Source organism: Schistocerca cancellata, chromosome 7 (genome assembly GCF_023864275.1).
Source record: "Schistocerca cancellata isolate TAMUIC-IGC-003103 chromosome 7, iqSchCanc2.1, whole genome shotgun sequence".
Lineage (NCBI taxonomy): Eukaryota > Metazoa > Arthropoda > Insecta > Orthoptera > Acrididae > Schistocerca > Schistocerca cancellata.
This window is the reverse complement of record NC_064632.1, coordinates 535,140,814-535,212,902: the sequence shown is the minus strand read 5'-3', so window position 1 is coordinate 535,212,902 and position 72,089 is coordinate 535,140,814.

Genomic DNA, 72,089 nt, shown 5'->3' with positions numbered 1-72,089 from the left:
TCATGGGGTATTTTCAAACAAAGTGAAAAATGGTTCAAATGGCTCTCAGCGCTAAAGGACTTAACTTCTGAGGTCATTAGTCCCCTAGTCCCCCTACCAAACTAACCTAAGGGCATCACATACATCTATGCCCGAGGCAGGATTCGAACCTGCGACCGTAACAGTCGCGTATTCCAGGCTGAAGCGCCTAGAACCTCTCGGCCACCGTGGCCGGCCAAACAAAGTGAGTCGAGTTCTTGTCCTCTGAGTTTATCAACAAACATTACTCGTTTATGCTTTTTGGTGTTCACCACAGACATTTCAAGATCGTCTCTGCAGAATTCCCGCTTAGAATTGTTGCATAAAAAAATTCTACTCAGAGTATAACTGCAAAGTTTATGTGCAGCGACAATTATTCACGCTTTCACGCGGTGTTTATTTACTGACGAGGCGGGTTTTTACACGCCCATTACCTCGTCAGTGCAATAATATCTTTTATAAGTTCACTAAGTCACTTTTGTGTGTGGATACATTTATCAACGTGCCTGTACACATTGAAGACAAGTCATGTGCACAGGACTCATCACTTCACTGGATGACTTGCGGTCCATAATGATGAGTTTGACATACAAACTGTTCACATAACAATTACTTATTTATGCATTTTGGATTCACAACGTCACTCGATCGTGTGTCATATTGCAACCATTGTCCACTATTTCACATTGCCATCTTCATTTATAAAAACACTCACCAAAAAATGAGTCCCATTTCTTTATCTTCACAGGTTTGTTAGTTTCTTGGATTTCATTTACTTCTTGTACAAATTAATTGACAGTTTTTACAATTATCTTTCTCACAAATGGCGCACTTTACATGAATAATGCGTCGTTCGTGTGTTTTTGGTATGTTAGCCGGATTTGTTACAATGCATTGGTATGATGTTCTTTGTTTCCCTCTTTTTATATTTCACAGATTGAGTATCATTACCTAGGTTATCGTCGTGTTACCTTGTACCCATGAAATAATCCTATTCTAGATATGGATCAGCAAAGAGCAAATCACAAACAACATACAAAAAACACAGACCGTGCTCACGAAATTAACACATGCCTCCGAAATCGCATGTGACAAAAATACAAACTCCTGCTCCACATAAACACACAAAACTCATGGTATCACTACATTTAACATATAATGGATCATGCTGATGAAATTGTGACAGCATACCTTTGCATAGCAATTATCTTATTCAAAATAGAATTCATTTTAACTCAAATGAAATAGATAAGTAAGAGTTTGGCATATGCATAAATATTCACATACAAAATAAAATATCAGTCCAGTAGCACCTTCTGGTAGCTTCTGCTTGACTTATCAACTACCAATGGTATCTTTCATGCTGCTAACTTACTAATATTTACAGTCCAATTATATGTATTGCGTGGCCTGTACATCTTCCTTTCAATATATTATCCGCTCAATTTAGTGTCACCCTGTATACAGGGTGTTACAAAAAGGTACGGCCAAACTTTCAGGAAACATTCCTCATACACAAAGAAAGAAAATATGTTATGTGGACATGTGTCCGGAAACGCTTACTTTCCATGTTAGAGCTCATTTTATTACTTCTCTTCAAATCACATTAATCATGGAATGGAAACACACAGCAACAGCGTGACTTCAAACACTTTCTTACAGGAAATGTTCAAAATGTTCTCCGTTAGCGAGGATACATGCATCCACCCTCGGTCGCATGGAATCCCGGATGCGCTGATGCAGCCCTGGAGAATGGGGTATTGTATCACAGCCGTCCACAATACGAGCACTAAGAGTCTCTACATTTGGTACCGGAGTTGCGTAGACAAGAGCTTTCAAATGCCCCCATAAATGAAAGTCAAGAGGTTGAGGTCAGGAGAGCGTGGAGGCCATGGAAATGGAATACAAATCCATCGGTCACCGAATCTGTTGTTGAGAAGCGTACGAACACTTCGACTGAAATGTGCAGGAGCTCCATCGTGCACGAACCACATGTTGTGTCGTACTTGTAAAGGCACATGTTGTAGCAGCACAGGTAGAGTATCCTGTAATAAATCATGATAACGTGCTCCATTGAGCGTAGGTGGACGAAACTAAAATGAGCTCTAACATGGAAATTAAGCGTTTCCGGACACATGTCCACATAACATCTTTTCTTTATTTGCGTGTGAGGAATGTTTCCTGAATGTTTGGCCGTACCTTTTTGTAACACCCTGTAGTACAAGTGTGACCAGTTCACTGTCAGGTTGAACTAATTGTTCTGTACCTGCTAATATTCAGTGTATATGTATATCACATGTTTGTCCCATATGAATAAAAATTAAAAATTAAAATGCTTAATACAAGATCAGTATTTACGCTGAATATTACTGTCTCTTCCTCAATATAAACTTCTCTGTAACAGTTAATCTGTTTGTGTTTGTACTAGGCACCAAATTATAAAACCATAAATTTATTTCTCATTTGGCTTTTGTTCTTCACGTTCTCTTATTCTATAACCGAGCGAGGTGGCGCAGTGGTTAGCACACTCGACTCGCATTCGGGAGGACGACGGTTCAATCCCGCTTCCGGCCATCTTGATTTAGGTTTTCCCTGATTTCCCTAAATCACTCCAGGCAAATTCCGGGATTGTTCCCTTCAAAGGGAACGGCTGATTTCCTTCCCTGTCCTTCCCTAATTCGATGAGACCGATGACCTCGCTGTCTGGTCTCCTTCCCCAAAAACAACCCCAACCTTATTTTATACTTTCAATTATCTATCTATACTTTAATTGATCTATATCCGATAATAAACGTGCCAAACTTCTCTTCTTCATATAACTAATGCTAAAAATAATCTTTTCATTGGCAAAATACTCAGTCCTCATTGTCATATTTCACAGTTCTAGTTTTGTAGTTGTAGAAATGTATGATGAGATAAAAGAAAGTATTCAGATAGTGAAGGGAGACTAAAATTTAATGGTCATAGGGGACTGGAATTCGGTAGTTGAAAAAGGAAGAGTAGTAGGTGAATATGGAATGGGGGTAAGGAATGAAGGAGGAAGCCGCCTGGTAGAATTTTGCACAGAGCGTAACGTAATCACAGCTAACACGTGGTTCAAGAATCATGAAAGAAGGTTGTATACGTGGAAGAGGCCTGGAGACAGGAAGGTTTCAGACAGATTACGTAGTGGTAGGACAGAGATTTAGGGAACAAGTTTTAAATTGTAAGACTTTGCCAGGGGAAGATGCGGATTCTGACCATAATCTATTGGTTATGAACTGTAGATTAAAACTGAGGAAACTGGAAAAATATGAGAATTCAGGGGGATGGGACATGGATAACCTGAAAGAACCTGTGGTTGTAGAGAGTTTCAGAGAGAGCATTGGGGAACGAGTGACAAGAACAGGGGAAAGAAATACAGTAGAAGAAGAATGGGTAGATTTGAGAGATGAAATAGTGAAGGCAGCGGATGATCAAGTAGGTAAAAAGACAAGGACTGGTAGAAATCCTTGGGTAACAGAACAGATATTGAGTTTAACTGATAAAGGAAGAAATTATAGTAATGCAGTAAATGAAGCAGTCGAAAAGGAATACAGACATCTCAAAAATGAGATCCACAGGAAGTGCAAAATGGCTAAGCAGGAATGGATAGAGGATAAATGTAAGGATGCAGAGGCATATATCACTAGGGGTAAGATAGATACTGCCTATAGGAAAATTAAAGAGAGCTTTGGAGAATAGAGAACCGCTTGTATAAATATCAAGAGCTCAGATGGAAAACCAGTTCTAACCAAAGAAGGGAAAGCGGTAAGGTGGAAGGAGTGTATAGAGAGTCAGATACAAGTGCGATGTAATTGAGGACAATGTTATGGAAATGGAAGAGGACGTAGGTGAAGATGAAATGGGAGATATGATACTGCCTGATGAATTTGACAGAGAACTGAAAGATCTAAGTCGAAAGAGGGCCACGGGAGTAGACAACATTTAAGTAGAACTGCTGATACCTTGGGAGAGCCAACCCTGACAAAACTCTACCATCTGGTGAGCAAGATGTATGGGATAGGTGAAATACCATCAGACTTCAAGAAGAATATAATAATTCCAATCCCAAAGAAAGCAGATGTGTGAAAATTACCAACCTGTCTGTGTAATAGGTCACGGGTGCAAAATACTGACACGAATTCTTCACAGACGAATGGAAAAACTGGTGTTCAGGAAAGATAGATTTGGCAGAATTGGTGGTGGAGTGTTTGTGTCTGTCAGTAGTGGTTTATCTTGTAGTGAAGTCGAAGTAGATACTTCGTGCGAATCGCTATGGATGGAGGTTATACTTAACAGCCGAACTTAATAATTGGCTCCTTCTACCGACCCCCAGACTCCGATGAAATAGTTGCTGAACAGTTCAGAGAAAATTTGAGTCTCGTAACAAATGAATACCCCACTCATACGGTTATAGTTGGTGGGGACTTCAACCTTCCCTCAATATCTTGGCAAAAATACTTGTTGAAAACCGGTGGTAGGCAGAAAACATCTTCCGAGATTGTCTTAAATGCTTTCTCCGAAAATTATTTCGAGCAGTTAGTCCACTAACCCACGCGAATTGTAAATGGTTGCGAAAACACACTTGGCCTCTTAGCCACAAACAATCCAGAGCTAATAGAGAATATCATGACTGATACAGGGATTAGTGATCACAAGGTCGTTGCACCTACGCTCAATACCGTTTCTTTCAAATCCACCAGAAGCAAACGCAAAATAATTTTATTTAAAAAAGCGGGTAACGTGTCACGAGAAGCCTTCCTAATAGACAATCTTCATTCCTTCCGAACTGACTATGCAAATGTAGACGAGATGTGGCTCAAATTCAAAGATATAGTAGTAACAGCAATTGAGAGATTCATACCTCACAAATTGGTAAGAGACGGAATTGATCCCCCATGGTACACAAATAGGTTCGAACGCTGTTGCAGAGGCAACGGAAAAAGCATGCGAAGTTCAGAAGAACGCAAAATCCCGAAGATTGGCTAAAATTTACAGATGCGCGAAATTTGGCACGAACTTCAATGCGAGATGCCTTTAATAGGTTCCACAACGAAACATTGTCTCGAAATTTGGTAGAAAATCCGAAGAAATTCTGGTCGTATGTAAAGTACACAAGCGGCAAGACGCAGTCAATACCTTCACTGCGCAGTGCCGATGGTACTGTTACCGACGACTGTGCCGCTAAAGCGGAGTTATTGAACGCAGTTTTCCAAAATTCCTTCACCAGGGAAGACGAATTGAATATTCCAGAATTTGAAACACGAACAGCTGCTAGCATGAGTTTCTTAGAAGTAGATACCTTAGGGGTTGCGAAGCAACTCAAATTGCTTGATACGGGCAAGTCTTCAGGTCCAGATTGTATACCGATTAGGTTCCTTTCAGATTACGCTGATACAATAGCTCCGTACTTAGCAATCATATACAACCGCTCGCTCACCGATAGATCTGTACCTAGAGATTGGAAAATTGCGCAGGTCGTACCAGTGTTTAAGATGGATAGTAGGAGTAATCCATCGAACTACAGACCTATATCATTGACGTCGGGCTTGCAGTAGGGTTTTGGAACATATACTGTATTCAAACATTATGAATCACCTCGAAGGGAACGATCTATTGATACGTAATCAGCATGGTTTCAGAAAACATCTATCTTGTGCAACACAGCTAGCTCTTTATTCACACGAAGTAATGGCCGCTATCGGCAGGGAATCTTAGGTTGATTCCGTATTTCTGGATTTCCGGAAAGTTTTTGACGCCGTTCCTCACAAGCGACTTTTAATCAAGCAGCGGGCCTATGGGGTATCGTCTCAGTTGTGCGACTGGATTCGTCATTTCCTGTCAGGAAGGTCACAGTTCGTAGTAATAGACGGCAAATCATCGAGTAAAACTGAAGTGATATCAGGTGTTCCCCAGGGAAGCGTCCTGGGACCTCTGCTGTTCCTGATCTACAGTCCTGGAAATTGAAAAAAGAACACCGTGAATTCATTGGCCCACGAAGGGGAAACTTTATTGACACATTCCTGGGGTCAGATACATCACATGATCACACTGACAGAACCACAGGCACATAGACACAGGCAACAGAGCATGCACAATGTCGGCACTAGTACAGTGTATATCCAACTTTCGCAGCAATGCAGGCTGCTATTCTCCCATGGAGACGATCGTAGAGATGCTGGATGTAGTCCTGTGGAACGGCTTGCCATGCCATTTCCACCTGGCGCCTCAGTTGGACCAGCGTTCGTGCTGGACGTGCAGACCGCGTGAGACGACGCTTCATCCAGTCCCAAACATGCTCAATGGGGGACAGATCTGGAGATCTTGCTGGCCAGGGTAGTTGACTTACAGCTTCTAGAGCACGTTGGGTGGCACGGGATACATGCGGACGTGCATTGTCCTGTTGGAACAGCAAGTTCCCTTGCCGGTCTAGGAATGGTAGAACGATGGGTTCGATGACGGTTTGGATGTACCGTGCACTATTCAGTGTCCCCTCGAAGATCACCAGTGGTGTACGGCCAGTGTAGGAGATCGCTCCCCACACCATGATGCCGGGTGTTGGCCCTGTGTGCCTCGGTCGTATGCCGTCCTGATTGTGGCGCTCACCTGCACGGCGCCAAACAAGCATACGACCATCATTGGCACCAAGGCAGAAGCGACTCTCATCGCTGAAGACGACACGTCTCCATTCGTCCCTCCATTCACGCCTGTCGCGACACCACTGGAGGCGGGCTGCACGATGTTGGGGCGTGAGTGGAAGACGGCCTAAAGGTGTGAGGGACCGTAGCCCAGCTTCATGGAGACGGTTGCGAATGGTCCTCGCCGATACCCCAGGAGCAACAGTGTCCCTAATTTGCTGGGAAGTGGCGGTGCGGTCCCCTACGGCACTGCGTAGGATCCTACGGTCTTGGCGTGCATCCGTGCGTCGCTGCGGTCCGGTCCCAGGTCGACGGGCACGTGCACCTTCCGCCGACCACTGGCGACAACATCGATGTACTGTGGAGACCTCACGCCCCACGTGTTGAGCAATTCGGCGGTACGTCCACCCGGCCTCCCGCATGCCTACTATACGCCCTCGCTCAAAGTCCGTCAACTGCACATACGGTTCACGTCCACGCTGTCGCGGCATGCTACCAGTGTTAAAGACTGCGATGGAGCTCCGTATGCCACGGCAAACTGGCTGACACTGACGGCGGCGGTGCACAAATGCTGCGCAGCTAGCGCCATTCGACGGCCAACACCGCAGTTCCTGGTGTGTCCGCTGTGCCGTGCGTGTGATCATTGCTTGTGCAGCCCTCTCGCAGTGTCCGGAGCAAGTATGGTGGGTCTGACACACCGGTGTCAATGTGTTCTTTTTTCCATTTCCAGGAGTGTATATAAATGACCTGGGTGACAATCTGATCAGTTCTCCTAGGTTGTTCGCAGATGATGCTGTAATTTACCGTCTAGTAAGGTCATCCGAAGACCAGTATCAGTTGCAAAGCGATTTAGAAAAGATTGCTATATGGTGTGGCAGGTGGCAGTTGACGCCAAATAACGAAAAGTGTGAGCTGTTCCACATGAGTTCCAAAAGCAACACGTTGGAATTCGATTACTCGATAAATAGTACAATTCTCAAGGCTGTCAATTCAACTAAGTACCTGGGTTTTAAAATTATGAACAACTTCAGTTGGGACGACCACACAGATAATATTGTGGGGAAGGCGAGCCAAAGGTTGCGTTTCTTCGGCAGGACACTTAGAAGAAGTCCACTAAAGAGACAGCTTACACTACACTCGTTCGTCCTCTGTTAGGATATTGCTGCGCAGTGTGGGATCCTTACCCGGTGGGAATGACGGAGGACATCGAAAGGGTGCAAAAAAGGGCAGCTCGTTTTGTATTATCACGTAATAGGGGAGAGAGTGTGGCAGATATAATACGCGAGATGGGATTGAAGTCATTAAATCAAGACTTTTTCGTCGCGGCGAGATCTATTTACGAAATTTCTGTCGCCAACTTTGTCTTCTGAATGCGAAAATATTTTGTTGAGCCCAACCTACATAGGTAGGAATGATGATCAAAATAAAATAAGAGAAATCAGAGCTCGAACAGAAAGGTTTAGGTGTTCGTTTTTCCTGCGCGCTGTTCGGGAGTGGAATGGTAGCGAGATAGTATGATTGTTGTTCGATGAACCCTCTGCCAAGCACTTAAATGTGAATTGCAGAGTAGTCATGTAGATGTAGACGTAGATGTAGAAGACGAAGTCGGAGAAGATCAGTTTGGATTCCGTAGAAATGTTGGAACATGTGAAACAATACTGACACTGCGACTGATCTTAGAAGGTAGATTAAGGAAAAGCAAACCTACGTTTCTAGCATTTGTAGACTGAGAGAAAGCTTTGGCAATGTTGACTGAAATACTCTCTTTCAAATTCTGAAGGTGACAGGGGTCAAATACAGTGGCAAAAGAAATTTACAATTTGCACAGAAACCAGATGACAGTTTAACAGTCGAGGGGCATAAAAGGGAAGCATTGGTTGGGAAGGAAGTAAGACAGAGTTGTAGCCTATCCTCGATGTTATTCAATCTATACACTGAGCAAGCAGTAAAGGAAGTAAAAGAAAACTTAGGAGTAGGAATTAAAATCCATGGAGAAGAAATGAAGACTTTGTGGTTTGCCGACGACAACGTAATTCCGTCAGAGACAGCAAAGGACCTGGAAGAGCAATTGAACAGAATGGACAGTGTCTTGAAAGGAGGCTATATGATGAACATCAACAAAGGCTAAACGAGGATAATGGAATGTAGTCTAAGTAAATGAGGTGCTGCTGAGCGAATTAGATTAGGAAATCAGACACTTAAAGAAGTACACCGGTTTTGCTATTTGTTGAGCGAAATAACTGATGATGGCCGGAGTAGGGAGGATATAAAATGTAGACTGGCTGTGGCAAGAAATGCGTTTCTGAAGAAGAGAAATTTGTTAACACCGAGTACAGATTTAAGTGTCAGGAAGTGTTTTCTCAAAGTATTTGTCTTGAGTGTAGCCTTGTATGGATGCGAAACGTGGACGATAAACAGTTTCGACAAGAAGAGAACAGCAGCTTTCGGAATGTGGTGCTAAAGAAGAATGTTGAAGATTAGATGGGTAGGACATGTAACTAATGAGGAGATACTGAGCGGAATTGGGGAGATGAGGAATTTGTTGCACAACTTGACGAGAAGAAGGTGTCGGTTAGTAGGACTCGTTCTGAGGCATCTACGGATCACCAATTTAGTGTTGGAGGGCAGTGTGGTGGGTAAAAATCGTAGTGGGAGTCCAAGAGATGAATAGACTAAGCAGATTCAGAAGGATGTAGGGTGCGGTAGTTACCTGGAAATGAAGAACCTTGCACAGGATAGAGTAGCATGGAGAGCTCAGTCTCTGGTCTGATGACCACAACAACAACAACAGTGGTGTAGTGATATACTTTCTCATTACATAGACTCACTTTTGACTACATAATCATACTTTCATGGAAACACAGAGAAAACTTCCTGACTACTGCTTATATACAGCAAACACTTCAAACTAAAAGGTCATTATTGCTTCTAATGTCAAACAAAAGTTTTATGCATCTTCTAGTGCTACGAATGTATCACTGGTAATTTTTATGTCCATTAGTTTTGGTACAGTAGCACACATTCTTCATTGCGCAATAGACTTTCATAGTGTGACAGGTTCAGCAAAAACTTCAAAAGTTTCTACATTCACAATACAGAGTGGTAGATAAAATACAAAAGACAAAATACCTTGGCATCTGGCCAAACATCCTTATTGAACAAAATCCTTCTTCAGATCCTTTTGGTGATAAATGTCAGGTCAGATTCTTACCGAACAATTATTTTATTGACACATCGCACATCAAGAACAAGCCCCCCCCCCCCCCCCACCCGTCTGCAGAACAGAATAGGTTACTTGGCAGTAAGTTTTATGCGGTATGACTTACGTCCGGTAAACATAATCATTAATCACTCCATGCTTTAATCAAAATACCTGCACATATTTCTCCAGTAACGCACATGATCCCATTTCCTGTTCGTCCGATAAGGATTTCGCTTCATCGGATTTGCATCGTATGAGCGAACAATCTATTTGGTTTTAGCCACTGTTCTTTAGTTCAGGAGCAAGCTTCGTGTACTGTGAATGATCTCAAATCCACAGCAACCTATTCTTAATAATTTTAACTTGTGTTCCTTCGCACATTCTGCTGCGTTTCGCTTTTGTCTTTATCAGGTTCAAAACAGACTCTTCACCTCCATGGCATATCCCATCTGGGAGGTCGATCTTTACGTCCTGCTCCCACATGAGTTCCATTCCTACGAGAAAGGACACGGTTAAATATTTCACGACGAGAAACGTGCGTTTCTCCGCTCTGTTCTCGAATTATATACCTATCTGTGACTGCACGGCAACAATCTGGCCTCCGGCACAAGTAGCACCAGATGACACGGATTTTTGAACTGGAAAAGTCGGAATCTTTACAGACAGCACCATTTTCTTAAATAAATTAGCTTCAGTGACGTTTACGCTTGCATCGGTATCTAAGATCAATACCGTGGGAACACCCAACTGCTTGAACAGCGGCTTCACTTCGTCTCTTTTCTATTTGTTTTGTTTTATTATTATTATTCGCGTAACAACTAATGTATGAGATAAAATATGTTACTACGAAAAGAGACCCGAAATACCTTTTAGTGATGCTGTGCTATGCCTTTCTTTGGATCATTAATTTTCAACAAAACAAAATATATTATGTTCTTATTGTTCTGGATCTGGATTTCTATTAAAGGAACATTTTTTCGTTACTGTAACTCGCCATAAAGTTCAACCTATCTTCCTTACTTTATAGTTATTGAAAAGGTTAATGAAAATTACTTCGTTATCTATACTGATGTTACAGTACGCAATGATTTGTTCAACATCATAATTTTGCAGTGGATTTTTGTTAACAGTAAAACAACAGTAAGTACCACGACTAACACGAGGACATGAGACTCTTATTTGAGAAAAAGATGTTTTTACTATAAGGTTGCCAGACCAGGACTACGCACAGCAAGATTTCTTTTATGTGATGAAAGTAAATTATCTTTTTGCACTGTTAGTAATATATTATCAGCAGCCCGCGTCAACCTGTAAAACACATCATAAAATCTGCTGCTCTGCTCTGTAACTTCGAAAGCTGAAAGAAATAATTTTTACTTCACTATTACCTGCCCGCTTCTTTGCGATATGATAGATTTCATTTAATGAAATTTGAATGCGCCGCGGCAACGGTTCGTTCGTTCGTAGCGCAGCTCTGCACTACGAATAATATTTAACTAACTGAAAATGTCTTAAGGGGATGGGATAAAATACCAGGCAAGCTTATCATAAATCATAATGCAAGGTTTCACTAAGTAACTCTATTCAGAACATTTAAATATATTAATTATTACACGCCTTTACAATGAGTACGTAATGGCGTACATCTCTCGATCTTGACAAAAGAATGCTACCCTAGCGTACACTATCACGTCACAGGCTATCCTACTCCCGTAACTCCAAGAAGACGACACAGAAATTAATGTTGGTTCTGTATTATTTATACTAGTCACATATTCTCATCTTTGTTTGATATTTAATAAGTATCGTCTGTGGTGGTTTCAGTACTCGCCGACAAAGATATTATCTAAGATAAATAAAAAAAAACAGTACATAATTTTATACAAGAACAAAACATGACACACAATGTTTTCTTTTTATTACATAATATGACTTTTGCTAAGAGACGTTACAGTATGTACTCCTAGGTACTTCAATATTATCGTGTACCTCATTAAACAACTCTTGACGGATGTCAGTCTCATAGTTATAGCTGAGCATATTTATCTGTTCATTCAAAGTATTGCCCCCATTCCTTCTGCGACTGGCATCAGGGAGCTCGATACAGTCGCGTTTAGTTTGACGCCTTGACGGTGTCGTCGTTGGTTCTTCAACCAGTATCAATCGTTTTCATCCTGCTTGCGCTCAGCGCAAAAGTAGCCATCTTAGTAAAGAGCTTAGCAACAACGCCTACAGCAAGTACTAAGTTGCAAACCACGCAAAATGCAGAAAATCCAAAACTGACCTTGAATTAAATGAGCTACACATTGCGGACAACAAAAGCAAAGGCAACCGATAACATGTTGATAAACATGCCTTTCTTCGTATTGCTGCTTCCGGTCTGCTTAAATTCCGTTACATCAGTTAATTTCATTTATGTTTCGTGTAGCAGTCATCAGTTTTTTCTTATCTCCAACACTACAGTTGATTCATGAAAAATAGAACAAACAAGCATCAACTGACATCGTACAACTTTTTGTTCGAGCCTCACGCTTGATGCCAATGTAATATTACTGATATTAAAAAAAAAGTATTACGTTATCACTTTTGCTGGTAGCAAAGCTCCTGAAATGATACAAAGGTGTACAGAAAATTTTTACTTGCTGATAATGAAATTATATTCCGTCAACCAGCATCAGATTCCCGGAAGACCGACCAGAATGTTGACCGACGGCATTGTTTAAGGGCCAGTGACCGATGTCAAAATTACGCATTTTGCGTGATTATATTGCCCGGTTACTGATCGAAAAGATCGGTAAAAGAGATTCAGGGACGCCGCAATGTAAGTTTGATAAAGTAAAAGGCAGCTGAACACTAGTAGCGCTCGGCTGTGGCCATCAAACAATTCGTCAGTAATTCTCCTTCGATGCAGCCTGAAAAAGCTCTAATATGCAACAAAATAAATTCAGATGTGGCATAATGGAAAAGGAAAGTGGATTCTTAATTCAAACACGGGTGTCGTAATTAAATTGCATAATTACTTAACCAAACGTTACAAATAAGAGAGCTACTCTTACATTTTGTGAAACAGAAATCGAAAACAAACGAGAGAGAGAGAGAGAGAGAGAGAGAGAAAGACAGCTCACAGTTCTTGCTTTTATATAATCCAAAAACAAATTACGGCGACTGCCTTCAACTTGTTTTACAGAGCGTAAAGTTTTAGTATGTAAACATTTTTCTGGAATATCCTTTATCGGAACAGCACAAAAATACATTTCCTACATTAAATCGTGACCTTTTCTCTTTACTTTACAGATTTATTTACAGAGAGAGAATTTATTCTTAATGTATTTTAGCTTTAATCAAACGATTGGGGTATATTGTACTAATTATTCAAAAAGCAACATTTCTTTCGCTTACCGCGCCTTCCGTTCAGCAAAGCTGGAATGTAGTGTGGGATGTACGTCATGCTTTGGTACCATTACTATTTGAATCTTACTTGGTAGTTACAGTTCAATACCGTCAGACAAGTGTTATCAGAAGAGCTTCACTTCTCCACTAACCTAAATTGTTACACAATATAATTCACACAGATACTGTTCCAGTTTCCTGGTTAGCGACGAAGTGCTGCTTCTCCTTCGTTTGACTTATTTGTTGATGAGAGCCAACAGAGACTGATAGCTGTTGGCGTTCTGGGTTAACGTTTAATTATTTCTGGATCGATGGTGGCGATACGCTCCGTACGCGTGTCTTACTGATTCTTAATGACACCGAATTTCCTGATAAAATTGTCATATTCGTAGGTTTTTTGAAGAACACCATCTTTACGTCAGTGACTGTTGTAAGTTTTTAATGAAAAAAAATGGAAATTAAGTCCCATGCTTGTTTACAGAGCGTAGGGGAACGATGCGGGAGACCCGCACCGCCTTACTAGGCAAGGTCCTAATGGAGGTGGTTTGCCGTTGCCTTCCTCCGACCGTAATGGGGATGAATGATGATAATGAAGACGACACAACAACACCCAGTCATCTCGAGGCAGAAAAAATCCCTGACCCCGCCGGGAATCGAACCCGGGACCCCGTGCTCGGGAAGCGAGATGACACTACTGTAATTTCGGCCTTAGGCCGTTATCAAGTAATATGACTTTAAGCCATGTCAAAGTAGGTGGTCTAATGCATTTGTGACTAGTGATGGTTTAACGAACATGTGCACTTACAGATTATGTTGTTTTACAATGTTTGAATACGTGTGCTCGCACTTTGTAGCAACGTCACGAGTGTATTTAACAGTATTGACAACTACATACAAACGTGTCAGCTTACTTTACGTTTACATAGCTTAAAGTCCAATATCACTTGATAATGGCCTAAGGCCGAAATCGCAATAGACTTATAACAGTCACTTGCGTAAAGATGATGTCCTTCAAAATTTTTTTTACGACTGTGAATCCCAGCTGCAACAAGTTTATTCATATTCTTAGGTGTCGGCAAAAATTATTTCTAGTTTGCTGCCTATTTCAGTCCACGGAAATGTGCAACATCCTGTAGCAACTCTTTGACATGACAAAACATTTGCAACATTATAAACGTTTTTCCTGCAGCATTCGAAAGCCAAATCATTTCCAAACCGGTATTCCGAAGGAAAGCGTGATGCAGTGTTTCGGCCACTTCAGTCTTACGACTGTGAGCATTACTGCCAAAAACAGCACAACCTAAATATTTCTTGAGTCATCAGTCTTTTGACTGGTTTTAAGCGTCCCGCCACGAATTCGTCTCCTGTGTCAACCTCTTCATCTCAGAGTAGTACTGCCGGTTGGACGCCTTCCCTCTACACCATGTCTTACCACCCTGTCACTTATTCTTGTCACTGTTTCGTATATTCCTTCCATCGTCGATACTGCAGAGAACCTCCTCTTTGCTTACCTTGCCGGTCCATGTGATTTTCAACATTCTCCTGTAGCACCAAAATGGTCCGATTCTCCTCCCTTCCGGTTTTCCCACAGTCTATATTTCTCTACCATACAGTGCAAACGTACATTCTCAGAAATTTCTTCTTCGTATGGAGGCCTGTGTTCGATAACAGTGGACGCCTGTCTGCCAGGAATGCGCTTTTTGCCAGCGTTTCTCACATACAACCAAAAGATTTCTACTTATAAATAGGTCAGTGTACAAAAGGAACTAACAATAAGGAAAAACGATAACACGAATTCACACAGCATTCCGCATACAAGCACGAGCGCCAACAGTTGCTCACTAACGTCTGGCGCACAAGAGCTGCGCTTCTGCTTTTGTGCAGTGCTTACTTACCGAGCTGGCTGGCGCAGTGGTAGGGCACTGTATATGCACTCAGAAGAGCGGCGGTGCCAGTCTTCCTCCGGCCGTCAAAGGTATTACCTGATTTCTTTGTATCGCTTAATTCTAATAACGGGCGATTTCGTTTTCACTCCTTCCCCACACATAGCTTGTAATACGTCTCTCATCACCTTATCTCCGACGTGATATTAAACAATAATCTCCCATAAAGAATTAAGTTTTCACTCTGCAGCGGAGAGTTCGCTGATATGAAACTTCCTGTCAGATTAAACCTGTGTGCCGCACGGAGACTCGAACTCGGAACCTTTGCCTTTCGCGGGCAAGTGCTCTACCATCTGAGATCCCGAAGCACGACTCACGATCTGACCCCACAACCTTAATTCCACCAGTACCTCGCCTCCTACCTTCCTTTCTTCTAGCAGTGCTAGTTCTGCAAGATTTGGAGGAGAGCTTCCGTGAAGTTGGGAAGGTAGGAGACGAGGTACTGGTGGAATTAAGGCTCAGGGGACGGGTGGTGTATCGTGCTTGGGTAGCTCAGTTCACCCGGAACAGTGGATCAGCGCGTTCCGTTGGAGGGTTAGCTGCCCTGTGTCATAAAAAGACTGAGGTAATATACCAACAATGAACTTGAACAGGTGGTGTATTGGGTAGCTCAGTTCACCCAGAACGGTAGCTCAGTGCATTCCGCTAGAGGGTTAGCTGCCCTCTGTCATAAAAACACTGAGGTAATGTACCAACAATGAACTTGAACAGGTGGTGTATTGGGGAGCTCAGTTCACCCAGAACGGAAGCTCAGTGCATTCCGCTAGAGGGTTAGCTGCCCTCTGTCATAAAAAGACTGAGGTAATGTACCAACAATCAACTTCAACGGGTGGGGTATTGGGTAGCTCAGTTAACCTGGAACGATAGTTCAGCGCGTTCCCCTAGAGGGTTAGCTGCCCTCTGTCATAAAAAGACTGAGGGAATGTACCAACAATCAACTTCAACGGGTGGGGTATTGGGTAGCTCAGTTAACCTGGAACGATAGTTCAGCGCGTTCCCCTAGAGGGTTAGCTGCCCTCTCTCATAAAAAGACTGAGGGAATGTACCAACAATGAACATCAACGGGTGGGGTATTGGGTAGCTCAGTTAACCTGGAACGATAGTTCAGCGCGTTCCCCTAGAGGGTTAGCTGCCCTCTCTCATAAAAAGACTGAGGGAATGTACCAACAATGAACTTCAACAGGTGGTGTATTGGGGAGCTCAGTTCACCCGGAACAGTAGCTCAGCACGTTCCGCTAGATGGTTAGCTCAATTCACTCAGAACTGTAGTTCAGTGCATTCCGCTAGAGGGTTAGCTGCCCTCTGTCATAAAAAGACTGAGGTAATATACCAACAATGAACTTGAACAGGTGGTGTATTGGGTAGCTCAGTTCACCCAGAACGGTAGCTCAGTGCATTCCGCTAGAGGGTTAGCTGCCCTCTGTCATAAAAACACTGAGGTAATGTACCAACAATGAACCTGAACAGGTGGTGTATTGGGGAGCTCAGTTCACCCAGAACGGAAGCTCAGTGCATTCCGCTAGAGGGTTAGCTTCCCTCTGTCATAAAAAGACTGAGGTAATGTACCAATAATGAACTTGAACAGGTGGTGTATTGGGTAGCTCAGTTCACCCAGAACGGTAGCTCAGTGCATTCCGCTAGAGGGTTAGCTGCCCTCTGTCATAAAAAGACTGAGGTAATGTACCAATAATGAACTTGAACAGGTGGTGTATTGGGGAGCTCAGTTCACCCGGAACAGTAGCTCAGCACGTTCCGCTAGAGGGTTAGCTGCCCTCTGTCATAAAAAAGACTGAGGGAATGTACCCACAATGAACTTGAACAGGTGGTGTATTGGGTAGCTCAGTTCACCCAGAACGGTAGCTCAGTGCATTCCGCTAGAGGGTTAGCTGCCCTCTGTCATAAAAAGACTGAGGTAATGTACCAACAATGAACTTGAACAGGTAGTGTATTGGGTAGCTCAGTTCACCCAGAACGGTAGCTCAGTGCATTCCGCTAGAGGGTTAGCTGCCCTCTGTCTTAAAAAAAATGAGTTAATGTACCAATAATGAACTTGAACAGGTGGTGTATTGGGTAGCTCAGTTCACCCAGAACGGTAGCTCAGTGCATTCCGCTAGAGGGTTAGCTGCCCTCTGTCATAAAAAGACTGAGGTAATGTACCAACAATGAACTTGAACAGGTGGTGTATTGGGGAGCTCAGTTCACCCAGAACAGTAGCTCAGTGCATTCCGCTAGAGGGTTAGCTGCCCTCTGTCATAAAAAGACTGAGGTAATGTACCAGTAATGAACTTGAACAGGTGGTGTATTGGGTAGCTCAGTTCACCCAGAACGGTAGCTCAGTGCATTCCGCTAGAGGGTTAGCTGCCCTCTGTCATAAAAAGACTGAGGTAATGTACCAACAATGAACTTGAACAGGTAGTGTATTGGGGAGCTCAGTTCACCCAGAACGGTAGCTCAGTGCATTCCGCTAGAGGGTTAGCTGCCCTCTGTCTTAAAAAAATGAGTTAATGTACCAATAATGAACTTGAACAGGTGGTGTTTTGGGGAGCTCAGTTCACCCAGAACGGTAGCTCAGTGCATTCCGCTAGAGGGTTAGCTGCCCTCTGTCATAAAAAGACTGAGGTAATGTACCAACAATGAACTTGAACAGGTGGTGTATTGGGTAGCTCAGTTCACCCAGAATGGTAGCTCAGTGCATTCCGCTAGAGGGTTAGCTGCCCTCTGTCATAAAAAGACTGAGGTAATGTACCAATAATGAACTTGAACAGGTGGTGTATTGGGGAGCTCAGTTCACCCGGAACAGTAGCTCAGCACGTTCCGCTAGAGGGTTAGCTGCCCTCTGTCATAAAAAGACTGAGGTAATGTACCAACAATGAACTTGAACAGGTGGTGTATTGGGGAGCTCAGTTCACCCAGAACGGTAGCTCAGTGCATTCCGCTAGAGGGTTAGCTGCCCTCTGTCATAAAAAGACTAAGGTAATGTACCAATAATGAACTTGAACAGGTGGTGTATTGGGGAGCTCAGTTCACCCGGAACAGTAGCTCAGCACGTTCCGCTAGAGGGTTAGCTGCCCTCTGTCATAAAAAAGACTGAGGGAATGTACCCACAATGAACTTGAACAGGTGGTGTATTGGGTAGCTCAGTTCACCCAGAACGGTAGCTCAGTGCATTCCGCTAGAGGGTTAGCTGCCCTCTGTCTTAAAAAAATGAGTTAATGTACCAATAATGAACTTGAACAGGTAGTGTATTGGGGAGCTCAGTTCACCCAGAACGGTAGCTCAGTGCATTCCGCTAGAGGGTTAGCTGCCCTCTGTCTTAAAAAAATGAGTTAATGTACCAATGATGAACTTGAACAGGTGGTGTATTGGGTAGCTCAGTTCACCCAGAACGGTAGCTCAGTGCATTCCGCTAGAGGGTTAGCTGCCCTCTGTCATAAAAAGACTGAGGTAATGTACCAACAATGAACTTGAACAGGTGGTGTATTGGGGAGCTCAGTTCACCCAGAACGGTAGCTCAGTGCATTCCGCTAGAGGGTTAGCTGCCCTCTGTCATAAAAAGACTGAGGTAATGTACCAACAATGAACTTGAACAGGTGGTGTATTGGGTAGCTCAGTTCACCCAGAACGGTAGCTCAGTGCATTCCGCTAGAGGGTTAGCTGCCCTCTGTCATAAAAAGACTGAGGTAATGTACCAACAATGAACTTGAACAGGTGGTGTATTGGGGAGCTCAGTTCACCCAGAACGGTAGCTCAGTGCATTCCGCTAGAGGGTTAGCTGCCCTCTGTCATAAAAAGACTGAGGTAATGTACCAACAATGAACTTGAACAGGTGGTGTATTGGGTAGCTCAGTTCACCCAGAACGGTAGCTCAGTGCATTCCGCTAGAGGGTTAGCTGCCCTCTGTCATAAAAAGACTGAGGTAATGTACCAACAATGAACTTGAACAGGTGGTGTATTGGGGAGCTCAGTTCACCCAGAACAGTAGCTCAGTGCATTCCGCTAGAGGGTTAGCTGCCCTCTGTCATAAAAAGACTGAGGTAATGTACCAGTAATGAACTTGAACAGGTGGTGTATTGGGTAGCTCAGTTCACCCAGAACGGTAGCTCAGTGCATTCCGCTAGAGGGTTAGCTGCTCTCTGTCATAAAAAGACTGAGGTAATGTACCAACAATGAACTTGAACAGGTAGTGTATTGGGGAGCTCAGTTCACCCAGAACGGTAGCTCAGTGCATTCCGCTAGAGGGTTAGCTGCCCTCTGTCTTAAAAAAACGAGTTAATGTACCAATAATGAACTTGAACAGGTGGTGTATTGGGGAGCTCAGTTCACCCAGAACGGTAGCTCAGTGCATTCCGCTAGAGGGTTAGCTGCCCTCTGTCATAAAAAGACTGAGGTAATGTACCAACAATGAACTTGAACAGGTGGTGTATTGGGTAGCTCAGTTCACCCAGAACGGTAGCTCAGTGCATTCCGCTAGAGGGTTAGCTGCCCTCTGTCATAAAAAGACTGAGGTAATGTACCAATAATGAACTTGAACAGGTGGTGTATTGGGGAGCTCAGTTCACCCGGAACAGTAGCTCAGCACGTTCCGCTAGAGGGTTAGCTGCCCTCTGTCATAAAAAGACTGAGGTAATGTACCAACAATGAACTTGAACAGGTGGTGTATTGGGGAGCTCAGTTCACCCAGAACGGTAGCTCAGTGCATTCCGCTAGAGGGTTAGCTGCCCTCTGTCATAAAAAGACTGAGGTAATGTACCAACAATGAACTTGAACAGGTAGTGTATTGGGGAGATCAGTTCACCCAGAACGGTAGCTCAGTGCATTCCGCTAGAGGGTTAGCTGCCCTCTGTCTTAAAAAAATGAGTTAATGTACCAATAATGAACTTGAACAGGTGGTGTATTGGGGAGCTCAGTTCACCCAGAACGGTAGCTCAGTGCATTCCGCTAGAGGGTTAGCTGCCCTCTGTCATAAAAAGACTGAGGTAATGTACCAATAATGAACTTGAACAGGTGGTGTATTGGGGAGCTCAGTTCACGCGGAACAGTAGCTCAGCACGTTCCGCTAGAGGGTTAGCTGCCCTCTGTCATTAAAAAGACTGAGGGAATGTACCCACAATGAACTTGAACAGGTGGTGTATTGGGTAGCTCAGTTCACCCAGAACGGTAGCTCAGTGCATTCCGCTAGCGGGTTAGCTGCCCTCTGTCTTAAAAAAATGAGTTAATGTACCAATAATGAACTTGAACAGGTAGTGTATTGGGGAGCTCAGTTCACCCAGAACGGTAGCTCAGTGCATTCCGCTAGAGGGTTAGCTGCCCTCTGTCTTAAAAAAATGAGTTAATGTACCAATGATGAACTTGAACAGGTGGTGTATTGGGTAGCTCAGTTCACCCAGAACGGTAGCTCAGTGCATTCCGCTAGAGGGTTAGCTGGCCTCTGTCATAAAAAGACTGAGGTAATGTACCAACAATGAACTTGAACAGGTGGTGTATTGGGGAGCTCAGTTCACCCAGAACGGTAGCTCAGTGCATTCCGCTAGAGGGTTAGCTTCCCTCTGTCATAAAAAGACTGAGGTAATGTACCAACAATGAACTTGAACAGGTGGTGTATTGGGGAGCTCAGTTCACCCAGAACGGTAGCTCAGTGCATTCCGCTAGAGGGTTAGCTGCCCTCTGTCATAAAAAGACTGAGGTAATGTACCAATAATGAACTTGAACAGGTGGTGTATTGGGGAGCTCAGTTCACCCGGAACAGTAGCTCAGCACGTTCCGCTAGAGGGTTAGCTGCCCTCTGTCATAAAAAAGACTGAGGAAATGTACCCACAATGATCTTGAACAGGTGGTGTATTGGGTAGCTCAGTTCACCCAGAACGGTAGCTCAGTGCATTCCGCTAGAGGGTTAGCTGCCCTCTGTCATAAAAAGACTGAGGTAATGTACCAACAATGAACTTGAACAGGTGGTGTATTGGGGAGCTCAGTTCACCCAGAACGGTAGCTCTGTGCATTCCGCTAGAGGGTTAGCTGCCCTCTGTCATAAAAAGACTGAGGTAATGTACCAGTAATGAACTTGAACAGGTGGTGTATTGGGTAGCTCAGTTCACCCAGAACGGTAGCTCAGTGCATTCCGCTAGAGGGTTAGCTGCCCTCTGTCAAAAAAAGACTAATGTACGAACAATGAACTTGAACGGGTGGTGTATTGGGGAGCTCAGTTCACCCAGAACGGTAGCTCAGTGCATTCCGCTAGAGGGTTAGCTGCCTTCTGTCATAAAAAGACTGAGGTAATGTACCAATAATGAACTTGAACAGGTGGTGTATTGGGGAGCTCAGTTCACCCGGAACAGTAGCTCAGCACGTTCCGCTAGATGGTTAGCGCCCTCTGTCATAAAAAAGACTGAGGGAATGTACCCACAATGAACTTCAACAGGTGGTGTATTGGGTAGCTCAGTTCACCCAGAACGGTAGTTCAGTGCATTCCGCTAGAGGGTTAGCTGCCCTCTGTCATAAAAAGACTGAGGTAATGTACCAACAATGAACTTGAACAGGTGGTGTATTGGGTAGCTCAGTTCACCCAGAACGGTAGCTCAGTGCATTCCGCTAGAGGGTTAGCTGCCGTCTGTCATAAAAAGACTGAGGTAATATACTAACAATGAACTTGAACAGGTGGTGTATTGGGTAGCTCAGTTCACCCAGAACGGTAGCTCAGTGCATTCCGCTAGAGGGTTAGCTGCCCTCTGTCATAAAAAGACTGAGGTAATGTACCAATAATGAACTTGAACAGGTGGTGTATTGGGTAGCTCAGTTCACCCAGAACGGTAGCTCAGTGCATTCCGCTGGAGGGTTAGCTGCCGTCTGTCATAAAAAGACTGAGGTAATATACCAACAATGAACTTCAACAGGTGGTGTATTGGGTAGCTCAGTTCACCCAGAACGGTAGCTCAGTGCATTCCGCTAGAGGGTTAGCTGCCCTCTGACATAAAAAGTCTGAGGGAATGTACCAACAATGAATTTCAACGGGTGTCAGGCGACGTCCGTCCCGAGCAAATGCAATGAACAATTTCTTACAAATTAAGATTTAAAAATAGATGCTTATTTAAGAACAAAAAAGTTGGTAGAGCACTTGTCCGCAAATGGTAAAGGTCCTGATTTCGAGTCTCGGTCCAGCACGCAGTTTTAATCTGCCAGGAAGTTTCATATCAGTGCACACTCCGCTGCAGAGAGAGAGAACGTGTCGTGAGTCTTTCTTGGATAGCTCAAGTGGTAGAGCACTTGCCCACGAAAGGCAAAGATTCCGATAATCTTCCTTCGTTTTCGATCATATTTGCAGGTGGCAGGTATTTTATGCGTGGGGAGTTTCGAGAGTTATATCGCCGGATCACAAGCAGAGAAAAAGGAAAGGTGGTGGGTTACAGTGCACCATTAGCAGAATGGATGTGTCTATAATTTAATATCAGGAAACTTTACATTACTATATGGAGACCTGAGGAAGTCAACTAGACACAATGGTTCTGACGCTGATGTTGCTGATGGTGGTGGTGGTGGTGGTGGTGGTGGTGGTGGTGGTGGTTGTTTCGATGGGAGAGCTTTATGGTTTTGGCATCTGAGTATATGGCGCCAGTAGTAAAATTCTAAGATACATATGTGGAGTCTGTATACGATGTCAAGCTTGTGAAATATCGAGTACAGTGATGTAACACTAGATAATGAGTAGCGTTCAAACTTTTCAAAAATTTATCTGACTAGCCTTGTATCGAAATCTCGAACAGATCACAAAGTCAAGGCGATGAAAGTTTTAGATTAAACATTCACTGAAGATGGGCTTATTCTCTCTTTTCCGTGCCTCTCACTGCGTATTTCTATCTTCGTTAACATCGAATATAGATTTAAGTGTTAAGAAGTCTTTTCTGAAAGTATTTGTTTGAAGTTTAGCCATGTGTGGAAGTGAATCGTTTAGAAAAAAAAAAGAGACTAGAAGCTTTTGAACCGTGGTGCTGCAGATGAATGTTGAAGACTAGATGGGTCCAGCATGTAACTAATGAGGAGGTACTAGTAAGAATTGAGGAGAAAAGAAATTCGTGGCACAACCTGATTAGATGAAGGGGTCGGCTGATAAGACACACCAGACATCACCAGTTTAGTACTGGAGGGAACTGTGGGGGGCAAAAGTCATAGATTAAGACCAAAAGACGAATACAGTAAGCAGATTCAGAAGGGTTTAAGTTGCAGTGGATGTTCGGAGTTTGTACAGGATAGAGTAGCATGAAGAGCTGCACCACATCAGTCTTCGGACGGAAGACCACAACAAGAACAGATGCACGAAGTCGACACCCATATTACACATCTCGTACTACAAACGACACCCAGGATCAACGGCGAAACTGTGGTTTTTGTCTTTTTAAAAGCGAAATGTTACTTAAATTTTAATTTATATATATATATTAACAGAGGCAACAAAGCTCTTGAAGTCACCAGTACTCCAACATGGCCTAGGAGCACTGCTGTATGGTGGTTGTAAGCATGGGGAACAAATATTCTTAAGCTTACTGTGTCCATTGCTGCAGTCGACTGCCGCGAATCACGACAGGCATACATTTTCAGTAAAACTCTACGCGTTTCTTCATTTACTTGTCTATGGTTATAAATATATTTGTTCTAATAATAAAATTGGTTTAAAATAGTAAGTGCTGATAAAAATTATAGATTAAAAGTTTAGTCTGAGCAGGAGTCGAACCGTCGTTCCATTGCCGTGCGCCGGCCGGTGTGGCAGAGCGGTTCTAGGCGCTTCAGTCCGGTCGCAGGTTCGAATCCTGCCTCGGGCATGGATGTGTGTGATGTCCTTAGGTTAGTTAGGTTTAAGTCGTTCTAAGTTCCAGGGGACTGATGACCTCAGATGTTAAGTCCCATAGTGCTCAGATCCGTTTGAACCATTTCCTTACGATCATAATCTTTCGGCGGTACACCACACCAGTCCCAGAAAAGCAGCTCCAACTTGCTCACTGATGGGCCCTTACTGGGCGATGATGAAGCCACAAATTTCCACCATTTTTGCTTTTTATCTTTGCTCCATGGTCACAGTGACATATTCAGCACTTGTCTGTGACGAGTAGACTGATAAGGAAGTCATCCTGGCTGACCTGACAGAAGCTGACGTTTTCGCTGCCGTTGTCCGGCTTGGATTATGTACTGATGTGACCAGTCGCTAAACCCACGGGCTTGGTAAATGGTTGCAAACCACCGACTGTCCCGATACGCAAGTCTGCGAGCACCAGCTCCTGCACTTGTCTTGCATTTCACCTCTCTTCGCAGAGAGACGGTCTGTCACTTCATTCTTTGTCATCGAGACTAGCTCATTGCACTGGAAGCACCTGTGTCACCCAACCATTGTTCGCATTGGATGCGGCATTATAACCCTACAGTGTGCTTTATTTAAGCTTTGTTCCTGTTCAGAAAACGAATTATGGCGTGATACTGCCCTACTTTGTTTTCGTCGCCTCCAGGACTGTGCTGAATTACTCAGACGTGGAGATTTCATTAGATTCCATGAGTGAAAGACGTCTTTAAAATTAGACAAAATAAAAATAATAATTACGTAAATATATCTCTTCGAGTTGATGATTAAAGCCCGATGACTTGACTTACAGAAGAGTTTTCCTTTATCAGGATTTACCACTGCAGTTAACAGACTTAACATCTGTTACTATTATACAGGAAGATTCCCTGTAACCCTCATTCATGAACATTTTCCACAGATGAATGAGATATAGAGAGTATTTATAATGATTTAAAAACTTATTGTTACATCACTTTTCAACCAATGGTTTCTACTGTCAAAATCCCAGTATATGGGAAATATTGAGAGTGTTGTACTGTAGTGACCTCATGAAATTAATTTGTGACATCAGATACTGGTCGCCCAACGTTGGGCGCAAAAAATGTAGTGAATTAGAGAAATTAAATGAAATCAAACACAAATGATACAAAACGAAGGGGTTTCTTTCATGAATGTTGTAAGATTGCAAGAACTATGCCCCTTACATGAAGTCATTAAAGATCACCTAACTCACATTGAGCAAACAGTAGGGCTGAACAAAATGACTGACGAGGCACAATGCATCTTGTAGAGGGTATAGTATGGACATAGTGGAATAATTAATGTCAGGTGATGGTTTTAAAGTAATTCACACGAGATGAAAACTTTGTGGAAAGGAGTCGATTTACTGGACGCTAGTTTACCCCAGGGAAGAGTTTAGAGTTGACCGTGGACGGCCGGGGGAGTGGCTAAGGGAAACGACAATAGGCAGCCATGGGCGGCTCAAGCTCTGAGAAAGCGGGAACGGTGCGCGGCCTTAAGCCGCCTTAAGATGAGTGACAGTGAGTGGGTGGTTGAACCTGACTCCATGCTGGTGTACCGGGAAACAGACAAAGAACTTGTACGCATGTTGATAAATGTCTGTCATCCCGTTTTCTGTTAAACATGCGAGAAAGCCGGGCAAAGCTACGGTGGAGCGGTCAACAGAGGTCAAAATATGCGTGTTCGTGACTATAGCAACTTCACGCTGAATTCATGGTCCGCAGAGTCTGAAGTAAATCAGGTGAAGAGAGACAGAATGAAATACGCCGGCCTTCAATGGGAACATAGGACCCAGGAATTTGAAGTACTCTCCTGGGAGTCAGAATTCCGGAAAACTTCATGTTTTTGCAGATGCTAACCTTGATGGGTGGCCTCGGTGGAGCTAAATAGAAGAAGTTGAGAGGAAGGGAAATTTTGTGGGAATTAGTTCACTTCCCAGAGCAGGCATTGGTCGATGCTGGGATGCGACACATAATTAACGCGACTTGCGCTGCAATTGGCGTAAGTGATTTTGCTGGAGGGGAAACCGAGGCGAAGAGCGGACTGGCAGAAGTCTCAGTAGTGTCTTCCGTTCCCAGCTTGCCTAGAGTGCGGACGTGGCGTTCTTTACTCAGCTTGCCTGAGAGAGAGTGAGCATCTCTGAAGTTTAGGACTTAGCAAATGGAACGATTGAGCTTGGAGATAGAAAGTTTTGGTTAAGCTATGTACTGAGCAAGATAGCTAGGAGTGAATAGACGAGCACAGCCTTGCAGCACCATGAGGTCGGCCGACGTCCACACAACGACGGCGCTCCGCCACGCTGTATTCGGTGATATTGCGCCCGCTCCTGCCACTGATTAATTTGTTAGAATTCGTTGGCAAAGTTTCCATGAGGGTTTCATGGGCCGTGTATTGACGAATTCTTTTCGCACTTCGCATTACGCCTGGGTCAGTCGATAGGAATTACTTTTGAGTTATAGCGCTTTACTCCACGCAAACGCAATTTATTACCACTGCCTGTTAGGAGAGTCTTGTAATGTGAGGATTGAAGGTCGTGCGTTACAATAAATCTGTGCTACTCGACTGCATCTGTTTTCAATCAAGTAGTTGAAATCCCAAGTCACTTCCTTAATTAATTTTATGTTCAGCATTTGCATCTGTGTTCAATAGCTGAATATAACATCAATGTGCACCCCTTTCTAATTAAAAGGGATCAATTCTGAACCAATTAATGTCAACACTGCCACCGCAGTTCAATCAGGAGTCACAGGGCCTTATTACTTTCTTTGCGTTATCCGGCATTGCGGCAGTTTTGCACTCTCTGTTGATCTGTTAGTCAATTACCTGGGATGAACACACACCAAAACCAGGTAACTGAAGGGTGGGGTGTTACAATGTAAAAGATTGCTTCCAAGATGCTACTCCAGGCAGGTGTAAAATGAATGTGCACAACGGAAAATAATAAACGCTAAATGAAGATTTGGCCCTGTTGCTACCCCCTGAAGCAGATCTTAAGGTCTCTAAATTTTGTAAATTACAATCTCAACATAAATGAATAATGAAAGCAACTAATCCTACTACATGTTACTGCTTATATATTTAATGCAGATATAAAAAAAACTTTTATATTACAAAGTTTACATTTACTAAGTAAAATTACTAATCAGTTGCCCACCTCTGCTCCTTATTATGACTACACGGTCTAATCTCAATAACTCGAAATGACTGAGATCATCTGCATACCAAACACTGGAAGACACTACATTCGAAGATGATCGACGGTGGTGTGGAACCTCAGTGGAAATAAACTAAAGTGATCACAGCTTTTTAGCTTTTATAGCCCTAAGAATCCGAAGCAATTTGCGATATAACCGTATGTACTGCTTCCGATGCATCGAAGTGATGGTTCTCGTATATGTCTGCGACGATGGAAGAGCTCCAGCCACAAATAAACTCTTTCAAATACTAGAACGACGCGGTCCTCTGACTAAGATACTCTAATGTTGTCTTCGGCTCTCTGTGTTCTACAGACGAGAAACGCGAACTCTCAGCCACAAGGACGAAGTGGAGATAACGCCTCAACGTAAGTATAGTCAGAGGAAGTTATCTCAATTACTGACCGCTGCGTACTCAATGATGACTTCCAACCCGGAGGTGAAGTCCAGAATGGTATAGGTTCGTAACAGTACAGCGCCTAACTGTTCCAGCTATAAACTCTCCTGAGATCAAAGACAGAAACTCCGACAGAACCAGCAAAGCTGATATCGAGCGACCGTCACACACGGGCGGTCACAACGGAACACCTCGTCTCTCTAGCGCTGGCTTCCCAGTATGGCTTGACTCCGTACCATCGTAATTCCGAAAACGAATCATATTCCCGAAACCACGAGAACTCTACAGATTCTTCTGAACGCCGACCAATCATATTTTAGTCTTTTGGTCGTCCGCGTGTAAAGTTTGTGAGAAAAAACCCATACTCGTACAATGGTACGCATGTGAGTAAAAATCCGTGGAAATAACCCAGCTTGAATGATTTCCGACGTGCTGCTTCTTCGTTCGTCTCACCTGCGACCAAGCGTTTCAACTTTCGGAAGTGTTATCCGGTTATCCTACTACTATAGCGGCCGGCTGTCAAACTATTGTGCTCCAGAGCTCAGATGCCACGACGTCTGTCTAGCTGCTTCCTGTGTTTAAGCAGGACCAAGACCTGTGCTGGCCTTCCACCCACAGCTTATGTTCTGCCTGCCATTTAATCTCCACTGGCGTTCCTACCTCTCCTAGTATAGACAATCATTCATTACGCCGTTTTTTTATAAAAAAGACACTCCGTCACCTTTCATGCAATAAGCGTTAACAATTATTTACAAGACGTAAGTGAAAATGTAATTCTCCTTTATATATTCATATATACAATGTACAACCTATCACATGATACCTATTTGTGTTTGTAGATCACAGCAAAGTATGTGGATCAGTTCTTGTGAGGTGCGAAATTATAGACACTTGACAATATCACCACCTAACGAACTATTTTGTACTAGGATAGGGCAATTCTTACGGTATTATCTCATCCAGTACAAAATCATACAACCATCAACTGTCAGTACAAGCTAACTAATAAGAAAACGATGGCATAGGAACACTTGAATTATGATATGTTCTTCTACAGACATTCTGCATTCATTCATGGGTTTACTGCCATAAATATCCTTATTACATGTTTATTGTTATCTGTCTACCCCTTATGTTAGGAACACTGTTCCGAGACGTGACAATTGGAATATACAACATCAAAAGAATTTAACTAACATTACAAAATTTTATTCTCTTTCAAAAATGGCAGTTCCCATCTTTCTTTAAACTTAAGGCCCACGCTCTGTGTCATTCATCCATCCCTAAGACATACACTCCTGGAAATTGAAATAAGAACACCGTGAATTCATTGTCCCAGGAAGGGGAAACTTTATTGACACATTCCTGGGGTCAGATACATCACATGATCACACTGACAGAACCACAGGCACATAGACACAGGCAACAGAGCATGCACAATGTCGGCACTAGTACAGTGTATATCCACCTTTCGCAGCAATGCAGGCTGCTATTCTCCCATGGAGACGATCGTAGAGATGCTGGATGTAGTCCTGTGGAACGGCTTGCCATGCCATTTCCACCTTGCGCCTCAGTTGGACCAGCGTTCGTGCTGGACGTGCAGACCGCGTGAGACGACGCTTCATCCAGTCCCAAACATGCTCAATGGGGGACAGATCCGGAGATCTTGCTGGCCAGGGTAGTTGACTTACACCTTCTAGAGCACGTTGGGTGGCACGGGATACATGCGGACGTGCATTGTCCTGTTGGAACAGCAAGTTCCCTTGCCGGTCTAGGAATGGTAGAACGATGGGTTCGATGACGGTTTGGATGTACCGTGCACTATTCAGTGTCCCCTCGACGATCATCAGTGGTGTACGGCCAGTGCAGGAGATCGCTCCCCACACCATGATGCCGGGTGTTGGCCCTGTGTGCCTCGGTCGTATGCAGTCCTGATTGTGGCGCTCACCTGCACGGCGCCAAACACGCATACGACCATCATTGGCACCAAGGCAGAAGCGACTCTCATCGCTGAAGACGACACGTCTCCATTCGTCCCTCCATTCACGCCTGTCGCGACACCACTGGAGGCGGGCTGCACGATGTTGGGGCGTGAGCGGAAGACGGCCTAACGGTGTGCGGGACCGTAGCCCAGCTTCATGGAGACGGTTGCGAATGGTCCTCGCCGATACCCCGGGAGCAACAGTGTCCCTAATTTGCTGGGAAGTGGCGGTGTGGTCCCCTACGGTACTGCGTACGATCCTACGGTCTTGGCGTGCATCCGTGCGTCGCTGCGGTCCGGTCCCAGGTCGACGGGCACGTGCCCCTTCCGCCGACCACTGGCGGGCGACAACATCGATGTACTGTGGAGACCACACGCCCCACGTGTTGAGCAATTCGGCGGTACGTCCACCCGGCCTCCCGCATGCCCACTATACGCCCTCGCTCAAAGTCCGTCAACTGCACATACGTTTCACGTCCACGCTGTCGCGGCATGCTACCAGTGTTAAAGACTGCGATGGAGCTCCGTATGCCACGGCAAACTGGCTGACACTGACGGCGGCGGTGCACAAATGCTGCGCAGCTAGCGCCATTCGGCGGCCAACACCGCGGTTCCTGGTGTGTCCGCTGTGCCGTGCGTGTGATCATTGCTTGTACAGCCCTCTCGCAGTGTCCGGAGCAAGTATGGTGGGTCTGACACACCGGTGTCAATGTGTTCTTTTTTCCATTTCCAGGAGTGTAGTTTGAGGCAAGAAATATTAAAGTATGCTAATCTTTCCAAAGTCGTCGTCCAATAAATTAAATGGTTCTGAGTACTATGGGAATTAACATCTAAGGTCATCAGTCCCCTAGAACTTAGAACTACTTAAACCTAACTAATCTAAGAACATCACACATATCCATGCCCCAATAAATAATATGTACTTCATTTAGCCATTGATATGCAAAACAAGCAGTTACGTCGATTATTCGAGAGGTTATCTATTGGTCATTATACAATTATATAAAATTCTGTGAAACATCATACGCAATTTCACTTGCTCATATTTATGCCCTTGGTTCACATTATAAATGAAAACATCATTTCACAAACTGATTGACCAAGGCTAGTTTTCCTCAACGTGTATACCCCTTCAAAATTTCCAAAATCTTATGTTCTGAAGCGTTCTTTGACAAATTGCATTTTCGTTTACTGTGACAATTAATAATTGTAATACGAGTTCAGATCGACCAGCAATTTTAACTAATGTGTTTGATCACAGTGTGTAAAATGTAATACATAAAACATTAAAAACCCATAGTATCATTAACAAAGAAAACGACGTACAATAATTTTACATAAATACATACACAAATAAAATTCTGGAAATACACAAATGTATAAAAACTGTGAAGGACGTCACCTCATTTTCTAAGACAATGTCAAACAATATTTCAAGTGAATACATACACAAATATTTTTTTAAGACTACCCTGAAAAATAAGTACAAAATGTTTACACAAATGATCGATATCGGAAACTGTTAGTTTGTGGGTGTAGCTGTTCAGTGTTCACGATATTATGCATCTTTTTTATCAAGAGTCACACACTGATTCGGATTTTGTCTACGGGGATGGAAGCTACAGTTTTTTTTTTTTGTGAAGTTTAGGACGCAAAGATTTATTGAGATGGGATATGTTGCCTTCACATGTCAGTCTTTGGACCCTCAGCTGATTGTTGATCTGGTCAGGTTACCAGTCTCTCGCAGAATAGATAATGTGGGTGAATCCTCGGCTTGTACAGCCAGGTAAGTGGGTGTATGAATTGAAACAGCCAAGTTTTCGTCGAATTTGCACACATTATGAGGGAGGTACAGCGAGGTAAGATCGTTATAGGTCACCTAGAATTTTTCTGTATCAGCTAAGAAAAGTGTAACTGTGCCTAGTCTTCAGTTCTTTGTGTTTCTTCCTTTATTATGTTTGTGGTCCTACTCTTCTGTTCTCCATGTCACTTATTTCACTTGGTATAACTATTGTATTTTGGATAAGGATATCGCTAATTGTGGCCTGGTAGGTTATCTGTTTGGTGACACTATACATGGAACTTAAGTCGCCGAGTGTAACTCAGATTCCTCAGAAGTCAATGCCAGGTGACTGCAGAAGACGGCGGAGGACCGCTGAAGACAGCAAACACAGTCGACCGTTCCGTATAGCTATTAGCAGCTGTTGTAGGCTTACATGACTGTATTATGTGTGCAATCGGCTTATCTCGTCTCCATCGTGTAGTACAACAGTGGAGACAAGTCATCAGTGGCCGTTTAAATACGCATGTTGCCCCAAACGAGCAGGGCTGTTGCGGCTGCCGCCTGTTCCCTGAGCCGTCATTGTCTGCCGCCCGAGATCTTCAGGTCGCCGAAGAATAGCCCAGCTGTTTGCCCATGTCCGTGACCGGGCTTTGGTTTACAGACGGCGTCCCATTAGCTTCCCGTTCCATCATGTTGTTGCCTCCAGTGTGTCTTGCAAAGTCTTTTTTTCCGCTTCCTCTGCTCACTAATGCCCACAATTAGTTTCCGATTTACAACATATACTATACAATACATAACACAATTTATTAACATTTATGAGATATAAAATTTTAAGATGCATTCATTAGTGAGGTCATTTACCTTTACATTTATTATTGTTCTATTTGTATAATTAGCCAAGACACTCATGTATTTATTATTGATAACAGTTTCATGTACCAAGTTAATGTTACTTATAAAGTAATACACTTCTACCTATGTCAATGAATTATTAAATATCTGTCAGTACCTGTATAGCTATAAAAATACATGTTCATCAGTTGTTCATACATTAAAAGAATTAATCCTCACGAGATCCCAATGACGATAGTTGCAAATACTTCTTGGTAAAGCATTTGTTAAACTACTTGTTAAACTACTGGCCAATAGGATGTTTGTACTAGTCTAACTACTACACTGTTGTGGGTATCACAAGATCGTCCCATCTCAAGGCTCTTGATTCCGTTGTGGCTGTCGTGAATATCTGTGAACAATAAAGTGCATGTCTGCACACACAAACATACACAAATGAATGATTAAGTGGGCCACTTCTTCATTTCATGCTCCTGGCGTGTTTCCTGTGGACAATCATACTACATAGCAAGTTTAGTGCAATTACTGTTCTTTTATTTTAATCACTCTTTTATGTACCTTTTCTTATTAGATTAGATTAGATTTGATTTACTTTCATTCCAATTGATCCGTAGTGAGGAGGTCCTCCTGGATGTGGAACATGTCAGAAGAACAACAATACATGACAAATATTTACAACTAAAACAAATAAGCTAATGTACCATTCCACAGGTCCCAAGTGGAATGATCGTGATTTTTAATGAACATTAAGAGTCATTTTACAAATACTAATGCACTGAATTAAAAATAAAAAAGTTTTTTATTTATTTATAAGGTAATAAACATGTAATACAACTACTGTAATACTTATTTACAACAAACACTTTACTGCACTGAAATGGTGCAGAAGTTATGTTGTACTTATATAAAAATCAGTTGGTTTTACTAAGAAATTCATCAATGGAGTAGTAGAAGGAGTTGGCCACCAATAAATCCTTTAGGCTTCTCTTAAACTGAATTTCATTGGTTGTTAAGCTTTTTATGGCTGCTGGAAAGTTATTGAAAATGTGTGTTCCTGAATAATGCACACCTTTTTGTACAAGACTAAGTGACTTTAAATCCTTGTGAAGATTATTCTTATTTCTAGTTTTACCCAGAAATACCTTCTCTTCTCTGTCCCCCTTTCTCGGATCTGCTGTTGTTACCTTTCTCATCTTAATAAAGTTACATTTTATTTTATTAGTGGTACCTGGAAACATAAAGATTGTAGTACATTATATAAAATTACTGCTATCGCCACGCCTGCCATGTCCTCATGTATTACCCTCTGTGCCCTGTGCTTCGAATGTACAGCTTCGTACTTTTCCTTTATTACATTTTACGTGTCTGTATCCCCTTATTACATTTCCATTTCATGTCCCCCTAACACTCAAATAACATTTCGGTACGCTCATACGGAATTCCGCAGAACTGGCCACCATGTACACAATTGTTCCGTCTCTTTGGACACCATAAATACAACTTTCCGAAACAAATAACAGTGCAGTCTTTCGTAGTCTATTGAACTCCGATTTCTCTGAATGGAGACAAACTATACTTGGACGACACACCTGCATGTCACCGCAAACACGATTAGCAAGTCACTCGTTTGTGATCCTATTGCTAAACATGTAAAATAGATACTCATTTCTAATTATTTTTACTGACGTTGTCTCCTAATACGTTCCACATCAATTGGTTAACAATTTTCTTTTATCTATTCAAACATTTTTACAACATTCTTGCAGTACCACACGTTTTTCCATTTCACTTTATTCCTTCATGGACAGATAGCACATCTTAAACTCTAACCCCCCCCCCCCCCCCCATGAACCGTGGACCTAGTCGTTGGTGGGGAGGCTTGCGTGCCTCAGCGATACAGATAGCCGTACCGTAGGTACAACCACAACGGAGGGGTATCTGTTGAGAGGCCAGACAAACATGTGGTTCCTGAAGAGGGGCAGCAGCCTTTTCAGTAGTTGCAAGGGCAACAGTCTGTATGATAGACTGATCTGGGCTTGTAACAATAACCAAAACGGCCTTGCTGTGCTGGTACTGCAAACGGCTGAAGGCAAGGGGAAACTACGGCCGTAATTTTTCCCGAGGTCATGCAGCTTTACTGTATGATTAAATGATGATGGCGTCCTCTTGGGTAAAATATTCCGGAGGTAAAAGAGTCCCCCATTCGGATCTCCGGGCGGGGACTACTCAAGAGGATGTCGTTATCAGGAGAAAGAAAACTGGCGTTCTATGGATCGGAGCGTGGAATGTCACATCCCTTAACCGGGCAGGTAGGTTAGAAAATTTAAAAAGGGAAATGGATAGGTTAAAGTTAGATATAGTGGGAATTAGTGAAGTTCGGTGGCAGGAGGAACGAGACTTCTGGTCACGTGACTACAGGATTATAAACACAAAGTCAAATAGGGGTAATGCAGGAGTAGGTTTAATAATGAATAGGAAAATGGTAATGCGGGTAAGCTACTACAAACAGCATAGTGAACGCATTATTGTGGCCAAGATAGATACGAAGCCCACACCTACTACAGTAGTACAAGTTTATATGCCAACTAGCTCTGCAGATGACGAAGAAATTGAAGAAATGTATGATGAAATAAAAGAAATTATTCAGATAGTGAAGGGAGACGAAAATTTAATAGTCATGGGTGACTGGAATTCGGTAGTAGGAAAAGGGAGAGAAGGAAATGTAGTAGGTGAATATGTATTGGGGCTAAGAAATGAAAGAGGAAACCGCCTGGTAGAATTTTGAACAGAGCACAACTTAATCATAGCTAACTCTTGGTTTAAGAATCATGATAGAAGGTTGTATACATCGAAGAACCCTGGAGATACTAAAAGGTATCAGATACATTATATAATGGTAAGACAAAGATTTAGGAACCAGGTTTTAAATTGTAAGACATTTCCAGGGGCAGATGTGGACTCTCACCACAATCTATTGGTTATGACGTGTAGATTAAAAGTGAAGAAACTGCAAAAAGGTGGGAATTCAAGGAGATGGGACCTGGATAAACTGAAAGAACCAGAGGTTGTACAGAGTTTCAGGGAGAGCATAAGGGAACAATTGACAGGAACAGGGGAAAGAAATACAGTAGAAGAAGAATGGGTAGCTTTGAGGGACGAAGTAGTGAAGGCAGCAGAGGATCAAGTAGGTAAAAAGACGAGGGCTAGTAGAAATCCTTGGGTAACAGAAGAAATATTGAATTTAATTGATGAAGGGAGAAAATATAAAAATGCAGTAAATGAAGCAGGCAAAAAGGAATACAAACGTCTCAAAAATGAGATCGACAGGAAGTGCAAAATGGCTAAGCAGGAAAGGCTAGAGGACAAATGTAAGGATGTAGAGGCTTATCTCACTAGGGGTAAGATAGATACTGCGTACAGGAAAATTAAAGAGACATTTGGAGATAAGAGAACAACTTGTATGAACATCAAGAGTTCAGATGGAAACCCAGTTCTAAGCAAAGAAGGGAAAGCAGAAAGATGGAAGGAGTATATAGAGCGTCTATACAAGGGCGATGTACTTGAGGACAATATTATGGAAATGGAATAGGATGTAGATGAAGATGAAATGGGAGATACGATACTGCGTGAAGAGTTTGACAGAGCACTGAAAGACCTGAGTCGAAACCAGGCCCCCGGAGTAGACAACATTCCATTGGAACTACTGACGGCCTTGGGAGAACCAGTCCTGACAAAACTCTACCATCTGGTGAGCAAGCTGTATGAAACAGGCGAAATAACCTCAAAGAAGAATATAATAATTCCAATCCCAAAGAAAGCAGGTGTTGACAGATGTGAAAATTACCGAACAATCAGTTTAATAAGCCACAGCTGCAAAATACTAACACGAATTCTTTACAGACGAATGGAAAAACTAGTAGAAGCCGACGTCGGGGAAGATCACTTTGGATTCCGTAGAAATACTGGATCACGTGAGGCAATACTGACCTTACGACTTATCTTAGAAGAAAGATTAAGGAAAGGCAAACCTACGTTTCTAGCATTTGTAGACTTAGAGAAAGCTTTTGACAATGTTGATTGGAATACTCTCTTTCAAATTCTAAAGGTGGCAGGGGTAAAATACAGGGAGCGAAAGGCTATTTGCAATTTGTATAGAAACCAGATGGCAGTTATAAGAGTCGAGGGACATGAAAGGGAAGCAGTGTTTGGGAAGGGAGTTTGGCTCTGAGCACCATGGGACTTAACATCTATGGTCATCAGTCCCCTAGAACTTAGAACTACTTGAACCTAACTAACCTAAGGACAGCACACAACACCCAGCCATCACGAGGCGGAGAAAATCCCTGACCCTGCCGGGAATCGAACCCGGGAACCCGGGCGTGGGAAGCGAGAACGCTACCGCACGACCACGAGATGCGGGCGAAAGGGAGTAAGACAGGGTTGTAGCCTCCCCCCAATGTTATTCAATCTGTATATTGAGCAAGCAGTAAAGGAAACAAAAGAAAAATTCGGAGTAGGTAATAAAATCCATGGAGAAGAAATAAAAACTTTGAGGTTCGCCGATGACATTGTAATTATGTCAGAGACAGCAAAGGACTTGGAAGAGCAGTCGAACTGAATGGATGGTGTCTTGAAGGGAGGATATAAGATGAACATCAACAAAAGCAAAACGAGGATAATGACTACAAGATTTAAGTCGAGTGATGTTGAGGGTATTAGATTAGGAAATGAGACACTTAAAGTAGTAAAGGAGTTTTGCTATTTGGGGAGCAAAATAACTAATGATGGTCGAAGTAGAGAGGATATAAAATGTAGACTGGCAATGGCAAGGAAAGCGTTTCTGAAGAAGAGAAATTTGTTAACATCGAGTATAGATTTAAGTGTCAGGAAGTCGTTTCCGAAAGTATTTGTATGGAGTGTAGCCATGTATGGAAGTGAAACATGGACGGTAAATAGTTTGGACAAGAAGAGAATAGAAGCTTTCGAAATGTGGTGCTAGAGAAGAATGCTGAAGATTAGATGGGTAGATCACATAACTAATGAGGAAGTATTGAATAGGATTGGGGAGAAGAGAAGTTTGTGGCACAACTTGACCAGAAGAAGGGATCGGTTGGTAGGACATGTTCTGAGGCATCAAGGGATCACCAATTTAGTATTGGAGGGCCGCGTGGAGGGTAAAAATCGTAGGGCGAGACCAAGAGATGAATACACTAAGCAGATTCAGAAGGATGTAGGTTGTAGTAGATACTGGGAGATGAAGAAGCTTGCACAGGATAGAGTAGCATGGAGAGCTGCATCAAACCAGTCTCAGGACTGAAGACCACAACAACAAAACTCTAAACACCTTCTAAAATTATATTCTCAGCTTGCTGTGCACATAGTTATAACATACCAAGAAACATACCCTAATTTTCTTACCCACGACATCCTGCCCTTTTATATACTAAATTATCTCTTTTTAACACGATAATATTATAGAACATTTTATAATCTTCAGATTCCTTCAGTGTAATACTTAACTTGATTGCTAACTACATACAATATACTTTTCTGTCGCCATACCAACTCACTTTAATTTTTCCCCCTTATTCTATGCTATTTTTGCCGCACTCTCCCAGGTTTGGGTGGTCTAATTTCAACTGATTGTTCGCGGTTCCTGTTGTTATTTGTTGCACCCCATTCTTGGTCCGGCCGTTGATGAGTTTCTCTATTGTTGCGCCAAGATGCGCCATTATTTTGTAGCTCCCATCTCCGGTCGTATTGTTGCCTATATTTTCTGCTTTAGTTCCTCCACTGTCCATTATTTCCACTACGATCTCTGTGGACTATGTTTTGCTGAGGCAGACGATTTACATTGTTCTGCCAATTATGGCCTCTATTATTCCCTCTGTTGTTATCCCTTCTTTCACCTTGCACGTCTCTCTGCCTGCGTTTTTCTCGCACCTGCTGCTCATTGAAAGCGTGTTCCTACTCTCTTTGGATACTTTTGAACCCTTCTGCATCACTTCCACATCTGCCGACAAGTGTTTGCTGGTTGGAAATTGACAACGTCAGGTAACATAACCCTATGATCTCAGCTGGTGTGCATGGGTCGTCTTAATACTGATTTTTCTTGGTAAAGTTTTCGAAAAACTTCACCGGACTACATAACCCTGAACTCTCCAAATCTCTGCTCATTATTATTTTCTGGTTGATCCTGTACTGTGTCTCCTTGGATCAGTTTGTTTAAAAACCCCTCACGAAACGCTTCGTATGACGTGCACATTTTTTCAATGTTCTGCATGCATTCGGCCATTGTTCCCTCGATATGTGAACATACGAAATCCCGTTTGTAGTTCACAGGCCAGGGAGGAGGTAATGATAAATCAAATTGACCAATAAAGGTTTTCGGGTGTAAAACATTACCCTCGTCTTTGTAATGCTGAAATTTTCGTACAGAGATGAAATGCTTAAAAACGAAAATTTCATTAGAGTTTCTTCCCGCTCGGCCATCACATTCTCACTTGGGCTATCGTTCCTTGTCTACCGTTACTTTGGACATCCCCTCTTCTATTCCCTGTCACGTTTTCCCCACTGGAAAAATGTTCCGTAGTGCGCATTATCGGATAACAATTATGCATATGAAATATTTCATTGCTGTTCTCCGTATCCGCAATTTGCGATCCAGTCGTGCCCTGTGTAAACGCGGGGACCATATCTCTAGCGATATTTAGTTGCTCTGCACAGACGCTTTCATTCTGTAGTTGACGAGTAACTCTTACATTTGAGCACATTCTAGTATCGTCTGGGCGTGGACATGATCGTGTAGAGTTTGAACTGGCCCTTTCTGTTTCTGTTGTTTCCAAATCGTCTATTACTTCTTTTCTGAGAGGTGATTTTTGCCTTGGTAGCGACCTGACTTCCTGAGCTAAGTGCTTAATTTCGCTCCCTATGTTCTGTTTACATTGGGAGAGCTCCTCGGTCAATGCCTTATTTGGTGCAATTTACGTCTTTTTCTGCTGTGTTATTTCTACTTTTATCACGTGCCTCTGCAACTTCGTTAATGCACTTCTACCTATCTTTGTCGTGTTTTCTGTCTTTTCTAATGTTTCAAGAGCAATTCGCTTCGCCCTCCTCGGTTGCAATAGCATCTTGTTCGCGTTTCTTATAACCTCCGCAATCTCTCGCTCTAGTTTTGTTCGGTGCATCACTACCTCATTTTTCACTTCCCTCATTTCATGTTTTATTGACTGAATTTCGACACTAACGTTTTCAATTTGACTTCCCATTTCAGCATAAAGTATTGAATTTTACTTCCCATTTTCAGCGTACTTCATCATTCCACTTTTTTAGTTGCTCTCTCAATTCAGCGCTGACCCCTTGAATTTTATTTCCTATTTCGGCACCAACATTTTGAATTTTACTTCCCACTTGTGTACAAACTTTTTGAATTTGACCTCCCATTTCTTTTAGATATGCGAGGATGTCCGGCACACTTTATCTAAATCTTCTATCCTGTCGTGACTTTCTCTTCGTCTCCTCTTAGGTGATCTTCTCCCCTTTTCCCTTTCCATTTCTTGGAATTCAAGACGGTCATCCCCGCATTCCCTTGATATGCTGCCTCGTGACGATGCCACTGACGGTGATCTACCACTATTCTTAGATGTTCTGCGTTCACTTGGACTCCCTACATTATATTCCCGTATCTTGACGATTGCCTCAGTGTGTCGCTGTGCCTCATCTTCGCTATCAGATTACCCACCATGGGCCTGACTGTGCCTATCGTCCTCAAAAAATTCTCTTGTATCTGTATCCCCCTCACCAGTGCCTTGAGCTGCTAACATAGCTAACTCTTTCTCATCCCATAGGCTCTGTTGATTACCCCGTGTATCTGCCATTTCTATATTGTTACAACTAGTGCTGTGTTGTGCTACCAAGCGCGCGTTCGCCCAAGTTAACATGAACTGGTCCCTCATAGCAGCTCTCTCTCAAACGTACACAATCTACACTACCCACATTTATTATGTAACGGGCATGTAGCATAAAATACCTACAACAAAGAACCTAAACTAATGGGAACGTCATGAAGGAGCAGCGTCGTTACAATAAAGCCAAATACAATAATAAATAATGTTACAAAAATCAGTAAATTGCAGCCTGCGAGATGAAGAGCAACGCCTCTGAAAAGAAATACGGTACATTACAATACACAAATATTATGTTTAATGTTATCGCGTGACTTTACCACTGCAAACTATACATACTAGCTGGTGATCACTATCAATAACACTTAAAGAATAAATGGGATTTTTTTAATTTCCGCAGTTTCAAACCACTTTGTGGCTACTATCAGGAGAGTCTAAGTAGATCCTGGCACGGTTGAAAATTTGTCCCCGTCTGACTACCCTCTGAAGCAGATCTTTGGATCTCTTAATTCTATGAATTACAATCTAAACATAAATCAATAATGAAGGCAACTAATCCTAGAAATGATAAATGTTGTTTCTGCTTATATATTTATTGTAGGTTAAGAACAAAACTTTTAGATTACAAAGTTTACATTTCCTTAGTAAATTTACTAATCAGTTTCCCAACTCTGCCCCTTATTATGACTGCGTGGTCTAATATCAATAACGCGAAATGACTGATATTATCCATATATCAAACACTAGTAGACGCTACTTTCACAGATGATCTACGGTGGTGTGGAACCTCAGTGGAGATAAACTTATGTGGCCCTAATAAGCCGAAGCAGTTTGCGTTGTCACCGTATATACTGTGTCCGATGCGTCGAAGTGATGGTTCTCGTACATGTCTGAGACGATGGAAGAACTCCTGCCACAAATAAACTCTTTCAAACAGTAGAACGACAGAAGGCGGTCCTCTGACTAAGATACTCTAATACTGTCTTCCGCTCTCTGTGTTCTACCGACGAGAAATGCGAACTCGCAGCTACAAGGACGGAGTTCAGATAACGTCTCAACGTAAGTAAAGTCAGAGGAAGTGCTCTCAATTACTGACCGCTGTGTACTCAACGATGACTTCCAACCCGGAGGTGAAGTCCAGAATCGTATAGCTTCGCAACAGTGAGGTGCCTAACAGTTCTAACCATAAACTCTCCTGAGAGAAAAGACAGCAAGTCCGTCTATACGCTGATATCGAGCGACCGTCACACACGGGCGCTCACAACGAAGACCTCGTCTCTCCAGCGCTGGCTTCCCAGCAAGGCTTGACTCCCCACCATCGTAATTCCGAAAACGAATCATATTCCGGAATCCACGGAACATTCTCCGTCTCTACTTATTCATAAGAACGCCGACCAACCATCTTTTAGTCTTTTGTAGTCCAGCGCGGGAAGTTTGAGAGGAAAAACCTATACTCTTACAATGGTACGCTTGTGTAGTAGAACAGCTACCAAAACAGGTGGACAATAACATCATGTAAGGTATGTTACTTATGATTACACCCACTATTCGCCAATTAAGTTACAAATGCAACTTTTACATAATGTTGTAAACGACGCAAATGTTAATATGTTAACAACAAATTCACATTTAAAAATAAAAATAGAACCCACTGACGATAGCACAAAAGTGTTGAAACATGTATTGGTGAAACAAAAAGAAAAGGCCGAACTTCTCATCCCATGTTTCCTGATGGTTGCCATACGCAGATAACGGTGAACAGATTTATACAGAGAAAAAAAATTATACATATAATGACAGTAATTCCTAGTTGTTTAAAAATAGCATTACTCTTGGCATCTCGAGTTTACATATCGTAGAGGACTTCGTGAATATTTTACGTTATATGCTGTTACATATTTCGTCATATTCCAAGGGAACAAACTCTACACCGCATTTTGTCACACCGTAATACTTGCCTTTTCGAGGTCGTGCATATTCTTATTCATGATGAAAATTGGATTCAAAATTTTCCAAAGTAAATTGTCGAGGATGAGTGAAAGGCAATCATCTTGCAATGGCATACATTCTTCACCAATGCTGTGAACTCAATAAGGAGGAAGTATTGATTTCATTACACAACAGTTTTAGATGACATTCTGACTTAGTCATAAAAGGTAATACTTTACCCGGATTACAATTTTTGAAGAAAATGTTATCAGGATTCGTTCGCCTGTTATATCAATTTGAATTCCAAAATAGTTTTTGTTCTCACATTGAGATACAGGGCAATAATATATGTCGCAATTGTAATACTATTGATACCCTCAAGCAATTTAGACCTCGAAATTAAATTAAGAATCGTTGGAGAGCTTTTATTGTGAGATATGGTTTCTTCCTCTTTCTGATAGGGGCCGTGAGAGTGTTCTGAGCTGCAACGTCTTCCGATCTGTTGCGTCACTAACGTACAGGATTACGTTCACATAGACCTTTTACACAAATCACCTCCAAGGTATTCCCAACATAGATCTAAGACGCATCGTTGAACGTAAATTTTTGTTGCTTACGACAGAAATTTATTCTTCAAAGCCCAGTTTGTAGTATTACAGTGTTCTAGAGCTGTTATTAATTCCAGAAAGCTCCGTCTTAAAGCTTACACAGAGCAGTGTTCCAAAAGTAAAATATGAACTTGACCCTTACTCATCCGTAGTTAAAGTCTTATTGTTACCTCGCGGTATTAAATAAATGTTTCACATTTGTGTGATAATATTTAGCTGTTAAGAATTATGCACATCAGATAATAAATGTAGCACGTTATGAAAGTATTTTTTTAGACCGTCGAACAACGGCATAGGCATAGTATGTTTTGACTGCGAACACAACACCAAAATGTTTTAATGAGGTTCTCTACGTGACTTGTTTGGTGTCTTATGATTATACATATAATCTGCTGTGTCTAAGAATTTTATAACTGTTACTATTTAGGAATTATCGCCTAGAGAACATAGATGTACTGGCAGGCTGTAAATTCATGGGCAAATTTTTATTCCGATTTAACCCACACGAGTGAACAAATATTGTTTCTATGTGTAGCAATACCACCTCTGAAATATCTAAAAGCTTATTTACTTGTGTAATAATTTGAGTGTTTCATCGAGAGCCTGCAGTTATATCAATGAAAAAGTTAGGAGAGTTACATGAATTGAAATGAACTTGTCAAACTCTGGAACGGTTACGTCTTTGGGATACTTCTTGAATGATAATAAAGTAATAAAGTAAAGTGCAACAGTAGTTGAGACAGTGGATATGTATTCAAGAGGAGTATAGTCAAAATCGCAGTCCGGTCACGTACTTTAAATTTTCAATGATTTCGCTCAGTTCCTTGAGACGATTGGCAGGATGCCCTTTATTCAGTTTCACTTCCTTTGCCACTCTTTCCTCCTATAAATACTACTTTAATGACTACCCCATTAACCTTCCTTTTTTCCCGCTAAAACGATAAATGACGTTATTTAAGTGAAACAATTCGAAACGGAACACGCTTAACTCAAGGTATAAATCTTTATTTCCTGTAAGGTGCATTGAAAATGAATTGTGGTATCTAATATATACCTAACGGTAACTCTATGAAAACAAGTGTCCCGTGTAACTTTAATTTTTAAGACAGTAAAGGCAAAGTGGTGCGCAACATACTTCCCGTGTACGTTTGGGAGAAATTTAGGGACGTATGTATCCTATGCCGCAGTGAATACACCGGTCCCATCAGATCACAGAAGTTAAGCGCTGTCGGGCGTGGTCGGCACTTGCATGGGTGACCAACTGGGCCGCAATGCCCTGTTGCCATTTTTCGGGGTGCACTCAGCCTCGTGATGCCAACTGAGGAGCTACTCGACCGAATAGTAGCGGCTCCGATCAAAGAAAACCATCATAACGACCGGGATAGTGGTGTGCTGACCACACACCCTTCCTATCTGCATCGTCAGCTGACGATTACACGACAGCGGGATGGTTCAGGTGAGCCACTTGTGGCCCGAAGACGGAGTGCTATATATCTTTAAAAGCTACGTGATTGTCGTGAATAAAGTCAGTGATGAAGGAGTACAGAATTTCTTTAATAATTGTAGTCTATAATCACAAGAAAATACTCGTCAGTCTATAGGCTGCGGTCCATCATGACTGTCTTCAGATCAGGAAATCAAATACAATTGCTGGATAATATATACAGGGTTATTACAAATGATTGAAGCGATTTCACAGCTCTACAATAACTTTATTATTTGAGATATTTTCAAAACGCTTTGCACACACATACAAAAACTCAGAAAGTTTTTTTAGGCATTCACAAATGTTTGATATGTGCCCCTTTAGTGATTCGGCAGACATCAAGCCGATAATATCCTCCCACACTCGGCGCAGCATGCCCCCATCAATGAGTTCGAAAGCATCGTTGATGCGAGCTCGCAGTTCTGGCACGTTTCTTGGTAAAGGAGGTTTAAACACTGAATCTTTCACATAACCCCACAGAAAGAAATCGCATGGGGTTAAGTCGGGAGAGCGTGGAGGCCATGACATGAATTTCTGATCATGATCTCCACCACCACCGATCCATCGGTTTTCCAATCACCTGTTTAAGAAATGCCGAACATCATGATGGAAGTGCGGTGGAGCACCATCCTGTTGAAAGATGAAGTCGGCGCTGTCAGTCTCCAGTTGTGGCATGAGCCAATTTTCCGCGGGCTACGCGTGAAACTTGCCTGCACGCGTTCAACCGTTTCTTCGCTCACTGCAGGCCGACCCGTTGATTTCCCCTTACAGAGGCATCCAGAAGCGTATACCATCGCCGAATGGAGTTATCAGTTGGTGGACCTTTGTTGAACTTCGTCCTGAAGTGTCGTTGCAATGTTATGACTGACTGATGTGAGTGCATTTCAAACACGACATACGCTTTCTCGGCTCCTGAAGTGCGGCTTCAGCTGAACAAAACTTTATGAGTTTTTCTTCGTATCTGTAGTGTGTCGTGACCATATGTGAATGAATGGAGCTACAGTGAATTTATGAAATCGCTTCAATCATTTGTAATAGCCCTGTATATCGTAAACCGGTCGCTGTGGCCGAGCGGTTCTATGTGCTTCAGTCTAGAACCGCGCGACAGCTACCGGTCATAGGCTCGAATCCTACCTCGGGCATAGATGTGTGAGATGTCCTTAGGTTAAGTAGTTCTAGGGGACTGATGACCTCAGATGTTAAGTCCCATAGTGCTCAGAACCATTTGAACATCTGGTAAACAACATAAAATAACGAGAACATACTTACTTCATATATACAGAAAACATGAACATGAAAAGGTGGTTAAACTCGTGTGAATAAAATATCAGAAGCCTTATATGATATTATCGTAATATTAATGACCCACATTGGTTTACTGTAAGTTATAAACAAAATTAACTTATTAAGTTACAATATTATAGGGCAATCCAGGTCACAGTGCCAGGAGAATTACAGTTCACAGCAAATTGCCTACCAATTGTCACGGGAAAAGATGTTTGTGACGTAAATCCGTTGGGCCGCACGGTATTAGCCGAGCGGTGTTGGGCGCCGAAGTCGTGGACTGCGCGGCTGGTCTCGGCGAAGGATTGAGTCCTTCCTCGGGCATGGGTGTGTGTGTTTGTCCTTAGGATAATTTAGGTTATGTAGTGTGTAATGTTAGGGACTGATGTCGTTAGCAGTTGAGTCTCATAAGATTTCACACACATTTGAATACAAATTCGTTGGGTGCCGCTGCTGCACACTTATTTGACGATTATATGTGTGAAATTAAGTAAAAGACGTACAGTTAGGTGTTATAAGCTGTTACAGCAAATGAAATTCATAATTTTTTTTAATTTACAGAAAGAATATATGACTGCATGACTGTGTATACCTCTCCGCACGCCTGTACCGGTGAAAGCGCCGCTTCTGTGACGGGGAGGTGCGCCAGCCCCGGATCGAATCTGCCCAGAGGGTTAACGACGAGGGTTGGTGTGCCGGCCAGCCTAGATGAGGTTTCTAGGTGATTTTCCACACCCCACTAGGTCACCAAGTCGCGCCACAGTTACATGATCCGCATACCATTTAGAAAACTTCTGCCCACGTTCAGATGAATAACACTACACACAGCTCAGGTACACATATTTCGTCCCGGAGCGTATTGTCGTGGTGACAGGAAGGGATAGCCCTTAATTTGACCATGCTAAATCTTTTAATAATCTTGCTGACTCTGTGCTGATGCAGCCAAAGGCACAAGAAAAAGAAGATTAAATGAAGAATAATCTTAAGTGACCGTGACATATCAAAATCCTGTGGTAGCAACATTAGGTAACAGTAATAACGTATCTATACATCAAAAGTAGCGAGGTAGTAAAATTACATAAAAATAATAAAAACTGGTAGTAAAAAGAATCCATGTGAACAAAATAAGTCTGGAGTAAGTGGCTTCTGTTGGTGTAGCCATCAGAATGCCGCAGAGGCGAGTACTGATTGGAAGAACACAACTGCCAGATGACCCCTCGTACATCACGACACGTCTCTCAGGAAAATCATTACTAAACGTTGTGCCAGTGAATTAATAATATCAGACAGCTAAAGAAATACATTGCCAAATACAGAGGAGGAAGTCAAAAAGGAGGGTGACACTAGCAGCACAACATTATTTTATAATTAACTTTGTTATATATTTGCTTTCGGAATGTGCTATTCAGCCATCCAATCACAGGAAATATTAGCATTGTTTTTGACAACTCATGGTGATATTATTTTACGACGTATCCACACACGATGAAAATAGAGTTAACAAAGGACGGATTCGACGTTAAACGAGCTTTACAGTCAGAGTATCCTAACATGAATAACAATACGACATTGGAACACAAGATACACGTTGTTAGTATACTATAAAGAACCTACTGCTAACATAAGGAGAAATGGTACAAATTTGAGATATTCCAAATTCAGTGAACATGTATGACTATTAATACAATGTTCTTCCTATGTCCTTGGAGCACTGTCTCAAGAGAGGACTGAATATTTGTCCATGTCGATAAGTACCATATTTAGAGGCTGAGCATTCCATTAAAGGAGCACCAGATTAGTAGTAGAGGGATCTGTATCTTGGTGTTGGTACTGTTGACTAACACGTACAGTAGTGTACACGTTGTTGCTATATCGTTGGATGCTAACAATCTTTGGCGGCTGTTTCGAAACTAATGAGCAAGAGCTCTAAGTTTACTTCCAAGAACGTTTAAATTTTACATATTCTGAGAACGCTGTAGAAATATATAGTTTAGGTAGTCTTCATCTCCGCCAACACATAGAGGGGTGTCGCTTAGATTGAGCTGACAGAGGTGTTTATTGAAACTCCAATGATTAAATTTCTGCCGTACTGTAACTGTTTTGATGCTCGTTGAGGTTTTTGGCTTATTATACCATAGTACTCTTGGAATAGTGGTATGAACTAGTGCATAGTGACTGCCTTTGGTTTAAGATGTCTGTGACCATTCCTCTTGGCAGTTCGAGGACAACCGCTTTCTGAGCGTGGGTATCGTATCTGTGAGAGGGAGTTTATTATATTTAATAGCTCCGAGCACAGATGTCTGCGTTGTTAGGGCATCTACGTGTTCTTATACGGTATTCTAGAGTGGCCATTCATCCATTCCATCACGATGATGCGCCAGTTCCCCTGCACCCGAAACACAACGTCGATATTTGCTGCCTGCCAATTGGTATAGGCTTGGTACAACTACTATGACGGTTTCTAATTAGTTGAAGGGCTGACATACTACCAGAGATGACGATTATTGTGTCTTCCGTGCGAACAGTAGCACTCCCACAATGATTATCATTTCCTCTATCGTAACAGTGGAGTGTGGATGCCGTTTGTACAGGCTTGTTGTTTGCTTCGTGGTACCCAATAAGCAATATTAGCGCCTTCATTAGACCTGGACCCATCTCTATATACCACGCCCACATCATGATAGACAAGGATTCCACTGCCATCGCGTTCCTTAGGTCCTGGATTTGACATGATAAATTGATCCTGACATCAATCTTCAGAGACGACATTTCGTATGGCCCGTTTTAGTGCGGCACAAGAGGACTTTTCCACACCGTGCTTTAATGTCTGCATCTCAATTTATTAAATCGCGACAGGTGGAAGTTTCTTATTTACTCAATATCTTCCGCACAGAAAGTAGGATGTTAATTACGCATTTTTTCATCGAGGGGTTCATATTCATCGAAATAGTCACAAAAGGAAATTCTTGCATAAGAATATTCTTCGCTACTTTAACGTTTGTTCATTCGCTTCAACAAGTAATGTGCTCGTTGGGGCTGACATGAACGCCTCATAACTATACGCAAGGCTTTGTGCTGCATAGTGTACCTAAAATACGTCGGTGAGTAAGGGGGAGGGAGGGGGAACACTGCTTGAGCACAAACAACAGTCTATTCCTTGTACAAAAAAATTTACTACATGTATTACAATAGACATCTGGGTTCAAGATTCGGAAATGGTAATCTTAGGAAAATCCTATACAAAGTAGGGAGGTTCCATAGAAAAATAAACACAAGGAAAATATTGATTAAGGTCACTGGCAACGTAGTACCGTAAATCTACTAAAAGTATTTCAATTGACATTGCTATCAAAACAAAAACTGTATACTGTGACAATTTAACCAAGCTACTCTAGCTGGGTAGTAATTCCTCTGCCGGAAAACTTCCTCAATTTCAAACCTCAAGATCACACAGGAATTACATGGCTGACGCGGCTGCGAGGGAATGCGAATAATTACTTCAATTTAATGCAGACATTAAGCGAAAGAACACTGTGATTTCGGCATGTAATGCCTGAGGAATGCGTCATTTACATATCGAAGAACGCAGCGATAATCTCGGCACAGGTCGGTTGTTGCACGTTCGCCTCTCATACCTGTTCAATTGACACGACTCTACTGGTCTCTAACTGAATATAACAGTCTAAAACTTCCCTCTGTTTCCACGAAGCAGAAAATTGTATGCATCCCTAGCTAAGACAAATGGCTTTTTACACTAGCCAAGGCGGCGTACATAATGTTCGTCTCAAAAATTTTCGGAGGAACGTTAACTATAACAGCTCTCCTCGAGTTCTCCATTATGGAGATATACGAGAAAACCAGACCAAATGCGGCTGACTCAGAGCTTCGTGAATCACCAAAGTGCCCACAGAAAATATCTCTCTGTGCGTACATGAAACCTCCAGAGAGAGAGAGAGAGAGAGAGAGAGAGAGAGAGAGAAGGGCCTCAATGATCCCTACCTAATTGACTATATTGCCACCAACTTCCCCTCTGTATCACGGTTTCGCTTTTTCCGACGACTGCTATCGGCCAGTGGGCGTGCTTGTTACTGTCCATCATCGCTTACTCAATCAATAAGGATCTCCGAAACAAACTCCTGCGCATGCTGGCTTTTTCCTGACCAACCAGCGTTCGAGATTCCCTCATTGCTTTAAAAGTTCCACGAGGGCAGGTACTCAGCATGTGAAGTAGACGCATTGTCTACGGTAGTATAACGTGATTTTACTGTTTACAGAAGGCCCGTGACGCTGCATTTTGTGATTTTCCCGCACAAATCGGCGTCCATTGTCCACTAGTTGGCCTCCCTGCTGCGACGGCCGCACTGTTGTTGCTCGCTAAGTGTATTTCCCCGTCGCAGCTCTGTGTTGTCAACTGACGAACGTCTTTCACATCAGTTCCACTTTACTGCCAAAACGTTATGTATTTATCTACATACTAAAGAGTTTGGAATTGTCAGTACCGTATACATGCAAGGCACATAGTTCTCACTTTGTACTACGTAAATTTCCTAATTGAGTCCGAGGTATGGTGTGTGCCATATCAAACGAAAAACCTGACGAGGAAATTAACATGTTAGATGGTAGAAATTACCCTGCCACCTTACATACTTTCTCTACTTTGTCTCGTGCGGTTCAGCTAGCGTTTTTGCGAGGGATGCAGGTCTCTTGGTGTGGTTCCATCGACAGGCGGAACATATTGAAGAGTGTTTGCGTTGTTGGACGCACGATAATAGGTCGCTACTTACTTCCGTGATGGGTGCATGAGCTGCTTCAGTATCCACTGCGACACTGTGCGGCTGGATGAGTGGAGCTTGTAGAGCAGGGGAAGGGGGGAGGGCTGCAATCGACACTGTCCATAATGGTGATCGCAGCGTAACAGAAGTTGTAATGATATGGCATAGGTTATGGGACTAGAACAAATACTGGAAGCAACTATCACTGTATACACTCAGCGAGCTCTAGCCGGATAGGAAACGCTGTGTAGCATTGGTGGACCTAATTTCTGCATACGACACCGTCAACCACAGAAAGCTCATGGAAAAACTGTACTGTACATTTAAGGATCATCAGTTCACAAAAATCATTGAATCTCTGGTGCAAAACAGACAGTTCTATGTAATGCTGGACGGAAAAGAAATGCCGATGGCGTCGACAAAAGAACGGTCTCGCCCAGGGCAGTGTGCTGCCCCCCCCCCCTACTATTTAACCTATTCACCAATGATTAACCAACATCGGAACGTATTATCCATTTCTTGTATGCCGATGATCTGGCCATTACAGCGCAAGGAAATAGCTTCGAGGAAGTAGAAGGGAAATTAGAAAGCTCGGTACACTTAATGTCTGAATACTATACAGAGAACTCCCTCAAATCAAATCCATCTAAGACACAAAACAGGCAAACAGGAAGCTGAACGTCACCTGGAATGGCAACAAACTGGACCATACGGACAAACCAACATACCTTTGTGTCGTACTGGATAGATCACTGACGTACAGATATCACTGTGAAAAAACCTGCCAAAAAGTCGCTGCCAGGAACAATATTTTAAGAAAACTGCCGAATAGTAAATGGGGAGTTAGTCCGACTGTATTACGAACAACTACTCAAGCACTTTGCTTCTCCACAGCAGAATATGAATGCCCTGTATGGTCTCGATCCACACATGCCAAAAAAGTCACTACAGTCCTTAATGAAACATGCAGGCTAACAACAGGATGCATGAAACCCACTCCACTTAGGAAAATATACAAAGCAGCTGGATTCTCATCTCCTGAATCCCGAAGAATTGCGCACGGACATACAAAAAAATTTAAACAGATTTTCGACGAGCGCCACCCGCTGCATGGTTCTTCATGTGGACGCAGCAGACTTAAATCCCGCAAGAGATTTCTCACTAGTGAATTGAACGAGCCTTCGAAGGACTACCCTGCCTCACGAGAAATACCCAGCGGCAGTACATCAAGCTGGAAGATTTGGAGAACACTGAACCGCATCAGAACAGGCGTAGCACCAGTTAAAGCAAACCTAGTCAAATGGGGCTACTAGGACGAAGGAGACAACAAATGCGACTGTGGTGAAGTTCAGGATATGGAACACCTTCTACAGTGTTCCATCTGCCCCACAAGGTGTACCCTTGACGAACTATGGCTTGAGAAGAGAGAAACATTGGATTTGGCCCGACATTGGACTGAAAGGCTTTGAAACACATCTCAGGACACGAAAAAGTAAAGTCAGTACACCGTAACGCGCCGACATTGTTGTTTTTTCCGCTTCCCAGAACGAATTGCATTTCATTGTTTGTAAGATCTATAGTGGCCAACGGTTGTACGAGGCTTGGCCAGAAAGTAATGCATGACACTTTTTTTCTCAGCCGAAAGCAATGCTACGATTGCGAAACGTTACGTATGTATTATTTGAAGTCTGCTGAGTGAGCGCGCCAAGTTTCCGCCACTTCCGACAGATAGCGTAGCTGCAGGACAGTTTCAAAATGGCGTCTGTAGGTGACGTGGCGCCATTGAAATTTTCACTCCATAGAAAGAAACTGTGGGGAACATTCACAGACGCTTGTGCAGACTCTATGGCGCATCTGCTGTCGACAGAAGTACAGTTAGTCGTTAGCCACAGAGGGTGAGGTCATCAGAAGGCGGTTTGGCGGAGCTCCACGACACGATTGGCAGCGGTCGAGGAGACCATCCACGGCTGTCACACCTGACAGGTTGCAGCGAGCAGATGGTGTCATTCGCGAAGACGGGCTGTAGCATCCTTCGGATCTTCGGTCTTAGCTAACACTCAGCGGTAGAGCAATGAGATTGTTCTTTCTTATGTATCGGTATCGACGTTACAAAAAGAACATTGATGAACTGAACTCGCAGCTCGTGCGAGATATTTACTTCATCAAATATCATAATTAAATCGTTTATAATCGATGGTTTATCGGTTGCTATTTAATTATTAATGATAAGTACAAATTAGTTCCAAGGACACCAAATTCCCTATAGACTGGTTGTAATCTCATATCTATAATCAGTCGTAACAGTCTTATTAATTCCTAACGTCAATGAGTTTCTATGCATGCGCCGAGCGCTTCAGTCAAATAATATCGGAGCATGTTACCTCTATAAATAATATTGTAAAACTTGAATGATAAATGCGTGAATTGACACGACATGCTCGTCTATTACACGATATTAGTCACTTCCTAACAAAGCCGTGAGGAAGAAGCTTTCCCAGGTGTTGGGGGGAATTATACATTATATGCTTCGCAACAATCGCCAAGTTCCATAGTCCATTAGTTATTACGAATGAAATTGTCTATCTGTGTTCACTTCGTAAAAAGTGTTAACTTCAGGTTATCTAATTAAAAGTCACTTCTGTATAATATATGCAAGTCCTCTATCTGAATTCTAAATAACGTAATATTTGAAGTCGAAGTATCGTTTCACTGTGTCATAGTAGATCGCAATAATCAATTCTGAAAAAACAATCTAATTGCGCCTACATAACGAGCATTCAACAATATGACCTGCCTCGGCTAACTCTCGTAACGTAGTGATAATGGATTGAATTATCCATAGCCATTACTCACGAATCTCAAAGAGTACTCACACGGAGTATTCTTTGGGAACGTTGGTTCTACTTTGCGTATTTTAATTATAATGATTTTGCGATTTACTATGATTTTGAATTTTGAGTTTGATTTTAGCGGAATCCTATCTTTCTTTAGTATGTTAATAAATTACTAAGTATTAGATTATTCATTCAATTACTGGTTAATATCCAAATAATAGTGTTAACTGGAAATTTGTTTGCTTGTTCGTTTTTCATGGAATTTGGAACTTGTTTTGTGTAAATCTTTGGTAATTTTGGAGCTAATTTTTGATTTTCATTTCTCGTCCGAGAAGTGGCATTACAAGGCGCATTACGACTTTGCAATTTTCGCTGCATCTGTCTATCAGCAAAGGATGTTCACACAGTAAAGTGCTGTCTCCACCACCAAGACAAGGATTGGTACCGACAGGGCACACACGATCTTGTTTCGCGCTGGAGGAAGGCCATAGAACGGAATGTAGATTACGTGGAAAAATAGGGTGTCTAGATAAAGCACCATTACCTCGTGTGTGTAATTTTCAATATGTTCTGTGGTGTCACCGCCAGACACCACACTTGCTAGGTGGTAGCCTTTAAATCGGCCGCGGTCCGCTAGTATACGATAGACCCGCGTGTCGCCACTGTCAGTGATTGCAGACCGAGCGCCGCCACACGGCAGGTCTAGAGAGACTTCCTAGCACTCGCCCCAGTTGTACAGCCGACTTTGCTAGCGATGCTACACTGACAACTACGCTCTCATTTGCCGAGACGATAGTTAGCATAGCCTTCAGCTATGTCAATTGAGATTGCACTTATGTATCATCAAGAGCGATGTACACCAATTATGGATTAAAGTTCAGTATTCCAGCAACTACGTTCTTTTCTTACTAGACTCAACTACTTTACTGTTCCAGACCTCACGCCAGTCTGCGTGAGCTTAACGCGTGCATTTCGGCCTCCTCTAGCAACACGGTGTTGGCTCTTCTGCCAAGACATCACATGTTCAATAAAGACTTGTTGGAGAAAAAAATGCGGTGCATTACATTCTGGGTAGCCCTCGTATTTGGTTCCTCATTCCATGACAGATCAGAAGATGGTGCTATGAAGATAAGTTTTAATCCTACAAGGCAAGCTTGCTGAGCTTGTTTACGTCTAAAACTTGTAAGTAGGCTGTTTATGTTTTCTTATTGGCAACGTTACGTAGCGCTCAGTATGAAAATCACTGGCTGTGCTGTGTGCAGTCTGTGGCTAGTTTGCATTGTTGTCTGCCATGGTAGTGTTGGGCAGCGGCAGCTGGATGCGAACAGCGCGTAGCGTTGCGCAGTTGGAGGTGAGCCGCCAGCAGTGGTGGATGTGGGGAGAGAGATGGCGGAGTTTTGAAATTTGTTAGACTGGATGTCATGAACTGCTGTATATATTATGACTTTTGATGAATATTAAGGTAAATACATTGTGTGTTCTCTACTAAAATCTTTTATTTGCTAACTATGCCTACTAGTAGTTAGTGCCTTCCGTAGTTTGAATCTTTTATTTAGCTGGCAGTAGTGGCGCTCGCTGTATTGCAGTAGTTCAAGTTACCAAGATTTTTGTGAGGTAAGCGATTTGTGAAACGCATAGGTTAATGTTAGTCAGGGCCATTCTTTTGTAGGGATATCTGAAAGTCAGATTGCGTTGCGCTAAAAAATATTGTGTGTCAGTTTAAGCAAAGTCATGTATAATTTTTCTAAGGGAACGTTTCAAACTCTGTTGCTTGTCTTTATAGCATCTGATGATGTCTGGAGCATTAGAAGACGAGACCTCATAAATATGACATGGATTGCAGTCTAGCGCCCATAAAACAAAATTAAGGATTGACGACAATTTTTTGTGATTACTGACTCCAATTAACAAAAGAAAGAGGGTATTTTACAAAAATCAATTTTTGCTTGATAAATATACCCGCATACATGCGTCGCAAAATATCTGATAAATTATCTGGGCATTCTGGCGTGACACGAACTCAATTTCGGCACCAATCACCGTCGCCGCTGGGACATTCATCTCGCCTGTTCCAGGAATATGAAGCTGTCCAACAAGCGCGAGTGAATTTCTTCCTCAAAGCGCTTTGTTCGCTCTGAACGTTCATAAAAAATGGCTTATTTCTGCCAGACTCGACAGCAAAAAAGAACTTGTAATTTTCCAGCGACGTCACAAAGGCAGTGGCGCCGCTCGATCGGCACAGCAACAACACAGGGCATCCGCAGCCCTTTGTGCAATCTGGCCGCTCCGCTCATACGTTCTGCCCAGGCACCAGAAAATGCAGCCGCCGACTTCTCCCGGCGCTATTCTGTCGTTTTCAAGTTCCGCGTAATGTGCTCTCTACGTTAAGAGTCTTTATAACTCTGCAGCAAACGTAGCAGTGGCAGCAACTAACCGTACCTTCAAGATCTTTAACGAACTATTTCAATTATGGAAAACAATCTTCATTCATAACTGTCACGCTTATCGTACGAAGATGAATTGACAAGACTTCTTATTTATTTTCCAGATGTTCGGCTTTTGTCTGTACTCGTCTTATGCGGCTGTTGCAAGTGGTTTATTTCAGACTTTAGATAATGAAGGTTGGTATGGCACCGAACAGCTTTTTGTAAGTAAATAAATATTCATCTACCTTATTACATGGGGGTTTCGGGCTAGCAGCTGAATGACGTCGATATCTTGCCACGATATTTCTATTGACAACCAATCCGCCATCTTCACGAGAGATTACACTGTGTAAACACATCTGAAGACGACTAAATTGTTATCAGCTGAAATATTGTGGCAAGATATCGGCGTTATCGGGCTGCAATCCCCAAAAGCTCTAGGTTTACTCATTACGCCGAGAAAACTTAAAGAATTAATCATCTACTTGGTTTCTATTACTATCCGCTTCCAGGATTCACGTGCGAAAGCGCAACTTTGTTTTCACATGATGGATGGTTTGTTAGTATTTTGCAGCCGTGGCTTATTAAACTGATATTTCGGTAATTTTCACATCTGTCAACACCTGCTTTCTTTGGGACTGGAATTATTATATTCTCCTTGAAGTTTGAGGGTATTTCGCCTGTCTCATACATCTTGCTCACCAGATGGTAGAGTTTTGTCAGGGCTGGCTCTCCAGAGGTTATCAGTAGTTCTAATGGAATGTTGTCTACTCCCGGGGCCTTGTTTCGATTTAGGTCTTTCAGTGCTCTGTCAAACTCTTCACGCAGTATCATATCTCCCATTTCATCTTCACCTACATCCTCTTCCATTTCCATAATATTGTCCTCAAGTACATCGCTCTTGTATTGAACCTCTATGAACCCCTTGCACCTTTCTGTTTTCCCTTCTTTGCTTAGAACTTTGTTTCCATCTGAGCTCTTGATATTTAAGCAAGTGGTTCTCTTTTCTCGAAAGGTCTCTTATGTTTTACTGTAGTCAGTATCTATCTTACTCCTAGTGATATACTCCACTACATCCTTACATTTGTCCTCTAGCCATCCCTGCTTAGCCATTTTACACTTCTCGTCGATCTCATTTTTGAGACGTTTGTATTCCTTCTTGCCTGCTTCATTGACTGCATTTTTGTATTTTCTCCTTTCATCAGTTAAATTCAATACTTCTTCTGTTACCCAAGGACTTCTATTAACCCGAGCGGTTCTAGGCGCTACAGTCTCGAACCGCATGGCCGCTACGGTAGCAGGTTCGAATCCTGCCTCGGGCATGGGTGTGTGTGATGTCCTTAGGTTACTTCGGTTTAAGTAGTTCTAAGTTCTAGGGGACTTATGACCTCAGACGTTGAGTCCCACAGTGCTCAGAGCCATTTTAACCATTTCTGAACTTCTGTTAACCCTCGTCTTTTTACCTACTTGATCCTCTGCTGGCTTCACTATTTCATCTCTCAAAGCTACCCATTCGACTTCTACACTATTTCTTTCCCCCATTCTTGTCAATCGTTCCCTAATGCTCTCCCTGAAACTCCCTGCAACCTATGGTTCTGTCAGTTTATCCAGGTCTCATTTCCACCTTTTTGCAGTTTCTTCAATTTTAATCTACAGTTCATAACCAATAGATTGTGGTCAGAGTACACATCTGCCCTTGGAAATGTCTTACGATTTAAAACCTGGTTCATAAATCTCTATCTTACCATTATGTAAACTATCTGAAATTTCCATTATCTCCAGAACTCTTCCATGTATACAACTTTCTTTCATGATTCTTGAATCAAGTGTTTGATACGATTAAGTTATGCTCTGTGCAAAATTCTACAAGGCGACTTCCTCTTTCATTTCTTACCAACATTCCATATTCACCTACTACGTTTCCCTCTCTTCTTTTCTCTATTATCGAATTCCAGTCACACATAACTATTAAATTTTCGTCTCGCTTCACTATCTGAAGAACTTCTTTTATCTCATCATACATTTCATCAATCTCTTCGTCATCTGCTGAGCCAGTTGCCATATAAAGTTCTACTACTGTTGTAGGCGTGGGCTTCGTGTCTACATTGGCCACCATAATGCATTCACTATGCTGTTTCTAGTAGCTTACCCGCACTCCTACTTTTTATTCATTATTAAACCTACTCCTGCATTACCCCTATTTGGTTTTGTATTTATAACCCTGTATTCACCTGACCCGAAGTCTTGTTCCTCCTGCCACCGACCTTCGCTCACTGTATCTAACTTTAATCTATCCATTTTCCTTTTTAAATTTTCTAAACTACCTGCCCGATTAAGTGATCTGACATTCCACGCTCCGATCCGCAGAACGCCAGTTTTCTTTCTCCTGATAACGACGTCCTCTTGGGTAGTCCCCGCCCGGAGATCCGAAGGGGGGACTATTTTACCTCCGGAATGTTTTACCCAAGAGGACACCATCATCATTTAATCATACAGTAAAGCTGCATGCCCTCGGGAAAAATTACGGCTGTAGTTTCCGCTTGCTTTCAGCCGTTCGCAGTACCAGCACAGCAAGGCTGTTTTGGATAGTGTTACAAGGCCAGATCAGTCAATCATCGAGACTGTTGCCCCTGCAACTACTGAAAAGACTGCTGCCCCTCTTCAGGTACCACACGTTTGTCTGGCCCCTCAACAGATACCCCTCGGTTGTGGTTGCACCTACGGTACGGTTATCTGTATCGCTGAGGCACGCTAGCCTCCGCTCAACGACGAGGCCCATGGTTGATGCAGCGTAGTGTAAATAAATTATTTCTACAGTCAATATCTACCTTGATGTTTTTAAAATGCTAAAATGTATTTCAAGTTTTTCGTGTGCCCATTTCCCACAGCAAGTATATAAATATTCATTTTATCTTCCAGACAACTTTTTCCTTGCTGTAATATATTATTTATTTACATCCAAAGCTTTTTTTTTATATTGCCGGCCGCGGTGGTCTAGCGGTTCTAGGTGCTAAGTCCGGAACCGCGAGACTGCTACGGTCGCAGGTTCGAATCCTGCCTCGGCATGGATGTGTGTGATGTCCTTAGGTTAGTTAGGTTTGAGTAGTTCTAAGTTCTAGGGGACTGATGACCACAGATGTTAAGTCCCATAGTGCTCAGAGCCATTTGAACCATTTTGAACCATTTTTATATTTAAAACAGGGATTTGAAAACATTACTGTATTAATAAAATGTTACTTACGCTTACTCGAGTGTATTCCCAAAATCTGTATTTGCATTCATTTGCTCGTAGATTAGGGGACGCACTTTCACTAAATTTACGCATAAACAGCACCTATATGCTGATTTTTGGTATGGGCTTTCAGGACTCGAAATTTTTTAGTGCTTTAAGTAAGAATGTGTATTAGTTAAAGCTGAGTGACTATATTTCTGCATACATATCTTTTTGGCACTTCTTTTGCGAATCAACTGAAATATTTCCCTTTCCTTCCGATAGTGATGAGGCGAACGCTGCGGCGAGGCCTCATGTTCGAAACTTGTCGGCTCTGTTCTCCGAGTCCCCAACAGCCCATACCAATAATAAAAAGTACAGTAAGACACTTCCCCACCAAAAAAAGTTATGACGAATGCTCATATAAAGCGAGGAATCCACGTTCGAAGCCTGGACCGGCACAAATTATCATTTTTCCATTAAATTGTGTAGCTGTGGTGGTATTGTATTTACTGTATGCGAACAAATTTCACGATTTAATACGGCTATAAATCGCCAGCTGTATGTTCCTTCAGACATTCATGCATGTCCGAAACAACAATGAACCGAGCTTTTGAGACGCTGTTAAATACACATAGACACTGCACTAATGTACTGCATGAAAATTGGATGACGCCTCTGTTGGTAATGAAAAGGGCAGCATATTTTGTTTGCATATCTAACGTACTTGCAGTGTTTCGGTACAGGTTTTTTGAGGTGCTAAGTAAACGGAATGGATATCGTGTTCCCTATCTTCAACAGGTTTCCTCTGTTAACGATATCAGAGTCATTTAGGACATCAACAGATGCTACTTGGATCTCTCGAGTGTATTATGCGTGTGTTGTAACGACCTGGTTCATCATAAATAAAGCGACTCCTGTCGATTTTCCCCTACAGGTACACCTTTGAATTAATAATCACTTTGATATTAGTTTTAATCTGCTGTTGAGGTTCGTAATATAAGCGCTGAATGTTGTGTCCTGTAATATAATCACTCCATAATTGCGACAGATACTTCGACCTACTTTTCTAAGCTGCGATATACCGTTCATGGTATGTGTCTCCTTTCCAACACATTTAACAGTCTCATCCTGAGGCAAGTACCGCCGTATTTTGGTTTAATGATCACGATGTCAATGACTTGAGCTTCATTATGTGGTGTCACCGCCAGACACCACACTTGCTAGGTGGTAGCCTTTAAATCGGCCGCAGTCCGCTAGAATACGTCGGACCCGCGTGTCGCCACTGTCAGTGATCGCAGACCGAGCGCCGCCACACGGCAGGTCTAGAGAGACTTCCTAGCACTCGCTCCAGTTGTACAGCCGACTTTGCTAGCGATGCGACACTGACAAATACGCTCTCATTTGCCGAGACGGCGCTGATAACCACGCAGTTGAGCGCCCCACAAACCAAGCCGAGACGATAGTTAGCATAGCCTTCAGCTACGTCATTTGCTACGACCTAGCAAGGCGCCATTTATCCTTTGCTATGTATCTTGTGAAGCATGTACTATCAGACCAATGTGCACCAATTATGGATCAAAGCTAAGTGTTCCAGCAGCAATGTAATTTATTTGCTACATTAAATTACATTGTCCTGTTCCAGAGCTCACGCCTGCCTGCGTGAGCTTAACGCGTGCTATTCGGCTACAAGTCATAGTGGATTGGCTGTCGGGTCAGTCCACTACACATTATTTTGCGAGGCCATAGTAGCACTAATCATCCAGTCCCCTCTAAACTATATATTCCATTACCAAAGGTTTTGTCTGCCGGTCTGCATAGCAAATAAATTAATTGCTTTCAACTATCAGCCGCTTCCGATCATCTTTCCCTTAAACTTTTTCACATTTTTTGTTGTTTTTGCTGAAATTTTAATGCTGATACAAACAAGAATTGTATACCCATGTTCGTCCTTTCAGTAGCTTTCGAATGTCGTTAACAACGTTACTACAGAATTTATCAATTTAAAAAACAGTCGCTTGATAAACTGTTGAATGTATAACCATGCAAGAAAATTGCATATGCCTCTACGTAGTAAAAAAACTGGCACCTTTGCCTTGAATATATTAAGATGTAACATATGTGTTACATAATCATCTTGGGGTTGAAGCTCTTTTTCCGTGTTTGCTTTAACAATACGTATATTTTTGGACAGGGTCCGCCTTTAGCAAAACACAAATCTGTTTTTTAACCCAAAGATGTTTCACTGCAGTTGCAGCATCTTCAGTGGGCTTTTATTTTTCATCTGTTAAAAATAAACACTGTTCTATACTGTTTGTATAAATGTAACTATTAGTTTTTATATCGTAATTAAATATATTTGAAAAACACGTAAATTATGAATTTATACCTTTTGACCATATGGTGTGGTTTTTCTGATGCGTTGTATTTTGCTTCACAGTTTTTCATCTGCACCGCTTATACCTTAAAGTAGATAAATGGTTCAAATGGCTCTGAGCACTATGGGACTTAACATCTGAGGTCATCAGTCCCCTAGAACTTAGAACTACGTGAACCTAACTAACCTAAGGACATCACACATCCATGCCCGAGGCAGAATTCGAACCTGCGAGCGTAACAGTCCCGCGGTTCCGGACTGCAGCGCCTAGAACCGCACGGCCACCAAGTACGGCGATAAATTGTTTAAGCCAAAAATTACGATTTGAAAAATTGTTATTTCTATGCCTGAAATTATTTAATTCAGTGTGTGTGTTATACAATAGCCGGCCGCGGTGGTCTAGCGGTTCTGGCGCTGCAGTCCGGAACCGCGGGACTGCTACGGTCACAGGTTCGAATCCTGCCTCGGGCATGGGTGTGTGTGATGTCCTTAGGTTAGTTAGGTTTAAGTAGTTCTAAGTTCTAGGGGACTGATGACCTAAGATGTTGAGTCGCATGGTGCTCAGAGCCATTTGAACCATTTTTGTTGTACAATATAAAAATAAATACTAAACATCGGTAACTCACATTCAACTCATGGTTAACAGCGGAGCAGAACTTAATCTCGTTAAGGACACCCCAAGACCAATTCAAGCTATCGGCATAGGGATTTAATTTTTCTTTAAATAAACCGCTAATTTCTAACATAAAGGGTATATTTATATTTAAAATTGATAAGTAAAACTTTCCCTTAAGACACTGAGTAAAACATTGGCAAATACTTCATTACAGTTTCGCTTCCGTTGACATTTACGGTGCTCTGTCGTGAGGTATTCCTAATAATCCTGTTCACTCCTTCCTTCATTTAACAGAAAGTAATCTACAGTATGACCTGCTAACCAGTTCACCGCGTTTCTCCTCATTTTGGGAAAAGGTACATCATATGTGTTATAATAAGTCCGGTATTGTAATGGCATGAGGTACAGTACACTTGATATTCGCCAACATGTTTCTGATTGTAGTCCATATTGTTCTCATGATGGCTACGGAGTCGACCTGTCAAACTGATGCGGTTTTCCATTTGAAAAAATTCGTGGCGTGAAAACCTATAAGACACAGGAGAGCTAAAGATAATGGAAGGGTGTTATTGTACGCTTATTATAAGACTATGGTTTAAATGTAATATTCTCAGGGTTTCTTCGTGAAAAGATGTAGAAAATTTTATATAAATCTTTATTTAATTTGTACATTTGTTCAATGGTTTGTAGTGAAATTATCAACAGTCGTTGTAGAACTCACATTATTTCAACCGCTTCTTGTTGGCATTTTTTATCCACTGTCCAAATTGTGTAATTTTCTAGTTATATTATTTAAGGTCTAATGAACTCGTGGCTAAACTATGTCAAGGCTAAGCGTCATTAACAAAGGAAGGGGCTACAGCTAGACAAGTACCTCAAAGGACATTATGTTACTTTGCTGGTCGGTAGGATTTGAAACTTCAGTGGTTTTGTCACAGTACGATTACATGTTGTAATCACGTAAAACGTTTTCCAGTGAAGAAGTTAATATCGCATGCAGCAATTAATACATGAATACCGCATAATGTGTCCATCTTGGTAATGTTGGTGTGGTTTTTCAGTAGGGTAAAGTAAAATTTCAATAAGTTAGTGTTGAAAAACTTCAGAACAAATAAAACGTCCACACTAATACTTTTAAATACTTATATTTCATAACTTTATCGGCTGCTTGATGCCACTGTAGAACCAATGTTTGAGTCCAAATGTAATGAAAGATGAAATATTAGATTACGAAAGGCTTCACCCAGTAAACTGATTTATAGCTGACTTTTTTTTATGTTTTCATGTGTAAGGGCTGTCAAAAGATAAGTGAGAAAACAACGACAATGAATAACGACGCTGACTTTGACGAACATTAAAGAATGTGGAAATCAAAAATTTTATCACTCTTGAACAATGATGCCTCAGTCAGACATAGATCTACCATCTTCTCAAGGAACACGTGTGTATACAATTTCTATTTTGCTGTGTATACGACCACAGCTTCTGCCCTTCCGCCATAAGTTATGATTTCGTCGGCTTACAAGAGCGTGCAAGCGCCTAATAACAAGGGCAGCAATTTGCAGAGCCCCCACCGGCTGAGGACAAATTAAGACGCGGCGCAGCAGGCTTTGCGGGTAGCAGTGCCGGGGCTCTGCAGGCGCTGCAAGCAGCATGCTTCTGCGGTGCGTTCATCCCTATGTATGTTGTTTCCGGGAAGGGGGCGGTGGTGAGGGGTGGGGGTTTATGCAGGGTAAGCCCAACCAGCAAGCAGCAGCCGTCCTGTCGACAGGGAAAAGCACGTGAGCAACATTATACAGGGTCCTTTGGTTTCGATTTATTGCCAAAAATTTGTACAATAGTATTTGATACTACGGTTATATGTATGAGTTTTAGTTAGGACCAAATACACACACACACACACACACACACACACACACACACACACACACACACACATATATATATATATATATATATATATATATATATATATATATAAAATCTACTACAGAGGAATATCCCTACTACCGGTCAAATACAAGATCCTCTCTAAAGCTTTACTGAACACTGAACAGACTAGAATGCCAGACCGACCAATTGATTGGGGAATACCAAGCAGGCTTCCGTAAAGGGCGGTCTTGTGCGGAACAAAGTTGGAACCTGAAAATGATTTTACAACACAAACAGAACCTGATCATTACCTTTGTTGACTTCAAAAAGGCGTACGACTCTATCGATCGGAAAATTCTCTTCAAAATTCTAGCAGAATACAAAGTAGACAACAAAACACGGGATATCATAGAGCAAACTTTAACCAACACGACCTCCAAAGTAAAGTTCTGTGGGGAACTATCAGAGCCCTTTGAAATTCGCACAGGTGTCCGACAAGGCGATGGCCTCTCACCTCTCCTTTTCAATCAGGTGTTAGATAAGGTCATAAAAGAATGGGAAACATCACAACAGGGGATAACCTTAGGAAACCTACAGATTAAATGCCTGGCTTTTGCAGGCGATTTGGCGATTGTCACGAAAGGTATAAAGGATCAAAAGACGCTATTGAAAAACTGCACGAAATCGCTTCCAAAACTGGACTACAGATCTCTTACGAAAAGACACAGTTTATGAGCACAAAGAAACTCTCCTCTCTGAACACAAAGTATGGCACGATTTACAAAACGGCAAACTTCAAATACCTCGGTGAAACACTACAAATGAGTGGACATAACAGAGACTCAAACGAAGAAAGAAAGACTAAACTGGACAAGGCATACAAAGTAGTGTGGAATCATTACAACAAGAAGTCTACCTCACAAAAAGCCAAATTACGCCATTACGACACGGTGGTGCTCCCCGAGGCATTATATGGAGCAGAGACCACACTAATCCTAGGGCATACACGTATCAGACAATTAGAAAAAGTAGAACGGAAAATACTTAGGAAAATATTTGGCGCAACTAACAACAATGGAATGTGGATCAAGAAACCTACAGAGGAACTGTACAAACATACGGAGACAATCACAGAAAAGATTAGAAAACGCAGACTACAATTCTATGGACACCTATACAGAATGCCATCACACAGGCTGACCAAACAGATCTTTGACTGGGTAACCACTAGAAACAACAAATGGGTGGCAGAGGTAGAAAACGACCTGAACCAACTCACCATAACAGCAGACACAATAAACGACAGAATAAAGTTCAGAAACATCATTAAGAAAAGTAAACTACATGAGATACAATGTGACAAACGAACAGGCATAAAATGGACCGAAGAACGCAAGCAATATCACAGCCAGGAGATGAAAGAAATATGGGCAACCAAAAAGGCAATCAAGATGAAGCCGAAGACACAAAGCCGACAAGAAGCATGAATAGAGGACCGGAAACAGAAACACAGCGAGCGAATGAGGGACGTTTGGGCAGCAAGGAAGGCAGCAAAAGGAACTGGCCATGTAGTTTAGTCCAAATGCGCTCTTTAAGGGCAAAACACCAATAATATATATATATATATATATATATATATATATATATATATATATATGTGTGTGTGTGTGTGTGTGTGTGTGTGTGTGTGTGTTTGTGTGTTTGTGTGTGTGTGTGTGTGTGTGTGTGTGTGAGTTTGGTCCTAACTAAAGCTCATAACATATATTGTGTGTGTGTGGTGTACGACACTATTGGTGAGCCATTCCATATGAATACCTATTTTAAACAAAAATTTGTGATTGACTCTGCGTCATTTAGCTTGTATGTTGCCACTGTCATGCCGTTAGTCAAAAATCTTCCACTGGGGAAACAGTTAACTTACAGGATGGATGGACAACTGGTTCATCTTAGCTGTCTAAAAGCAAGTGCTGTAACATTTGCTGCAGCATTAGTTAAGTTACAGTACGCTGGTGATAATGCAGTTATGCATCACCAAAACGGAGAACTAGTGTTAAATCTGAATGCCTCCTCTACGGCACACAAAAAGATTGACCCCAAAGTGAATTCCAATAAAACACAGGTTCTTCATCAAGTTGTGCCTCAGAATTGACGAAGAAGTATCAGTATCACCATCGACAGTGAGACTTCAAGTATTTAACACCCTTGCTTTCCATGATTGCAACCTGTCATTAATCGAAAACATAGATTGGGAATTTCAGTACAGAATTAATCGTGCTGGAGCATCCCTTGCGAGACTGAGATCTCGAATGTTTCAAAATCACGGTGCCAGTACTGTAACAAAGTTACGTGCACTTGCTAAATACATTTCAGTTGTAATTCCCATCCTGCATATAACATGACAAGACGGAAGCACAAATGTTAGCATCTTTGAAGAGCCAAAGACATTTGGTGTAGAAACGATGTGTTTAAGATCATTTATGGTGCGTCCTTGAAGAGCCAAAGACAACTGGTGTACAAACGATGTGTTTAAGATCATTTAAGGTGGACAGTGCATGACCAGAAATTAAAATACGAACAATTCTTTCACTCTGTTTAACAGGGGGGCAAACGTCGTGTAGGAAGTTATAGAAAACAATATAAAGATGTAATTAAATCTAACATGAAGATGTGTCACATTAGTCTTAAGTACTGGGAGAAATCAGCGCCCAGCTGCACGTCTTTGAGATCATTAGCACATTGCGGGGCAATTTTTTTTTTATCAAAAAAGCCGATAATGGCGCCTGAAAATAGGCAACGTACAAAAGAAAATGAACTGGTGAGATGTAATGGAAGGATTAATTCTACCTCACCTGGGCACAATTGCCATCACTCCAGCAAACCGGGTACTTCTTACATCGTGCTGTACAATGGTGATTGAAATTTCATGAAACGACCTTGCTGCAACGAAGAAAGAAAAAAAAGTTGCCATTTTTTCAGCGTTTTCAAAGTCCATCAATCCCATCAGGTAGTGTGCAGATATACTTCAGAACAGGACACACAACAGAGGTGTAGGTAATCTCTATAACAGATGTGTAGTACCTACTTTCTGACAATATAACGCCATCACCACTCTATTTTCCATGTGGTGGTTGCGACTGATACACGACAGTTTTTTCCGAAACTGTCCGGTAATGTGTTGTATAGTTTTATATGCGTATAGCAATAGTCAGCCATCTCAAATCGTTAATGTTGTACAAACGATATTCACTACTGCCAATGACTGCAGTGTTAATTATTTCTATTTCTCCTTTCTTCTTGATATGGTGCAGGGGTTCTGTTACTTCAGTAACCTTGGAGGTTATGGGAGCAGGAGAGTCTTTAAGTTGTTTCGTACTGAAATCTGTTCTCCAAACAGAGGAGGGCAAAATAATGGGCCATATCCATCAAGCAGGGAGTGTCAAGTAGGCCCCGTTGCGTGTTATAAAAACTGCACCGTACGAGAAGTGAAAAAAAATTCTTTCCAGATGAGATAAAAATCTCAAGGCCAGGTTATGACACAAGAGTGGATAGTGTGAAGCAGTAGTTAAACTCTGGCGTGGCGTGCTGAAATGTTGATCAAATTCCTTTCAGGGGTTTTCTATTTGTCTCATAGTAGTTATTTTGGTAGACGTGGCAACTTCCACATGTACATACGTGCACAGCTTTTGATTAACCATGACCAAAACTGTGCCTTCTTCCTCTCAATACACCTTATGCGTTAGCCATGGCAAAATCCTCAACAGCAGTAAATTGTTCGGCAGCTGCAGCTGGAATCAAAACTCCAGCGTGGGCTAACACCACCGGAGACGCCGTCCGGTCACGTGCACTTACAGAAATGCATCAGTACATACACGTGATCAAGCGCCTCGTCAATTACAAGCCCTTAAAGTAACATAACATTCCCTATGTAATTCCATAACTGTATGTTACGTGAATAAGACTTAAACATTTTAATCATGAGCAAAAATTTCGATTTCTGTACCAAAACTTCTAATATAAAAAGATAACCAATAGCAGAAACTTCCAGGCAGTTCAAAACCGTGTGCCAGACCGAGACTCGAACTCGGGACGTTCGCGTTTCGCGGGCGAGTGCTCTACCAACTGAGCTACCCAAGCACGACTCCCGACCCGTCCCCACAGCTTTATTTCCGCCAATAATTCGTCTCCTCCCTTCCATACTTTCATTCAAGAAACATCCCCCAGGCTGTGGCTAAGCCATGTCTCCGCAATACCCTTTCTTCCAGGAGTGCTAGTTCTGCAAGGTTCGCAGGAGAGCTCCTTTGACGTTTGGAAGGTAGGAGACGAGGTAATGGCGGAATTTAAGCTGTGAGGACGGCGTGTGAGTGGTGCGTGGGTAGCTCAGTTGGTAGAGCGCTTGCCCACGAAAGGCAAAGATCCCGAGTTCGAGTCTCGGTCCGGCACACAGTTTTGATCTGCCAGGAAGTTTCATATCAACGCACACTCCGCTGTAGAGTGAAAATTTCATTCTAGAAATCAATAGCAGACTTACCACCAGACATTGTATGCTCTTTTAAAAGTGCAGAATAAAAGATACTAACCTACACGCCTAGAATGGACTTTACGCCTAACATTTACAGATAAGATTGAGCTTGCAGACCCTCGCCATTGAAACCCATCTAAAAAAAATTTAAAGGAACATTAGTTTAAAACATCAAAAGCTAATTGAATATTACTCAAAACTTACAACAGATAAGGAATAACTTAAAGCTAAGGAGCGACAAGCGGAAACACCAGTGCCCATTAAGAACCGCCGGCAGAATCGGAGCAGAACAGCTGAAGACAAATTTACCACTTCAGCCAGTGGCTCATCTGAGTAAACATTCATGTAACCCGAGAATAACTCGGAGATTCTAATAGACCACCTGCCCGTACAACAGTTCTTATACATACATAAATAGAAATCACTTAGCAAATTACCGAAGTTACACTCGCAGCTTCAAATAGGCTACAGCAATTGCAAGAAAACCCCATGTTTCAAACTCCACAGGCCAGGTTCACTGAGGGAATAAGCACAATATGCTCAGTAACTTCTTTGGTCCTTCTTATGCCATCATTCAAAGCACTATTCCGGTCGTCAACATCCAAACTGCTCAAGGCGAGAATATCCCAGAAGGCAAATTTCTTGGTGCACTGTCTCCCCTTTTGGGGAGAAATCAGCCTCAGTGGATACTATCATGCAGACAGCTCCGAATACAGCAAAAGGCCCCAACGGCCACCATGCCAACAGACTGACCCTCTGTTTGTACCTGCTGCCGCCTCGTACCAACACCAACCCTCCAACCGCTGCACGCGTCCCTCTTTTCCCTCACTCGCAAACAGCGGTAAGCCGAGCGAATGAGTGGGGCACTCGCGCCTCCTATCGGGACACCAGTCAGCCAGAGGATCCAAAATTAGCACAACGCCCCCACATCTCACTTATGTTTTCCTCTACTTTTCTAGCAGTCCGTTGGGTAATAAAATCACGTTTACCTGCGTTTTCATATAACGCGAGTGAAAACACATTCGTAGTAATTAGTCAGTATGAGCAACAGTGAGGATCACCTCGGAATGACCAACCAATGGCTTCTTTGAGTCTTGTGTGCATGCTGCTACTGGCTGACCGTAACAGACTGCGTCACACTCAAGTTTGACAGCTGCTAGGAGCTAGTTTTCTCGGTCTGTTTATTTCTCCCCAGGGTTACTACAGGTGTCAGACCAGGAATTTGTGGCACATCGCTAAAACTGTGGTCTACAAAATGGTTCAAATGGCTCTGAGCACTATGGGACTTAACATCTGAGGTCATCAGTCCCCTAGAACATAGAACTACTCTTAAACCTAACTAACCTAAAGACATCACACACATCCATGCCCGAGGCAGGATTCCAACCTGCGACCGTAGCTCTCTCGCTGTTCCAGACTGCAGCGCATAGAACAGCTCGGCCACACCGGCCGGCTTGTGGTCTACAGCTCGACATGTTAATGCAAGGAATTATTTTTTTACATGCATGTTGTTGTTGTCTTGAGTCCTGAGACTGGTTTGATGCAGCTCTCCTTGGTAGTCTATCCTGTGCAACCTACTTCATCTCCCAGTACTTACTGCAACCTACATCATTCTGAATCCTCTTAGTGTATTCATTTCTTGGTCTCCCTCTACGATTTTTACCCTCCACCCTGCCCTCCAATGCTAAATTTTTGATCCCTTGATACCTCAGAACATGTCCAACCAACCGATCCCTTCTTCTTCTCCCCAATTCTATTCAATACCTCCTCATTAGTTATGTGCATTAGTTATATGCATAGGCAACGTAATTTAAGTTTCTTGTTTATTCCTGATGCTGAAAAAGTGACGTCCGCCGTTAGCAGAAAATTAATATATTAGGCCTTGATACTACACGTACTACACTACAAATAATCATACAGGCAGATACTTTGCATTTTTAGTAACTAGATCATTCCACACTTTGGAACAAACATATTCCTTTCCACACATACTCTTCCAAATTATAGTTATTTCAGTAAATTAAACATCTATTTTGAAAATAGTCAATACTAACTTTTCAATACAATATATGTTTTATGTAAAGGTAGTTTTATCTAAATAAAACAGAGATTCTCTGCTTTGCTGTTCCAATTCACGGAATCGCTCTTTTAATTCCTTTTATAATTTTACAGTTTGGTAAACACAAAAAGAGAAAATTAAATGAAGTGAAAGTTGGAAAGCAGTACAAAACAATCAACCACATATTTGCTATGGGGTCTACGAATGACGTCCATTTACAATGATAGACGCTAGGAGAGAGATGCGGCGCACCTCAGGTATACCACTAACATTCTGAGAGCTTATCTTCCAACAAAAATGAAGCAATATACACTCCTGGAAATTGAAATAAGAACACCGTGAATTCATTGTCCCAGGAAGGCGAAAATTTATTGACACATTCCTGGGGTCAGATACATCACATGATCACACTGACAGAACCACAGGCAAATAGACACAGGCAACAGAGCATGCACAATGTCGGCACTAGTACAGTGTATATCCACTTTTCGCAGCAATGCAGGCTGCTATTCTCCCATGGAGACGATCATAGAGATGCTGGATGTAGTCCTGTGGAACGGCTTGCCATGCCATTTCCACCTGGCGCCTCAGTTGGACCAGCGTTCGTGCTGGACGTGCAGACCGCGTGAGACGACGCTTCATCCAGTCCCAAACATGCTCAATGCGGGACAGATCCGGAGATCTTGCTGGCCAGGGTAGTTGACTTACACCTTCTAGAGCACGTTGGGTGGCACGGGATACATGCGGACGTGCATTGTCCTGTTGGAACAGCAAGTTCCCTTGCCGGTCTAGGAATGGTAGAACGATGGGTTCGATGACGGTTTGGATGTACCGTGCACTATTCAGTGTCCCCTCGACGATCACCAGTGGTGTACGCCCAGTGTAGGAGATCGCTCCCCACACCATGATGCCGGGTGTTGGCCCTGTGTGCCTCGGTCGTATGCAGTCCTGATTGTGGCGCTCACCTGCACGGCGCCAAACACGCATACGACCATCATTGGCACCAAGGCAGAAGCGACTCTCATCGCTGAAGACGACACGTCTCCATTCGTCCCTCCATTCACGCCTGTCGCGACACCACTGGAGGCGGGCTGCACGATGTTGGGGCGTGAGCGGAAGACGGCCTAACGGTGTGCGGGACCGTAGCCCAGCTTAATGGAGACGGTTGCGAATGGTCCTCGCCGATACCCCAGGAGCAACAGTGTCCCTTATTTGCTGGGAAGTGGCGGTGCGGTCCCCTACGGCACTGCGTAGGATCCTACGGTCTTGGCGTGCATCCGTGCGTCGCTGCGGTCCGGTCCCAGGTCGACGGGCACGTGCACCTTCCGCCGACCACTGGCGACAACATCGATGTACTGTGGAGACCTCACGCCCCACGTGTTGAGCAATTCGGCGGTACGTCCACCCGGCCTCCCGCATGCCCACTATACGCCCTCGCTCAAAGTCCGTCAACTGCACATACGGTTCACGTCCACGCTGTCGCGGCATGCTACCAGTGTTAAAGACTGCGATGGAGCTCCGTATGCCACGGCAAACTGGCTGACACTGACGGCGGCGGTGCACAAATGCTGCGCAGTTAGCGCCATTCGACGGCCAACACCGCGGTTCGTGGTGTGTCCGCTGTGCCGTGCGTGTGATCATTGCTTGTACAGCCCTCTCGCAGTGTCCGGAGCAAGTATGGTGGGTCTGACACACCGGTGTCAATGTGTTCTTTTTCCATTTCCAGGAGTGTATGACAATAACCTATATGCATTTCACGAAATGAACAAACATGAACAGAAAATCAGTGAGATGCGACCTCTTTCGGAAGTTTACCGACAGTCGTAATTTCCATGCACCATATACGAATGGTAAAGGTGAGTGGAGATGAAGGTACAAGAGGTATTCGCTGCCACACACAAGTTAGCTCTCGGTCTACTGACGTAGATGTATGC